Raw genomic sequence first — 70,378 nt, forward strand, 5'->3', positions numbered from 1 at the left:
TGTACGAAACACTACAATATTCACTAAACTGTACGAACCACTACAATATTCACTACAATATTCACTAAACTGTACGAAACACTACAATATTCACTAAACTGTACGAAACACTGCAATATTCACTACAATATTCACTAAACTGTACGAAACACTACAATATTCACTAAACTGTACGAAACACTGCAATATTCACTAAACTGTAGGCAATCCTCAAAGGAAAAGGGTGGAAAAGCTACAGCCTCATATACTTTTGATTTGTTTGGGGGCAGCCGTGGCCTACTGGTTAGCGCTTCGGACTTGGAACCGGAGGGTTGCCGATTCGAACCCCGACCAGTAGGCACGGCTGAAGTGCCCTTGAGCAAGGCCCCTAACTCCTCACTGCTCCCCGAGCGCCGCTGTTGTTGCAGGCAGCTCACTGCGCCGGGATTAGTGTGTGCTTCACCTCACTGTGTGTCCACTGTGTGCTTCACTAATTTACGGATTGGGATAAATGCAGAGACCAAATTTCCCTCACGGGATCAAAAGAGTATATATACTTATACTTATACTTATACTTGTCTCACGTGGACATATGAGACACATATACCCCCCTCCACTTTTCCCTTCTTTCCAGGGTTTAACGGAGTGACGGGGATTTATTTTTAAAAAGCCTTAGGGGGGAGGTCGCCGGTCCCCCCCACCTCCGAATGTGAAACATTTGAAGTATCCAAGGCCCTCGCCTCTGGTCTGTATTAAAGAAATAGCCCATTCATTTGGACCTGTCAGTCCGCATAATGGGTTTCAGACCAAGCATGCTTACACCCCTCCCCAAACTGGGTCACACTAACACACCGGCCCTTGATCTCATTATGTAATTTACCTCACCGCAAAGGTAGAGCTTTAAACCTTTGGAACAAAGACTGTCTATGCTACGTCCTCTTGTCTGCCACAATGGGCCTTTGCAGACTGTCTCTCATATGGTAGTCATCACACAGCCGGGGCCATTTTAATGTGAGCCATGTCCCGGGCTGCAGAGAGGCTGACCAATGGGACGCCTCGGCACAAGGTGCCAACTGCAATGGCACAGGAGGAGGATGTTGTGAGTGGCCCAACTGAGGGAGCTTGCCAAATGGCAAAAACAGGCTTTGCCACATAGCACAGGGCTATCCAAAATGCACTCACCCCACCACCATTTTATTGTCTATGCAACATTTTCAGGGGCAATCAGTCTGGAATCAGACCTACTTGGATGCAACTACTGTATAGTGTGCAAAGTGGATTTCAACTAGCAGCTTTGTCACCACAACCTTTCAGTAGCTACTACTTAGGCCAACTGTGTGGTTTACTTTATAGAATTTTGGTGGCATATTTCAGTCTGGCCATCAAACACCATTGCCAGGGTGCATAAGAGGTCGTTATACAGTTTGGTGGCAAAGCAAATAGCGTACAGTTACTGCTCATATATTCATGATGGGCCATTTTGTGGAAGATTTCCACTGTGAAGGATTGGAGCGTGGCCATGGTATTTGGAACCGAGTGTTCGCTCTCGAGCACTCTAAACACTTTCTGTGGGCAAATGTGACGTCCATGAGGATATTCACTTCATGCCTCTCTCGATGACTGCGTCTATAGCGATAACATGAACACCGGCTGCTTCGCCAGCAACTCTTGCGTTAGACTGCGGCCACATTGCAGCCTGGGTTTCCTGAGTAGCGTTAATGTTTATGGGGCAGCCTACAGGACTGTGGCTCCACTTCTGTTTGTGTGGCATTAAATGGGATTCTCGGTCACAATCATTCACCTACTCACTTACTGTTTTATCTGCAGGCTTCAAATTCCCCACCTGAACAGTTAATAAATCTAAAGCTAATAATCCTTTATTACCTGGACATGTGAACACAAACATAGTCCACACACACATACACATGCAAGCACACACACAGGAAGACATTAATGTGAATGTGAGGGTAAGTGCTCAAACACACACACACACACACACCTCTTAGGATAGTTCTAAAGAGAGCCATAATGCCACTAGACTACATACAGGAGGTGAGTGAACAGGGGGCCGTTGTGATGCTTGCCTGGGAACAGCAGAGAGAGAAGAGAAGTAGGCCACAGCCACGCTGATGCCCTGGCAGCTCTGCACACAATGGCCTCAACTGTTTCGGCAGCCTCACCAGGCTCACTGGGCTCAACTGCAGCCTCCTCTGCTCTGGAGGCTCACTGGGCTCAACTGCAGCCTCCTCTGCTCTGGAGGCTCACTGGGTGGTAGCTCTGCTGTGGTCCTATTCCTCCACAAACAGTGCAACCGCTTCAGCTGCTACAGGCTCAAGCTGTCACACCAGTGCAGAATGTTGCAGCATGTTTGCATTTCTGTCAGCTATTTGAAACTAGTGTAAAAACATTTGCTAGTCAGTTTGAGTTACAGTGCAGAACATATACAACTAAATGATGGCACATTTTGGAGAAATCATTTGTTTTTGGTGATAATGATGGAGAGAAAAAAACACTTGTTTAATTTAGAAGATGATTTTATCCAAAACGACAGTACCAATAACAGCACAGTGGCACGTTTTCATAGTTTTTTAAAAAAACCTGAAAATCCACTGATGAAATAAGAGCTTTGTTTATTTTATGTTTCAGGTAGAGAAACATAGCAAGCAATGTTTGTTTTTCTTTAAATGGTAGGTAGCTAAGGTAAGAGAGGATACTGAGGGGCAAATAACAGTCTTTGCTGTAGATTCACATGATGTGGAGGTATTATGTCAAACATTGTGACTGAGAGATTGAACTTTGGCGTTGAGAGACTTGTCCACAACAGAAAAACTAGTGTACTTAGGAGGCACAAATGCTCTCATACGCATCAGCATCGCATGAGCGCAGATGTTTCCATTATACTTAAGCTCTTATGACTTCAGAAATCTAACAATAGCAAAGTGAGTCTTATCCACTGACCCTTACCATGGGCCTAAGGTTAGAATGGTCCTTTGCACGGGTCACATGTCACCATCCAAGAGTTCCCGCAAAACAATCATCGAGCCAAACAAAGCTTCTTGGAGAGCAGCAACCAGAAGGCTGATGTGACAGATGGAGGTTTAGCACTTTTCTTGGCTTGAGCACAGCGAGAAACATGAAGAGGATACAAGTTCCATGTAATCTATTCCTCCCAACAGATAGAGACATCCCATAATGCAATCCTGCTTGTGCTTTATAGCTTACATTTGCTTAAATAGAGACATCCCATAATGCTATCCTGCTTGCGCTTTATAGCTTACATTTGTTTAAAGGAATTATCCGGAGTAAAATGCACTTTAGATCGATTTCCGGATGATTGGGGGTACATACGTTGAGTTGACATCAAAATCATGTCATTCTGATGTGTTTTGAGAAAGTTCGATTGTACCGTTTTCAGTCACACAACTCGTAGCCTGGAAGTGAGCAGGGCATTTCAATTTCGCCGCTACAAAACGCTATTTTTATACCTCTTCAACAGTTCCAAACAACATAACACTTACGTGGTAGTGAGTAGAGGGTCCCTAAAGCCAAACCGAAGTATCCCGAGGTCTTTATGTGGTCGAATAGAGAGTCCAGAATGAATTTCATCAAGCCAGTACCTTTCCGGAAATGTTGCCATCTTTGCTGTAGGAGTCTTATTGCTGGGTGTGTTGTAACACGCTCTGGAAATTCACAATTTCGTCGCCGTTTAAAAAAAAAAAAAACATAGTCCAGTATTTCTTTCGAAATTGAAATGAAGTTGTATGGACTGGACTATGTTTTTTTTTTTTTTAAAAGGCGACGAAATTGTGAATTTCCAGAGCGTGACTGAAAACGGTACAATCAAACTTTCTCAAAACACATCCGAATGACATGATTTTGATGTCAACTCAATGTATGTACCCCCAATCATCCGTAAATCGATCTAAAGTGCATTTTACTCCGGATAATTCCTTTAAATAGAGGCATCCTCATAATGCAATCCTGCTTGCGCATTATAGCTTACATTTGTTTAAAGGTAGGGAAGACAGAGTTTTGTGGCTGTTAGGAATTTGGCTTACAGTGTACAACTTGCTGTCTTTGCAGTTCCGCACAAAAATAATTATCCTACGTGACTACTTTTCATCTATTTCAGCTTGCGCTCATTGAATAAGGGCTTCATTCGTGCCGTGACTTTATGAGGTGCTCGAGCAGTTACCATATTAGAAACCCGCCCGTTTCTCAAAAAGGTCCGCAGTGTGTTGTTGCAGGTGCTCGAGTATGGTTAACACTCATTACTCTAACATTAGGGAACATGAAAGAAACATTAGGGAACATGAAAGTCTCTGCTGACACTTGACTCACATGCTTTCATGTCTCCCTCATAAACACAGCTTGTCATGGGAGCAGTTAAAAGCGAGAGAGTGGGCCTTTTGCAGTCCGCTCAGCTCGGCACCCCACCGCCCACCAACCCCCCCATTCTAATTCATTCCGTAAGTCAGGTTGCCCCCATGCTATTGTCTACCTGTAGATGTTTCGCTCTTGGGGCTCACCTCCAGTCACACAAACACAGCAGGGTCCATAAATATCCCATGTTCCACTAATATACCCGTCACGCGACCGAGCTTGGAGCCCAGACACAGGTGTAAAAGGGAGGTTTGAAAAAAAAGCAAGGAAAGGGGTGGGAGGGTGGCTCAGAAGTGTGTGCAGAAAGCTGCAGCCCCTCACAGAAGTGATCCTTCCCAAGCACAAGACTTGAGAGCCATGCAGTGTGATCAAAGTTGGCCGGCAGACAGCGAATGCTTCACATCAAAGCCTGGCGTGAGTGCAGGATGTTCGGTGCATTCAGGATAAATGTTGCGGAGGGGAAGCCAGTGTGTTGCAGAGGGGAAGCCGATGTGGGAGTGAGTCAAGTTTGGGGAGAACAAGGATGTGGTGGTGGGATGCTCTAGTTAGCTGCTCAAGTCTGAATCAGTGCCTGACCTTTGGGTGCGTATGAATCAGAGTTCCTAAAGAGCAGCCCCGGAGTCTGTGAATCATCACCGACCCCACAGTCTGTGAATCATCACCGACCGGGCCCTCTGGTGTCCTGATGCCTCCTCAGCCAAACGTTTTGTCCTGTGTGCGCTCAGTCGAGAGGCGATGACTTGACGCTAATGAGCCCCACGGGCTAATCAACAGCGTACTGCCACCGTGCTTCTCCGGGAATCAAAAGTAAACATCCTCACCATGGGCACCCCAATTAGGAAACGAGACAAATGAGATCACTTCCATTCTTAAGTGCAAATCAACAGCAGAGCTCTAATTGCGATGGCCAGCACGTCCGTAAACAAACCGCTCCATGGCCATTTGGGCCTCACAACATGTGCAGCGTTGCCAAGTCACGAGGGTTCCATTGGTAGACTTCAGCGAATTTTTAAAGACTAATTTCGGTAATTGATAGATGAGCTGTAAGTTTCTAATTGTCATGTGATTTTTTAAATACCTTTAATTGAAGGTATTTATGAGAAGCTGTGCACCGTCGGGGCAAGAGTATACTTCACATGACGCAATCAGACTTTTCATCTCACTTTATATTTAAACTGCTCCAGTTCGGCATGTTATGGTTGGATCATCATGAAGTGTTGCTGGCAGAAATTCTAGTCAATATTTTGGCTGCCAACCACAGCAATTTATTCACCCCCATTACAGGTTACCCAGTAATATTGAAGAAGAGATGAGAAGGCAAACCGTGCTTGGTGGGCCCGAGACCACATGGGTCGTGAGATGTTGTGAGATGTTGTGAGATGCCATGTTTTTGTGTGCATGCTCACACGAGAAAGCAAGAGAGAGGGAGACATAATGCATTCCAGACGTTCCCGTCCACACTAGTCTTGCTTGGGCTACCTACCGGCTTCAACCTTCTCCTTTTACATTACAACAATAAACGGGCTGTCACTCAGGAAGAAATCCCCCCGTCTCGTCTCGACCCTCTCCCCCAGCCCAAGCTAACAGCCCCCCTCTCCCTTGAGGTCAGCTGCCACCCAAAATCCCACTCCTCAGGGCCGGGAGTCTCCAGCGCAGACTTGACCCTGACAGAGACCAGGACGCTCCCTTACCTGAGAGGGTTTACCATGGGGTGCTGTTTACCATGGGGTGCCATGGGGTGCTGTTTACCATGGGGTGCTGTTTACCATGGGGTGCCATGGGGTGCTGTTTACCATGGGGTGCTGTTTACCATGGGGTGCCATGGGGTGCTGTTTACCATGGGGTGCTGTTTACTATGGTGTGCTGTTTACCATGGTGTGCCATGGGGTGCTGTTTACCATGGTGTGCTGTTTACCATGGGGTGCCATGGGGTGCTGTTTACCATGGTGTGCCATGGGGTGCTGTTTACCATGGTGTGCCATGGGGTGCTGTTTACCATGGGGTGCTGTTTACCATGGGGTGCCATGGGGTGCTGTTTACCATGGGGTGCTGTTTACCATGGGGTGCTGTTGGGGTGCCATGGGGGAGCTGAGAGTGTTTACCATGGGGTGCTGTTTACCATGGGGTGTCATTTTCCATGGGGTGCTGTTTACCATGGGGTGCCTTGGGGGAGCTGTTTGCCATGGGGTGCTGTTTGCCATGGGGTGCAATGAGGGAGCTGTTGTTAAACTTGGTTGCATAACTGTGATGAGACACCTCTGCTGGTGTAATGAGGACCAGATGGGGCCCCAATGAAGAGGGTGATGTGTGTGTCTGCCAATGTGAGGATGCATGGGTATGTGTGTGTGTGTGTGTGGGCATGGGGCCCTGGGCATGCTAATGGGGGACTGTATGCAGGAAAAGGATTTGCATGTGACACACAATCATGTAAAGTATTCTGGAGAAGAGCAGCGAAGCACATGTGGCCGTGCTTTTACACTCGATTATTCATTAAGGAAATGCTAGTCCATTTGTCAATTTGTGAAACTATTCAAATACAGACAATATCTTCAGTAATCATCCCCAGCGCTGGGCGAAGAGGGGAACATAGTCATGCGATGTGAGATTACCTTCCTTCAACCCACTCGGAGACATTCTGAAACTATAATTAGGAGTTTTAAGGGCTTAAGAACTTGGCCAGGAGAGTACTGACATTGGGCTGCCTCTCAGTCCTCTTCTCCTTAGAAAAGGTGGGTTTGGTTCAGGGAGGTAGACCGATGAAGGGGAAAAAAGAACGACAGATGAGAGGGAGGGGAGGAGGGGGTAAGGAGAGAGACCAGTTCCGTAAATAGAAACGGGTCAATTTTTCAGCTCTTCAAGGTGCCGCTGGAGCGTCCAGATTGACGTCCCTCCCTGTTGGGGCTGATGGCTCCTGCTTGACTTCATTAAGGAAGAATGTGTGTGTGTGCTTGAGTGTGTGTGTGTGTGTGTGTGTGTGAATGTGTGTGTACCACGGCTCGCTCCCTCCTCACGTCCATTCCATTTTCCCCTCTCTCTGAGTCCCCCCTCCGTTTCGGTTTGAATTCGGCTCTTTGCAGAGGCATCCGATCCCACGGAACTTCGACCATGTGAGAGCCTGAGCACATTCCAACCTCTCAGACAGAAAAGGGAGGTGTGCATATGTGTGTGTGCATGTGTGTGTGTTTCAGTGTGTGTGTGTGTGTGCATGTGTGTGTGTGCTTGAGTGTGTGTGTGTGTGAATGTGTGTGCTTGAGTGTGTGTGTGTGTGTGCATGTGTGTGCTTGAGTGTGTGTGTGTGTGTGTGTGCATGTGTGTGTGTGTGCTTGAGTGTGTGTGTGTGTTTCAGTGTGTGTGTGTGTGTGCGTGTGTGTGTGTGCTTGAGTGTGTGTGTGTGTGTGTGTGTGTGTGCTTGAGTGTGTGTGTGTGTGTGTGTGGGGAAGGAAAGCAAAGGGGGGGCTGCTTTTAAACAGGGTCTACCTTTTACTTCACACGGGGGGTAGTGGGCCATGAAACCCCTCAGTGGGATGGAAGCACAGATGGACAGGGCCACTCACACACACACACATACACTCACTCACACACACACACATACACTCACATACACTCACACACAAACACACACACACTCACACACACACACATACACTCACACACACACACACACACACACTCACACACACACACACATACACACACACTCACTCACACACACATACACACTCACACACACACACATACTCACACACACATACACTCACTCACACACATACACTCACACATACATACACTCACTCACACACACACACACACTCACTCACTCACACACACACTCACACACACACACACACTCACTCACACACACACACACTCTCACACACACATACACACTCACACACACACATACACACACACACACTCACTCACACACACACACACACATACACTCACCCACACACTCACTCACACACACATACACACTCACTCACACACACATACACACACACACACTCACTCACACACACACACACACACATACACTCACTCACACACACTCACTCACACACACAAACACTCACTCACACACACACACATACACTCACTCACACACACTCACTCACACACACGCACTCACTCACACACACATACACTCACACACGCACTCACATACTACCTGGAGCCTCCCCTCACATGTGCAACACAAAGCTTCCCCTTCCCTTATATTGACCTACTTTCCGAGGCGCTGCACTGTAATGTGTGATACAGTATATGAAGGGGCCTGGGGAGGGGGCTGCACTGTAATGTGTGATACAGTATATATGAAGGGGCCTGGGGAGGGGGCTGCACTGTAATGTGTGATACAGTATATGAAGGGGCCTGGGGAGGGGGCTGCACTGTAATGTGTGATACAGTATATATGAAGGGGCCTGGGGAGGGGGCTGCACTGTAATGTATGATACAGTATATATGAAGGGGCCGGGGGCTGCACTGTAATGTATGATACAGTATATATGAAGGGGGAGGGGGCTGCACTGTAATGTATGATACAGTATATATGAAGGGGCCGGGGGAGGGGGCTGCACTGTAATGTATGATATATGAAGGGGCCGGGGGAGGGGGCTGTCTGTGCCTCTCTGCTGCCCATGTCTCCGCTGAGCAGGAAAATAACTCACCGCACAGTCATGGAGGATGGGGTGTGTGTGTGTGTGTGTGTGGAAGACCTCCTCAAGAAGGCAGAAGGTTGGGACTACAGGAGAGTTTAGCATGTGTGTGTGTGTGTGTGTGTGAGCTAAACCTGCTGAATCAAGAGATTCTGCTACCTCTCCCATTTATGGGAGCGGATTACAGTCCCCCAGCCGCCGGTGAATTTGATGTTTTATCTCCTGCAGCCCGGCAGCCCCCGACATTCACGAGGCAGAAGCCACGCGGCCCTCCCCGCTACATAACACCTGGGGGAACCTGGGACACTGCGCCACCAAAGTAGAAAGGCCTTTCTCCCCCTGCATGGGAAACAGAGCCAGGGCAGGAAGGAATGGAGCCTCTGGGTGGGTTCAGAGGGGACTGATACTGGAGCTGACCGGAGGGAGTTGTCGCTGATTTCTGACACTTCCAACCCCGGCCCTTGACATTCTACACTGCGGTGGTGATCGGTCTGAGGGACATGTGGTTTAATGTGACAGTGTGACCGCACTACACAAACATCCTTCTGCCCAGCGGCTGAAGCACACAACAAGTGCATTCTCCCATTGGCAGATATATGGGAAAGTTGACACAAATCAAGTGGAAAAGAAAATATACTGGAGAATGACTCTCTTGAATGCTAAACATTCTAACCAAAGACATCACGAGCCAAACCTAACAGTGACCTTCAGGAGAGATTTATGTGTCAGGTTATTTACATGTGGAAACATGGACACATTTTCCATCATGAATGCTGCTAAAATGGGCCTTAACATCAAATTTGGTCATTGTTTTTACTGAGGGAAATGTTATAAACTTGAGGTTACACATTATAACATCATTCCATTGATGATTCACTTACATTATTGAACTTGCCCCATCACCAAAAACTCCAATATAATGTTCTGAAAACTCCAATATAATGTTAATATAATGTTCTGAACTAGTTGTGCATTCCAGCTGGATCTGTAGTTTTCTACTCACTATCTGCATTTCCAGTATAATCCTCCTGGAAAAAAACAGCCTGACCAGCTAAAGGTGGTTTGCTGGTTGACCAGCTTGTTTGACCACCCTATGATGGTTGACCAGCTAGACCAGCAAATATCTTGCGAAAACATACCTTCAGCTGGTTTACCCAATTCACCCCTGCTGAAAAAACCAGCTAGAAACCAGCTTAAGCTGGTAGCTGGTTTTAGCTGGTCTTTGCTGGTTTTCTTCCAGCTCTTGCTGGTCTTTGCTGGTGTAGCTGGTTGGGCCACCAGTTGGACATGCTGGCGTGACCATCTGAGGAAGCTGGTCATGCTGGTGTGACCAGCCTGTCTTGTTGGATACAGCTGGTGCAAGATGGTCATGCTGGTGACCAGCCTGTCAAGCTGGTCATGCTGGTTTGCTAGAATGACCAACATAAGCTGGCATGGCCAGTTAAACCAGCACTATAGACCAGCAACACCAGCTAAAATGACCAGCTTGAGGTGGTACGACAAGCAAAACCAGCTGAATTACCATCATAAGCTGGGAAAACCAGCTGAAGGTATGTTTTCGAAAGAGTTTTGCTGGTCTAGCAGGTCAACCATCATAGGGTGGTCAAACAAGCTGGTCAACCAGCAAACCACCTTTAGCTGGTCAGGCTGGTTTTTTCAGCAGGGTCGACAGGTTTTGCTTGTTGTACCACCTCAAGCTGGCCATTTTAGTTGGTGTTGCTGGTCTACATTGCTGGTTTAACTGGCCATGCCAGCTTATGTTGGTCATTCTAGCAAACCAGCATGATTAAGCTGGTGTAAGATTAACATACCTGCAGTAAAAACCCAGCATGTCCGATAAACATTCTCAGGTTTATTTCGGCTTCAAGAAGAAATGGGAATTACATATCATGTAAAAATCATCGTACCATGAATACACAAGATACTACAGAAATGTATTGCTGCCACACTAAATATGAATGTGTTTTTACTCTGCCTGAGGAAGGTCATCTGACCGAAAGCTTGCACATAGAGTAAAAAAAACTTGTTTGCAAAGACTTGAGTGTGCGGATTTTTCTTTACTTTTTATTGAGTTACTTGTTAATCCAGCACCTCAACAGATGAGCGGTGATTTTTTTGACCTTTTTGCCACACTAAATAAAAAGGATCAGTATTATGTAATTACGTGAAAAGTTTCTTGTTATAACAATATCTTTTTCACGTTTTAACAAGATATGTTTCACGTTATTACATGAAATTATCACATTATTTCATCATAATGATATTTTCACGTTATAACTTGAAAATATCAAGTTATTTCAAGATATGATTTTTTCACGTTTTTACAAGATATTTATCACGTTTTTACATGAAATTATCATGTTATTTCAAGATAACGAAACTAACGAAACGAGGCCAGAGCTCATGGCTGGCATAAATTATAACTAGTCGTGTCTATGAAATTGCACCCTGACTGCTATTACACAGTGCTGCCTGATGTTTGTTTTTGTGCATGTGTGTACAGTATGTGTGTGTAGGCTACGTGTGTGTGGTCAATTCCCAGCTGACTGAGGAGCAGCGAAGAGGGATGTGTGTGTATCGGCAGAGAGCTGCTGAAAAAGAGGCCGATAGAGAGGTTCTGTGCAGGATAGCCTGCTCACACAGCCTTATAGTTCTGCTTTATCTTCTTATCAACACAATAAATAAAACTTTCGCTAACTTGACGCAAGAGGGAGAAAGGGCTTTGATAAGGGCTATTACATACAATATTACAATATTTTTGGCACTCAATGAGTTAAGTGTATGATCACAGTTTAATGGGAGCAGTGATGTTTTTTGCTAGTGCATCAAAGTTTGGTGTCATCGTAGTTGTGCTTGTGGTAAGACAGAGCTCAAGTGTTCATCTGTGAGCTTCCCTCTGTGGCATGCTTTGCTGATCGATAAACAATAACACATAGAGAAATGAATACCAGTCTATAGGCCCATTTTGACGGGCAGATTAATCTGCATGTTGGGCCGCAGCTGGCCGCTTGCCCACCTCTGCTGCTCCTCTCAAGCTCTTCATCCATAAAGTTCAAATGGATTTCTGGTTCATGTGGACATCCTTTACCATAGTTCCTGCACTGAGGCAATGGACATCCTTTACCATAGTTCCTGCACTGAGACATAAAGTTCAAATGGATTTCTGGTTCATGTGGACATCCTTTACCATAGTTCCTGCACTGAGGCAATGGACATCCTTTACCATAGTTCCTGCACTGAGGCAATGGACATCCTTTACCATAGTTCCTGCACTGAGGCAATGGACATCCTTTACCATTGTTCCTGCACTGAGGCAATGGACATCCTTTACCATAGTTCCTGCACTGAGACATAAAGTTCAAATGGATTTCTGGTTCATGTGGACATCCTTTACCATAGTTCCTGCACTGAGGCAATGGACATCCTTTACCATAGTTCCTGCACTGAGGCATAAAGTTCAAATGGATTTCTGGTTCATGTGGACATCCTTTACCATAGTTCCTGCACTGAGGCAATGGACATCCTTTACCATAGTTCCTGCACTGAGGCAATGGACATCCTTTACCATAGTTCCTGCACTGAGACATAAAGTTCAAATGGATTTCTGGTTCATGTGGACATCCTTTACCATAGTTCCTGCACTGAGGCAATGGACATCCTTTACCATAGTTCCTGCACTGAGGCAATGGACATCCTTTACCATAGTTCCTGCACTGAGGCAATGGACATCCTTTACCATTGTTCCTGCACTGAGGCAATGGACATCCTTTACCATAGTTCCTGCACTGAGACATAAAGTTCAAATGGATTTCTGGTTCATGTGGACATCCTTTACCATAGTTCCTGCACTGAGGCAATGGACATCCTTTACCATAGTTCCTGCACTGAGACATAAAGTTCAAATGGATTTCTGGTTCATGTGGACATCCTTTACCATAGTTCCTGCACTGAGGCAATGGACATCCTTTACCATAGTTCCTGCACTGAGACATAAAGTTCAAATGGATTTCTGGTTCATGTGGACATCCTTTACCATAGTTCCTGCACTGAGGCAATGGACATCCTTTACCATAGTTCCTGCACTGAGGCAATGGACATCCTTTACCATAGTTCCTGCACTGAGGCACAAAGTTCAAATGGATTTCTGGTTCATGTGGACATCCTTTACCATAGTTCCTGCACTGAGGCAATTGAAGTAAAACATATTAGACACTTGTAAATGATGTATCATTTACTGTTTGGTGCTGTTGCAGTACACATAATGAACTTTATTACTTACATTACTGGACTGTATGGTCAATTTTGTTTTGACCTGTGAAATTGAAGGTAATATTTGGCAATTTAATTCACTGATGAAGATGTTCATAAACATGAACTAAAATAGCAGAATCTCACCTTCGTCCCCCAGAAGCCATAAGGCGAAATGCAGGCGTATTGTGAGGATATTGTAGGCTTTCTCAAGGCTCATTGCGTCGCAAACTCGTCTTTGAAAATCCTCTGGAGTGCCTCCATCTTTCCTGAAGATTTTGTAGGGCCTCCTGTTTACAAAAGTGATGTGTCTTGATGTGATGTGTCTTTTGCACACGTCACCACAGGACAATTTACTTGATGAGATGGTTTGCACTAATTTCTTCTCTTGTGGAACTAAAAAGAAAGGAAATCATGCACATTACATGCCTTCAAAATAATGTCACACTGTGTTGAATTTGTTATGAATGTTCTGTTTTGGGGGATGTTTCCATAGTAATGTTACCTCGATGTTAAAACAAAGCCACTATCTGTTTTGGGGTTGTTTTCATAGTAATGTTACCTCAACGTTAAAACAAAGCCACTATTTGTTTTAAAATACAAATGACATTTAAAGGCATAGTCCATGAGTTTCATCCACATCACTTCTTCAAATAGGAAACAAAGTGGCTTAGAGGAGCAGTTACAGCCCATCATTTTGGTGCTACAGGATGATGGAAGGGAGGGCTGTAATTTGATTGGCTGTTAAGCTAAAAAAAATTCACCTCTTTTTGCCATAACCGTGGAGTGCATCTTTAAATGTGTATATAATGGCAATGGCAAAAGACATCTCTTAACCAGGTCATCACGGGTTCAATTCGCAAGGCACACACATACAGATGAAATGTATACCTTACTTATAGGCCTACTGTAATTCACATCAGATAAAAGTGTCTGCTAAATAAGTAAATGCATACGTAAATATAAATATGTCTTGTGCTCTGGGGAAGCTAATATCCTCAGAAGAGCTTTTAACGGCAGAGTGCCTTTTTTCTCGGCCTTCCTTTTGCAGGACCTGCCATTCTTCATTTAAAGACACACTTCATCAGATACTTTTCTCCATTCACTAAAATGGTTTGAATCACTGTGCAGAGCACGTGCAGCATTAACACTATCCCAAGACTTATTATCAGGAGGCCTTCGTATGATATGTGGACGCATACTTTTCGTGTCTACTACCTGTGAAGTCAATGACTTCGTTGTTCCCACAGTAAATTCCGGCGTGGTACAGTTTTCCATTCATCTCTCTCAGGAACAGGTCTCCCTCTCGCAGCTCATGCCTGGGAGCCCCAGTTCGGCTTTCCTCCACACCGGTGAAGCCTTTGGGGCCCTTACCCATCAAAAGACATATGTCTTCCCATTGCAGCTGAGGAAATGCAGCAGGAGGAACATATTGTTAACAATAACCTCTGCAGTGGGGGATGAGTTATACTGTGCATAAATGATTCTACTTAGGCCAAACATACAAACAGATAAATCACAGATAAACATGTTTGTACATATCAGAACATTGCAAACAGATGCACTGTATATAAATAATCATCTGTCATATAGTGTAAAATAGGTGTAAAACATATTATATCATATTGCAACGTGATGGATGATGCATTGTACAGCAGGGTTTATCTCGTTCATACCCACTTAACTTGTTCACCCATGGGTACTCTGTAAGTTGCAGGTCACTCAGTTGTAGGAAAAAAGCTCCAAAATGTTTGTTTGGCTCAGCTTGGGTCTTCTGCACACCATGGGAAAGGGCTGAAGGAATAGGACAAATAAAGCATCCATACTGAAGGATATGCACATACCAACATATAAAAGTGTACACAATTATACTGTATGCATACGGCTTACTTTTTGCCACAATAGCATCACAATTTTATTGATACATTTCTCTAAAACACTAATTACAACTACAAAATGTAATTCCAGGGAATTACCAGTGTATGAAAATGCAAAACATATGATGTAAAATGTACAGAGTAAAAACAGATAATGCAGAGATAGTTACATTGGTGTTGCTAGGGTACATATAATGGTTGCTATGCCAATGGTTGCACTGTTTAATGCCTCACTTAAGGGAAGAGGAGAGATAGACTTCTCTGCATAGTCTGTCTGCCTCTTCATCCCCTCCATGTTTGGTACTGTCTGTCCACTAGCCACTTTTACCACTGTCTTTATTCCTCACTGTTTGCGTGCTTTATTAGCACATTAGCACATATGCATAACCCCCCCCCCTCCATGCCACAGCCGAACTGTGGCCACACTTATACATTTTCTTAAATAGTTAAATATATAGATATATAGACTTTACTTTACTTTATTTCTGCATTGTTGCACTGTTGGACTTACTCATTTGCACTATCACCATGACCACTATCACCATTGCACTACCACCATGACACTCATTCACACAGAGCACCTTAGAGCACCTTACCTTACTATGCACAGAGAATCACAGGCTCAGTCCCTGCCTCAGTCATTGCAAGCGCCTCTGATTGATTAATCACCACTATGTGGATACTGTTTTTAGAATTGATTTAGATTAAGTGTTAGTTAGTATATTTTTATATATTGTATTTAAGTGTTAGTTAGTATAATTTGTATTTTAGTATATTTAGCATATTCTTTATCCTCTACGGTCCTTATTGCTTAGTTGTGTTTTTATATTATATACTCTTTCTGCTGTTAAAGAATGTGTTTGTGCTGTCTGTATGCTGCTGAGACCTTGAATTTCCCCTGGGGATCAATAAAGTATCTATCTATCTATCTATCTATCTATCAAATAAAGTGGTTGCTATGCTGGTTGCTAGGGTAATCATGTTGGTTGCTATGGTGGTTGCTAGGTTGACACTGTTATTGGTTGCTAGGTTGTTGCTAAGGTAAATCATACGGTTGCTAGAGTGTTGCTAGGGTACTTCTGGTGGTTGCTATACAAAATAAAGCGGTTGCTATGTTGGTTGCTATGGTGGTTGCTAGGTTGACATTATAGTGGTGGTTGCTAGGTTGTTGTTAGGATAATTGAGATGGTTGCTAGGTTGTTGCTAGGGAACATATGGTGGTTGCTATGCAAAATAAAGCAGTTGCTATGATGGATGCTAGTGTAACCATGTTGGTTGCTTGGTTGACATTATAGTGGTGGTTGCAAGGTTGTTGCTAGGGTAGTTGTGGTGGTTGCTATAGTAACTCAAGTAGGGCTGGGCGATAAAATGATAGCGATATGTATCACAATAGACATGTAATCGATATCAATAAAAAATACGTTCGATAGAACATTCAATCATTAAAAGCAGCACACACCTCCCGCCTTACGTTGTCCATAAATAGGCTAAATATATCTTGCATTGTAGCTAGTATGTGCAACTCCACCAGCGATAAAAGTAGGCCTACCTCAACACAGACTCTCAATGAGTTCTTGCCCCGTGCACTTTCTCTCTCGTTCTCTCTCCCTCTCAACAGGCGCATCCCTCCTCAGCATGCACATGTAATCCAAACATTAACAATTGTGCAAGACGACTGGCTAAATTGCTATTAAATCTGGTTAGCATCATTAGCACGCTGCACGAATTTGTTCAAAACTGTTGCATTCAAATTGACTGCTAAGTTCTAATCATCTCAATCCCGATGCAAATGGAAAAGTATTTTCCAAGACTCAAACGGGCCTGTCCCAAGGAGAAAAAGTATTAATTTGAAACTTAAACATACGTGGGGAAACTGAACAGTCTAACCAGTAGACTTTGATAAACTAGCAAATTAAGCTACTTTGTTTACAATATTTCCAGCGAAGCGGTCATATAGGGATTGTCAAAGTTTTTTTTTTTTTTTTTTCCCGTCATCTACTTCCTGAAATTTTGGTCAACGATACCTGGGGCACCGAAACACCGGGGCACATGAAATTTGGTGGGTATGTAGCCCCACTAGACTTTTACGGAAAAATTTCGTTTGGTCCCCGGGGGCCACTCCCCCTCCGCGCTGGGCCCCCCGAAACCCAAAAAATTCAGTTTTTCCTAAATAACTACCTGAACCGTGGCACCGAGGATGAAGACATTTTTATGGTATGTTGGTCTCAAGGGCCCACATCAACCTAGCCCATAATCACTCATTTGTGATTTGCACCCCCCCGGTAAAAAATGAAAATGCAATATCATTCTGCTTTAATCGCCCTTCTCTTCAGTTGAGATGTTCAGAACTGCACCAAATTTTATGTGTATGATTAACCTGACATTCTCTGGGGGTATGCCAAGTTTCGTAGAATTTCATCCATGGGGGGGTCTAAAAAATTAAGTTATGTGTACATTTAGTGACTGTACACTCATTGGCCTGTAGATGGTGGTGCACACATATACACACGCACACACACACACAGGCACGTATACCATCAGTATCGGCAATTAGAACGGCCGATACATAATTACAAATTCTGTAGGATTAAAGGAAACCCAAATATTCATTATAATAATAATTTGGCTGCATTTCCAGTATTGGCGTCACATAGTCGTTTGTCCACTAGATGGCGCATCGTTGCAGTGAGACGTAATTTTGTTGGAAGTTAATCTAAAGTGGGTTGGAAAGACACTATGCTTCCTACAAGGACAAGACAGTAGGCTACAGTAGTTTACCGCAGAGAACGTCTAAGGGTAGGATGATTTCTGCATGACATGTAATTCCCATTTCCTCTTGAAGCCGAAATAAATCTGAGAATGTTTATTGGACATGCTTGTTTTTTACTGCAGGTAGGCTACGTTAATCCTATCAATAGCAGAATGTAGGTAAAATAATGTTACCATTAGCATGGTTGAGTGATGGATAAACCATAAATGCGTTTATAGGCTACCAAGCAAATTGATAACAGCAGTAATTGTATCTTTCGACTGTCATCTCATTTGCTTATGACCATAGCCTAGGCTACTATACAGGATGCTACTTGAAATGTATTACTATTGATATGCAAAACTATTAACTTTTCGCAAAGAGGTGGCAGCTTGATACTGTAAGGTGTAAGCCATTGGTTCCAAAGGAGATTTTATTTGGGTCGCCAGCATAGCCTAGTGACAATTTGTGTTGTGTAATAGCCCTAGCATAGGGCCTACCTTATATAGCTTATAGTTTGTTAACAGTCACGGTTTTGTCATAACTCCCTCTATGCATTTTTGCATTTACAATAGCTCTGAAACCGGGGGGCGAACACGTCGCAGGGGGGGGGGGGCGGGGCGCCAGTGCGTGGATATCTCAATCGCAAAATTAAACAATATTTCTATCGGGCGCCTACCATGGACTAGGCTGGGTGAAAATCAAAAGATTGCGTCAAAAGATTGAGCTTGGTCTGGCGAAAGCCAGACTAACCATGGACCTCATAGTTGCAAAATGCAAGGGAACATGAATCAGCATATTATTTGCACAAACAATAACGGACAGTAACTCTTCAACTTTGCCCGTTAAAATGTGTATGAACAGTCTCGCAACGCATTTCATGAAGGCCCTTTTCATGTCAGTTATTTGCACCACTGGGTAAAACGGCATTTTGTTTTAGACTACTGGTATTTAATTTGTGCATTGACAATAAAGCTGAATATCATATGAACTAGATGACTAAACTTATGCATATGTAGAAGAAGAAACATTCACAAAAATCCGTGACATGACCTCTCTTCTTGATAGCTGTTGAAAACTGCATGGAACTGACAGGGATTGTTTTGTTTAATAATAAATAAATAAATACATTATGCTGCTACTCAAAAGGATAAAGTTCCTGTGCACAGCCTTCCAGGTGCTGGTGAGGTGCAGTCGTCAATAGATAAAAAGGAAAATAAAGCATCACCGCACACTGGTGGGATTTCTTTGCTGGTTTATTTTTAGTTTTAGTGAACAACGCGTTTCGCCTATGCTTCGTCAGGTTCACTTTTATATTAAAGATATCCCACCAGTGTGCGGTGATACTTCATTTTCCTTTTTATACATTATGCTGCTACCTTCTGCTTTTCCCAAATACAATGTAGCCTACAGGTGTACCTTTCATCAGTCTAGTTGCAATGGATGGACTGTGATGAACTGCCCTACTTGTGATTGTTTAGAGATTTTAAAGGTTTTATAACAATGCTGCAAATTTTTTGGCCCAGAAACAAATCTATTCACCTTTGCAGCGCCAGTAGGCTACTTTGTGTGCGGAATGTGTGCACACACACATTCCAAACAAGTATACACAAAAGTTTCAAGAGTGGGGGATGGAGTAGAAGATGGAGACAAATTCATTAATATGATTTATTTTCGCGGAATGAATGTGTACAGGACTGAGCGGCGGTCATATTTTGTACCGCTATGCGGTACATCTAGTTAATATAAAAGTTATACTAAACCAGAAACTGACTTTCTAATAGGGTTTACATTCTTATACTTCCAACATGGCCGCTGCCCACTTTATGATGTCACGTGGTGACACCTAATTGGGAAATTTTCAATAGTTTTTAATTAATAGTTTAAAAAGTATAAAAGTTACAAAGATAGGCCCTAGCAGTGGCGCGACTGGCTGGGGCACCTGCACCGTACGCCAGTGACCCGGGTTCGTTTCCCGCCCTTTGGTCCTTTCCAGAGCCCACCCCGACTCTCTCTCCCACTCACTTCCTGTCAGTCTCCACTATCCTATCTGAGTAAAGGCATAAAAAGCCCAAAAAATATACTTAAAAAAAATAAATAAATAAAAAGTTACAAAGATAAAAAATACAAAGCATATAACATTTAAATTTAACATTTAGATATACATTTAAGATTTAGATTTAACATTTAGATTTAGATATAACATTTATATATAATAGTTAATGTATTTATATATAATAGTTAATGTATTTTTTTACATTTGAACATATTGTTGACAATTACATATAATGTGTTGTTTTACATGAATTTCTGTCTCAAATGTGAGGAAAATGCGCTAAATGTGAGGAAAGTGAGCTAAATGTTGAAAATGTATCAGCTAAAAAATTGTAACCGAATTTTTACATTGGGCACCCCATACACATTTCCTAAGTAAGACTTACGCAACGCAGTTTGAATGACGTTTCTACGTTAATGCCCCCAGAGTGTAGCAGAGAGCTATGCCAATTTAGTTGTAATAAATATGTTAGGTGGTCACTACTAATGTTTTGTGAAAACTCTATGTCATAACTAAAAGAAATTAGTTGATTGTACTATTTAAGTGAAATATACAGTGCCAGACATCCCAACCTGCAAAAAGTCATTTCAGGGAGGGATCACGAAGCCCCCCCCCCCCCAAAAAAAATAAAAATAAATAAATAAATAAAATAAAATAAAATACTAAATAAAAAAAGTTTAGCCTACTTAGATACTGAAATACGGATTAATATATTTGTTCAATAATGTCTAGTCAGTACACCAAATAAGGAAGGCCTATATAGATAGTAATTGTGAACATAAAATATGTAGATCTTGCAGTTTGGTCTTTTCATGTAGCCTTGGCAACTAGCCATCTAGTGTAGGCCTGAATAATATGCACATGAACTGACACTAGTTAAACTCACCTCAACATGTTTTTTGCAATCATTTAACCCGCCATGGGCAAGGCTAAAGTCACTTACAAACAGTGCAGCGTGCAAGACTAAGCCTATCATTATTTTTTACTCTTATAAACAAGGGTACACTTTGAAATGGGTCTTACATTTTCTTTTTTTTGGGGCACTGACTCTGCCGTGAATCTCCTGTTCCTATGTACACTGCATAGATATATACACTAGATGTCGCCTTGACTACTGCTGTTCATTGGAACGAATGCGTCAATCGAGACGCCATCTTGCTTCAGTGATCCACTCCTCTATAATGCATTAGCGTCAATCTGGGCAAAGATCTAGCGAAAATAAAATCACCATAAATCGTCAAAATCTCAAGCAATTATCTAGTTTTTTGGGTTGTTCCAACTGACAGGCATGTTTTTATGGTTGAGTCTAGAGAAAACTAAGCTTAAGACGATAATAAAGATACATTTTACCCGTCTAGCCCCATAGACTCCCATTCATTCTGCACTAGCTAGCGGCGGCCCCTAGAGGAACAATGAGTAAACTGCAACCAGGTTCGATACAATGAAAGTAAACAGGCTCTTCGTAGACAGGCTCTGGTTGAGGCCACATACCCCTCGTCTCGTTTACTCATGTAAGTTGTAATCTCACCAGAAGTTGCTGTAGATCTGTAGAACATTTACCTCTGCTACTACATAGGCTACGCCAGTCGTTACTTTTATAATCATGGGTCAGTGCCATGGGCAAACGAGATGTAGCTGAATTCATAAATGACAAAGCCATGAGAAAGGTGATTTTCTTACGTTTCAACAACAAAGAAGTCGATCTGCCATCATTGTGAGAAGTTCCCAAATTTGTCGCTAATCGCTAAAAAGGTTTTCTATCGCTGGGGATGGCCAAACGTCGCTAAATAGGTAACGCTGACAATACAGGAGAACTAGTTTAGCGCTTCAGATCCCTGTACCAAGATGGCGGCGGTGTTGGCGCATGCTGAGAAGCAGAAGGCGACATCTAGTGTATATATCTATGGGTACACTGAACTAATTTAGTTGAGGAGAAAAGAGATAAAAAGCTCGCCTACACTGAAAACTGATTGGTCGATTTAGCGAAACAGGCCAATCAGGATGCTCTCTGTCTTGGATGCGCTCAGACACACACGCGCCACCCCTCTCTCTCTCCCCTGTCGTGTGTGCGCTACACTCAGATGCACACGCGATTTTAGGTCTCCCTCTCGCGTGCGCGCTCTTGATCGCTTGCTCTAGATTCCGGGAGATTTTATCTAATTTGCGGGCGTCAGGGAGCCGCTATCAATATGCGGGAGACTCCCGGAACTTCCGGGAGACTTGAGATGTCTGCAGTGCACTGATCATGTTAAGCAGAGACAACGATAAATGTTATGTTTTTGCAAGGCAGAGGAGGGGTCTAATAAAAATTCTGCCCATCAACCGTTCCTTCTGCTTCTCCTCAGCCCACACGAGACATGAATGACTCCATGCGTATTGCTGCTGTGACAAATAGGCTACTACATTAAATGGTGGGTGAACTTTCTGATGAACTTGTTGAACAATTTAAATTCTGATGAAATAACCGAAAATTATGTTCAGTTTGACCAATAGTTAGCTATATGTTTGTTTACGTGATTAACTTACATTAACCTGAGAAAACTAAGGTAACATTAGCTTCGTTGTTAGCATGCTAGTAGTCTTTTGGACAGTTAGCTCATGGCAGCTACCTTCCAATGGGTGTGTATGGCAGATTATAACAATATCACATATGTTTTTGTGTAAATATACTTGTCTTGGTGCTACTTAGTTTAATTCAGACTTTATAATTGAAATTGGTGTTTCTGTCTGTAGACAGTTTTAGCTAACCATAGCAGCACATGTTGGTTAGCTTTTGGCTAATGTTAGCCGATGTCCATTCACTTATTACCAGTGTTGGTCAAGTTACTTGGAAAAAGTAATTAGTTACTGATTACTGATCCAAGAAAGTAATCTAGTTACTTTACTGATTACTTATTTTCAAAAGTAATTAGTTACTTTACTATTTACTTTACTTAGTTACTTTACAAAAACACACTAGCTATACACAACCTGAATACGCTTTTTTAAAACTTGGTTTTATTAGTTTCAATCTTAACTTTTTGGTGTGTAAACTCCTTCATTCGAATACATGTAAATAAATGGTGATGGTGCCCTAAGCAGAACTGTTAGTTTAAAATATTTCTTAAGAAATACTACTAATTTGATGCAGTTTAACTCATTTATAAATGGTGCGCTGTCACTTTAAGAGCATCTATACAACTCTCATAATGATCAGCTCCATTCAAATATAAGCCTATGGCTAGTCCACAAACTCCACATTTGGCACTATATTAGCAATAGTCATGATATTAAGTTGGTATAAACAGCTAGCTAGACATTTTCTGTTTGCAATTAAAAGTGATAGCCTATATGAGCCTGGTAGCACCTATCTGAGTGGAATGTGTTTCAATCGGCATAGGCTACTGTGCTTCATGTAAATGCTTAGTTTAAGGCAGTGGTTCTCAAACTTTTTCTTTCATTCCCTACTTTGATCAGGGGGGCCTTTTCGAGCCCCACCTGTCCTTCATTGCTCTAAGAAAGTGGTAGGTCAAGCTTAAAATTGTCAAATGTATTGAAATAATGACAAGTTCTAAATATATCCTCTTCAGCAGAGTTAAAATCAGCTGGTGCTGCAGATATAATAATAAATAAATACATAATGTGCCATTGTAAATTAAACACACATATTTCTGTTTTCCAGCAACATATTAGGAAGCATAAGCCAATATTTTACAGCATTGTACAATATATTCAATGAAATACCAACATGCTGCATTAAATGGATCCATAATCCAGTCATACTGAGCACTGCTGGTTGGGAAATATTTTTGAAATAAACTTTGCAGGGATGTGATGTAGGCCTACTGTTTAATACATGGGATCACAAGAGTGGCTCCCGAAGCAGACGTTTCAGCGATTTCACTCAGATTCTCAAAGGCATACTGTTGCGATCGAGGCGCCTGTCCCATACCTCAAGTTTTTTGGTGAATGCAGTAATCTTATCTGCTAGGTGAGGTAGGTGCTTGTCTTTGCCTTGTAACTGGATATTTAACTCATTGAGCTTTCCAAATATATCGCAAAGATAGGACAGCTTTAAGAAATGTTCATTAGTGAACGTGCTTGCAGATTCAAACATGCGCTCACGCTGCCTTGACACGAGCGCTTCCCTATGAATAACACAGTGCGTCCATTGCGCATCGGGTGCTACCTGGGCCTATAGGCTACAGATAAAAAAAATAAAAAAAAACCTCCTGTTTTTAGCGCCCCACCTGGCATGTCTCCGCGAACCAGTAGAGAAACGCTGGTTTAAGGGAAACAAATTATTGAAGACTTCAACACTCACCAGCCCCATTAAGGCAAAGACCACATTATATTTTTGCCCATTTTCCAAATCACAGTGAATGCAGCCAGAATATTATAATGCCCTGGCTTCTGTTATAACGGGCCAGTAGGCTACAGGGAACCCGCAACGTCCTCTATTTTCACCTGTTGCTGCAGCCGTCATGTCGGGATCTGGGGGTGTCTCAATGAGTTTCACATTTCTGTGCCGGCTTGCTAGGTGCTTGCTCAGATTTGAGGTGGAATTTTTCGCTGTAGACAACATGTTTCTTCCCATGAAGAGTGTACAGCGTTAATGTTTTTTTCGTAATGTCTGAACTGCAATGAATTAAATGCTCCATGTTCGCGCTCTCTCCCGCACTCCATGTCTTGCACACATGTGTTTGTTTACATCTATATCGCGCAGCTATAGCCTACATCATTGTCATGAGTTAGTCTCACAAAATCCATATGGCAAAATCCCAAATTCTTTTACTGCCTATGACAAAATCACGGTTTAGTAACGCAGTAATGCAGGCTGCTTGCAGGAAAGTAAAGTAATCTAATTACTATTTTTGCAATTGTAATCCCTTACTTTACTCGTTACTTGAAAAAAGTAATTGGATTACAGTAACGCGTTACTTCTAACGCGTTACTGCCCATCACTGCTTATTACCCATTTAAGTATAAGTATATATACTCTTTTTTGATCCCGTGAGGGAAATTTGGTCTCTGCATTTATCCCAATCCATGAATTAGTGAAACACACTCAGCACACAGTGAACACACAGCGAGGTGAAGCACACACTAACCAGAGCAGTGAGCAGCCTGCAACAGCGGCGCTCGGGGAGCAGTGAGGGGTTAGGTGCCTTGCTCAACGGGCACTTCAGTCGTGGATGTGGGCATGGGAGAGCAGTAATCAACCACTTCCCCCCACCCACATTTTTCCTACCGGTTGGGGATCGAACCGGCAACCCTTCGGTTACAAGCCCTAACTAGTAGGCCATGGCTGCCTCTTTATGTGTTAGGGAGCAACATATATATATATATATATATATGTGCAGGGAATTCCATATGAAACATAAATATGACATTATATCGTTGTAATTTGACCTGAGAAATAAATCATTGCTTAATTGCAATGTGACCTTGTACAGCTGTGTCAGAAGGCGGCGTATGGCTGCACTGCTGATTATGTCTTGTGGGCTCTGACGCAGTAAACATAATAAACTCTCGGCACACTTCCTGACATACTCCATCCCCTTTCTAATTACATCGCCCCAGTCCACTTCCTGTCCTCCATCTGAAGCTCTGTGTGTCCCCTGCTCCCTCTCCTGCTTCAGTCAGATCATGTTCCTGGCTGCTAATTGCAGACATTTTCAAATAGCAGGTCTATTTGTATAGAAACTTTAACAATGTCCATGGGATGTTTAGCTGATTTTTTGATTGTAGGTGGCCAATATCTTATTATTGTATATATTATATATCCAGTTATTTATTTATTTTGTCAACATGAATGTAATAGCTATAGTGGATGTAATAGTGCATTGCTCAATATGGAGTCCTTTAGAATGGCTGACCATCTATTCAAATCTATACAAAATGTGATCATGTACTTACTTACTTTCATATAACTTTCTAATGGCTATTAGCACTTCAAATCATGTATCCAAAAGATAGAAACAGCTTCAGTGTCTACATTATAAACCTCCGTTGTCTATATTGTGGAATGCTTCAGTGTCTACATTATAAACCTCCGTTGTCTATATTGTGGAATGCTTCAGTGTCTACATTATAAACCTCCGTTGTCTATATTGTGGAGTGCTTCAGTGTCTACATTATAAACCTCCGTTGTCTATATTGTGGAGTGCTTCAGTGTCTACATTATAAACCTCCGTTGTCTATATTGTGGAGTGCTTCAAGACACATCAGCACTTTCTCTCCACTAGATATGAGTCATGTGGAGGTCTTATCTGTTCATAATGATATGTGCAAAGGAGAGAAAGTGAACCAAATGTTCAGACACACACACACACAGCTCCTCCCTGCCTGCCTGCTCCGGTGATATATGTGCAGTGTGAGAGGGGGTTATGGATGCACGTGTGGGGGACTCCAGCCTGTAATCACACTGATGACAAAGCTGTGTAATTCTCACCTGACATTGTTAACGGCTCATTTCCACTGCTGGCATGGACACACCATGCCAACTAGACTGCATTGCCGGTGGGAACTGCGAAAGTGTGCTTGCCCTGGTCCGGTCACCAACGTGAGCAGACAGTGGCATACGCTATGCTGAACCTGGCTTGATCCAAGCATTCTAACAGTGTCTTTCAGTGTTGGAGCAGTGGCAATACCTCAAAAGCTCTATTCAACTATTGCCTTGCGGGGTGAATGCGGTTCGTTGGATTTTACCTGTGGCCTGCCTTCGAATTTAGCTTCTATGACTAAAATCAAATCAATAAAATAAAACAACAGCAGTGATTGGCTGAAAAAATAAATAATGTCACGCGTCTTGCACCTCTCAAACTGGGCTATCAGGTAACCTAGAGAAAAATTTGAAATTATGAAATATGACTAAGGCATTAAAATGCTGCTTGTTTGTCAGGATACTTTTTCACTGATTTATTTTAAAAATATGAGCTATGAGTGTGAATGTTATATATTCCATCCCCTAATTCTGTTTTACTGGTTTATTTCACAAATAATCTATATGGATTTGCTCTATAAAGACCTTATGTCTGTTTGGGATTGTTTTGAGAGCCTATTGATGTATCTCAGAATAAAGGAATGTCCACAACATTAGTGATGTTTTTTGTGTGTGTGTGAATGTATTTTACTTAACTCATTGAATGTAGCTGGATACTCATGAACGCATGTCTCTAATAGCCACAATAGGAGTAATTTTAGCAACACCATATTTTGTGTGGCCCATAACGACCCAGTGCATCATGAAAACGTGCCAAAATTCACATTCCTTGCTTGTTGTTGGTACATTAATCCCATTCAGATTGCCACTTATCTGTGATGTAAGAGTTCAGTATAGGTTTAAGGTCTGGGGCAGGGATATGACATTCTGTGACTTCTTCATTGAGGGCTTGCTTAGCAGCACTGTCCGCTTTCTCATTTCCCCTCAGACCAACATGGCCTGGGACCCAGCAAAAAACTACACTCAAGTTCTGGTTCTTTAGAAGTTCTAGTTGATCAAGCTCAGGTTTGGTTGTACTTTTTGCGTGACATTAAAGCCTACTGGAAAGATTTTTAATTGCAATTTAATTGAATGCAATTTACTTTTATGATTAAATAAAATTAATTTATCCCTCTCACCCATAGTTTTCTATTTATTTACAAATGTACATAGGCCTACTGTAATTGCATTTATACATAGTTATTCTACTGATCTTTATACTATTCATCCTGCACATAGACTTATTCTTACTACTCTTATAATGTTGTTTCTGCACTACAATGACACTGTTTCCACACTGCACATAGCTGTGTTATGTACATATCTGTTATATATTTGTCATATTGAATATCCATATTTATTCTGTTTTATTATATTCTGTTAATACACTGCATATATCTATATTATTATTTCTACTATTATAATGTTAATGCTACATCTACATACATTATTCTACTTATTGTATGAGATAACTGCTAATACACTGTACATATTTATATTTAATTCATATTACTCTAAACCACGTTCTGTAAATCAACTGTATACTACTGTCTACACTGCACTATATTTCTTGACCTGTCTCTGTATGTTTCATCACCTTTCTATACTTTGCCTCACATTGCAACACAGCTCAGATCTTTGGTTGCTATGAAGGCCAGTCGTTCTAAATAGATGGTTGCTATGGCCAAAGGCCAGTTCTATCTCTGCCGTTGTCAAGCAGGCATATCGTAGAATTCTGATTAACCTTATCTTATTTAAAACATCTCTATTTTACTTAGCCCACTTCCATACAGTGGGTCCCATTAAGAAGTGGCCACTTCATTCACGCTTACCGTGATTCACACAGCAGCATTATTAAACTAGAGAATGTAATTCCAGGGAATTACGAGTGCATGAAAATGAATCTAGGACAGACAGCATAGCTTAATAAAAGTTGATAGTTTAGAAGTAGACAGTTTAAAAGTTGAATGTAGATAGTTTAAAAGTTGTTAATAGACAGATAGTTTAATGGATGTTGATACACATAGTTTCATGAATGTTGAAAGTCTAAAAATGAAATGTAGATATTTTAAAAGTTGTTGATAGGCTGCTAACAATGCTAATGATGCTAACTAGCTAGTGAGGACTTTTATTTTGAAATAGTTAAAGGATACAGTTGATGGGAGTCATAGTTGACTAACAGTTACAACAGTTGAACAGTTGACAGTAGTTGAACAGTTAAAAAGTTGGATAGTTTAAAGGGACTTTTATTTTGAAACAGTTGTGGGCACAGGAAGCAGTTGAACAGGATCTGTAGTCTTAATACAGCCATATTATATGCTTAAAGACTGAGACAGCCTGAGACAGTGGCTGCAGGTGGCCTGAACACCTGGCATAGGATTCTAATTGCTCTATTGTCATAATCTAATGTTAAGTCAATGGGGAAATTGTAGTAGTTTTTAATTAATAGTTTAAAAAGTATAAAAGTTACAAAGTCACATAAGTAAGACCTACGCAACGCAGTTTGAATGAAGTTTCTACGTTAAACGGTTGAAGCCGCATTAAGCGCACAAAAAGTGTTGAAGAAGAAGCAGAATAATAAGAACTAGAAATGCAATTCCAAGGAATTACCAGTGCATGAAAATGCTAAAGTTGTGATGTAAAATATCATGTATAGTTAAAACAGATAATACAGAGATGGTTACTACGGTGATGCTAGGATAGACATGGTGGTTGCATAGCTTGATAAAAGTTGATAGTTTAAAAGTAGACTGTTTAAGGCGAGACACGGCAGGTGAAAACATCGTTTTTTCATGCACTGGTCAATTTCGAGATTTTGAGCTAGTCTGTTACCTTAGCATGTATTCTATCACACTACTACAACAAAAAAGTCCGATTTACACATTTAGGTGTTTATTTCATTATATTGTGTCTACTCGCGCCTGTATATTTATCCTAAATTCAGCAAAAGTTAGCATTCTAACCTTGCATGCACTCCTGCGACTGTGACCCAAAACATATCGTGTGTAGTACCGTTGGAAAGCTCTGTTTTTCCTGTATCACGCTATGTGATCCATATATGGACACTTCCTTTGTATCAGCAACCAATCGCGAAAGTTCAAAGACGAGTCTAGGCTGAGAACGGAATCTCATTGGCTGTCTTTCAAGGCTGTTTTCTCAAAACGAGTTTCCTCTCCCACTCTGAGCAAGGAAACTCCACTTCAGAAGCACTTACATACACCAAACTTTCTAGACTTATGCCTAACTATATTTCGAAGATATTTACGGAGGGGTTTGTTGATATATTATTCCTAGCCTGACTTACATGACATTTTATGCCTAAAAACATGGCAAAAATTTATTTTTTAGGGCTATTGACATTATATTCTGATTTACAGGATAACTAAAGTAGATATTCATAAATCCCTCTGTACATTTTTCAACATCTATTATCTGAACACAATGAAAACATAATTTTGAACCTGGATCCAATGCTCAGGTTTCTTGTTTTAAAATGTATGCAAATTAGCGCATATTTAATTAGATAATTATGTAAACATTAAATTACAGAAAACTTGTAATACATTTTTTTCTCATATTAATGTAAGTAATCAACTGGGAAAGTTTCATAGTGATATCTGCTTGTTAAAAATTTTACCCTATTCACCTGTAGTGTCTCGCCTTAAAAGCTGAATGTAGATTGTTTAAAAGTTGTTGATAGACAGTAGATAGTTTAAAAGTTGTTGATAGACAGCTAGTTTAATAGATAGTGTAATGATAGTTTAAAAGTAGCCCGTTTAAAAGTTGAAGGTAAATAAAAGTTGTTGACAGACTGGAAGTTGAATGAATGTTGATATTCAAATAGTTTAATGGCTGTGTATAGGTAGATATTTGACGATAACTGCAAGTTGGAATGGCTCTAATGTTTGCTAGCAGTTATGCTAAGATTTTTAACTATGCTAACCATGCTACTTAGCTAATGCTTTATAGCAGTGCTAGCAATGCTAACCTGTTAACCATGCTACTTAGCTAACGTTTTCTAGCAGTTTAATGAATGTTGATATTCAAATAGTTTAATGGCTGTGTATAGGTAGATATTTGACGATAACTGAAAGTTGGAACGGCTCTATAATGTTTGCTAGCAGTTATGCTAAGATTTTTAAATCTGCTAACCATGCTACTTAGCTAATGTTTTATAGCAGTGCTAGCAATGCTAACATGCTAACCATGTTACTTAGCTAACGTTTTCTAGCAGTTTAATGAATGTTGATATTCAAATAGTTTAATGGCTGTGTATAGGTAGATATTTGACGATAACTGAAAGTTGGAACGGCTCTATAATGTTTGCTAGCAGTTATGCTAAGATTTTTAAATCTGCTAACCATGCTACTTAGCTAATGTTTTATAGCAGTGCTAGCAATGCTAACATGCTAACCATGTTACTTAGCTAACGTTTTCTAGCAGTTTAATGAATGTTGATATTCAAATAGTTTAATGGCTGTGTATAGGTAGATATTTGACGATAACTGAAAGTTGGAATGGCTCTAATATTTGCTAGCAGTTATGCTAAGATTTTAAAATCTGCTAACCATGCTACTTAGCTAATGTTTTATAGCAGTGCTAGCAATGCTAACATGCTAACCATGCTACTTAGCTAACGTTTTCTAGCAGTTTAATGAATGTTGATATTCAAATAGTTTAATGGCTGTGCATAGGTAGATATTTGACAATAACTGAAAGTTTGAACGGCTCTAATGTTTGCTAGCAGTTATGTTAAGATTTTTAATTCTGTTAACCATGCTACTTAGCTAATGTTTTATAGCAGTGCTAGCATGCTAACCATGCTACTTAGCTAACTTAACTAACATTTTCTAGCAGTTTTGCTAAACATGCTAACTATGCTAACAATGTTAGCATGCTAATAACTATGTTAACCATGTTACTTAGTTAACTTAGCTAATAATTTTAGTAGTTATGCTAACTATGCTAATTAGCATGCTAACATGCTAAATATGCTAACCATGTTACTTAGTTAACCTAGCTAATCATTTTAATAGTTTTGCTAAAAATGCTAACTAGCATGTTAACTATGCTAACCATGTTACTTAGCTAACCTAGCTAATCATTTTTAGCAGTTTTGCTAAAAATGCTAACTAGCATGCTAACATGTTAGCATGCTTACTACGCTAACCATGTTACTTAGCTAACTTAGCTAATCATTTTTAGCAGTTTTGCTAAAAATGCTAATTAGCATGCTAACTATGCTAACCATGTTACTTAGCTAACTTAGCTAATCATTTTTAGCAGTTTTGCTAAAAATGCTAACTAGCATGTTAACATGCTAGCATGCTAACTACGTTAACCATGTGACTTAGCTAACCATTTTTAACAGTTTTGCTAAAAATGTTAATTAACATGCTAACATGTTATCATGCTAACTACGCTAACCATGTTACATGTTACGGCTGTCTGTTTAATTGCGCTTAGACTGGCCTTGGTGTCGTGAGTTTTTAGAGGGGGTGGTGTTTTTAAGTGTAGCTGGACTAAGTAGATTGTTAACGTTAGCTTTACTGAACTCAACTCGTTTTTTTCTGGAGCTGCGTCCGCACTTGCTGTAAGTTTTAATTGTATGGGAGTCTCGTGTTGTTAAGGGATTTGTTTATGTAGTTGTCATAGTTACAAGTTGGTAAACTAGTTATTAGCCGTAGTGGGTAGTGGTAGTTGATATTGTTTTCATTACGGCTGTCTGTTTAATTGCGCTTAGACTGGCCTTGGTGTCGTGAGTTTTTAGAGGGGGTGGTGTTTTTAAGTGTAGCTGGACTAAGTAGATTGTTAACGTTAGCTTTACTGAACTCAACTCGTTTTTTTCTGGAGCTGCGTCCGCACTTGCTGTAAGTTTTAATTGTATGGGAGTCTCGTGTTGTTAAGGGATTTGTTTATGTAGTTGTCATAGTTACAAGTTGGTAAACTAGTTATTAGCCGTAGTGGGTAGTGGTAGTTGATATTGTTTTCATTACGGCTGTCTGTTTAATTGCGCTTAGACTGGCCTTGGTGTCGTGAGTTTTTAGAGGGGGTGGTTTTCCGCGTGATCAATTAGGACTAGCATTTAAAGTGGTTATTGTGCTGGAGCGTCAGCGGAGGCGTCAGCGCTCGTGTGCAGCCGTCCTCGTGTGAAGACTTACTCGTGTCAAGACGAATCGAGTCTACCTGCGACGAGTCCACCGAGCAAGGACACAAGCAAGGCACCTCTCAGATAAGTTTCACTCTTGTCTCACCTTGTCTTGTTAGCTGACAATCCTTCTAATAATGTGCCTTCAACATATCCCTGTATCCGGTCAGGTTAATAAGCGTACTGGTGTTGAAAGGCAACAATCAGTTCAGCAGGCTTGTCCTACTTTTTCTGTAGGGTTGTGGAATTGCCAATCTGCAGTGAATAAAGCGGACTTCATTCCTGCTCTGGCCTCACAGTTATCGCTTCAATTGCTTGCGCTTACAGAGACGTGGATTAGGCCGGAGAATACTGCCACGCCTGCAGCGTTGTCGACCAGTTATGCTTTTTCGCATACCAGTCGTTCGTCTGGTAGAGGAGGCGGGACAGGCTTTCTCGTCTCTGATGATTGGAGGTTTACACAGTTGCTGCCTGCTCAGGTCCACAACTCGTTTGAATATCATGCCATCATGATAACTGAACCATACAAATTATACTTGGTGGTTATTTATCGCCCTCCAGGACAACTTGGGAACTTTGTGAACGAGTTGGACATTCTACTGTCTGCTATTCCAATGGATGCATGCCCATTATTAATCCTTGGCGATTTTAATATTCATTTGGATAACTCGTCTGCAATTGACTTCCTGTCCTTACTCTCCTCATTTAATATCACACGTGTCCACAGTCCTCCTACTCACAAGGCTGGTAAAGATCTTGATTTAATTCTGGTACGTAACTGTAATACAGACAAGGTTTTGGTTAATCCATTACATGTATCGGATCATCACTTTATCAGATTCTCTGTGTGTCTCTTGGATAACCCAGCTGCTCCTCCTCCGATAATTTCGTTCCGGCGTAATCTCAGAAGCCTCTCAAGTGACCATTTTGCAACATTAGTAACATCTGCTTTACCTACTCCTAGCTCATTCTTGACACTTGAGGTTAATGACGCTACAGAGACTCTCTGCTCTACACTGGCATCTTGTCTGAATGCAGCATGTCCTCTTTCCTCAAGACCTACTCGTTCTAAACCTCGCCATCCATGGCTGACGAACAGTATAGTCTCAGTACGAAAGGAACTTAGAGCTGCTGAGAGGAAATGGCGTAAATCCAGAGATGGAAATGATCTTAGTAACTACCAGTCTTTGCTGTCATCCTTTTCATCCACTGTTACACTTGCAAAAAAGGCATTCTATCAAAGCAAGATTGAGAGCGCCACTGACAGTAGACAACTTTTTTCTACTTTCAAATCTCTCCTCAATCCTCCACCACCACCATCAACTACTTCACTGTCAGCAAATGACTTTGCAACATTTTTCACTGAAAAAGTTGCTAAAATAAGTGCTCAGTTTGATGCTCCTATAAGGAGGGCTTTGCCTTGTGTTAGTATGACCCCATCATTTGACTCTTTCTCTCCTCTTGATGAGGAAGCAGTCTCTCAATTGCTTCAGCGATGTCGTCCAACAACATGCCCATTAGATCCTGTCCCGTCCACTCTTCTACAGTCTATCTCACCCGCTGTTCTACCAGCAGTCACACATGTATTTAATGCTTCACTCAGTTCTGGAATAGTTCCTTATTCTTTTAAACAGGCTAGGGTTACACCTCTGCTAAAGAAAAGTACACTTAATCCAACTGAGGTGAAGAACTACAGACCTGTCTCCCTTCTTCCTTTCTTGTCAAAGGTTTTGGAGAAAGTGGTCTTCAAGCAAGTTTGTGACTTTCTTCATCAGAATAATCTACTAGACCCTATGCAGTCTGGTTTCAAGAGTGGTCATTCTACTGAAACTGCTCTTCTGTCTGTGACTGAAGCATTGAGAGTAGCTAAGTCCTCTGCTCAGTCATCAGTATTAATTCTACTAGATTTATCTGCAGCCTTTGATACTGTTAACCATGACATTCTCCTATCTATACTATCTGAACTGGGAATTTCTGGAAAAGCTCTTGACTGGTTTGAATCTTACCTTAAAGGGCGTTCTTTCAACGTGTCTTGGCAGGGACAAGTATCTAAGTCTCATGCCCTCACCACAGGTGTGCCTCAGGGATCAGTATTAGGACCCTTGCTTTTCTCTATTTACACCACTTCCTTAGGTGATACTATTCGCTCCCATGGATTTGACCATCACTGTTATGCAGACGACACTCAACTTTACCTGTCTTTCCCACCTGATGACTCTAGTGTTTCCCACCGGATTTCTGCATGCCTTAAGGATATTTCAGCCTGGATGAAAGATCGGCACCTTCAGCTTAATCTCTCAAAAACAGAGTTTTTGGTGTTTCCAGCTAAAACAGCTATTCCCCAACAGATTAACATCCAGCTTGACTCAACTTCACTGACCCCAACTAGATCGGCACGAAACTTGGGCGTTGTAATTGATGACCGACTTAACTTCTCTGAGCATATAGCTTCTATTGCAAAATCATGCCGGTTTATGCTTTACAACATTAGGAAGATCAGACCTTATCTGACACAAGATTCCACACAACTTCTTGTTCAGACCATGGTCATCTCTAAGCTGGACTATTGTAATTCACTGTTAGCTGGCTTACCCGCTTGTGTAACAAGATCATTACAGCTGATTCAAAATGCTGGAGCACGCCTGGTCTTCAATCAGCCAAAGAGGACACATGTAACTCCTCTCCTAGTTACTCTCCATTGGCTCCCTATAGTAGCCAGAATTAAATTTAAATCTCTCACTTTGGCCTATAGGACACTAACTAGATCTGCTCCTAGTTATTTTAATTCAATAATCAAGCCTTACATCCCCAACCGCCCACTGCGGTCTTCTGGTGAGCGTATGTTGTGTCGACCAGTCATAAAAACTGGGTCTAATTCCAGACTCTTTTCTTCAGTGGTTCCATGTTGGTGGAATGAACTGCCCAGTGGTCTCCGTTCCTGTGGTAGTTTTGGGTCGTTTAAGAGGGGTCTAAAGACATTCCTATTCAACATATACTTAGTTGTTTAAGCGCTTATGTGTTATGGTTTATATAATGTTGTTTTATTTTAATTGGGCTGTTAATTAATTTGACATTATTGTTTATTATTGATATTCTCCTTAATGTAGTCTTAGCATGTTATTGTTTTATATTATTGATTGAATTGACATTATTGTTTTTATTATTGCCTTTCCCCTTTTTTACATTGCTTTTTTATTAGGCTATTGATTGAATTGATATTATTGTGTACTACAACTATTCTCCTTACTATATTTGACCTAGATTATAATCTGTTCCCTGTTCATTTTTAAATATTATTATGTTGTTTTGTATTTATATGTCGCTTTGGACAAAGGCGTCTGCTAAATCCATAACCATAACCATACTTAGCTAATCATTTTTAGCAGTTTTGCTAAAAATGCTAACTAGCATGTTAACATGCTAGCATGCTAACTATGCTAACCATGTGACTTAGCTAACTTAGCTAATCATTTTTAGTAATTTTGCTAAAAATGCTAACTTGCTAGCATGCTAACTATGCCTGAACTAGGCCTGAACACCTGCCATAGGATTCTAATTGCTTAATGGCCGTATTATGATGTCATAATCGGCAATGTTAAGTCTATGGGGAATTTTAAAACGTTTTTCTTTAATAGTTTAAAAAGTATAAAAGTTTCAAAGTTGAAAAGACATAGCAACCCGATCTGTTTGAAGACCTACGTTACAAAGTTTGAATGAAGTTTCTAAGTTAAACTGTTCAAGAGAAATTGCGTCTAGAAAAAGTGGTAAGCGGAATAATAATAATAAGAAGTTGCCTAGGAAGAACAGTACAGTGCATTTTCATGCACTGTAATAAGAAGAAGTTGCCTAGGAAGAACAGTACAGTGCATTTTCATGCACTGTAATAAATCGGATAACAATAGAGTGCATTTTCATGCACTCTAATTAATCTGTCACCATACGCCTATGCCTACGTTTGCAAAGAAAACATTTTAATTTGATTCACATGAAACGTTACATTTCATGTACATGTTGACAATGAGTAGGCTAGTTTTGGTTGTTGGTGGTGTTATTGCATCCCTTAGTTATGCCTACAATGCAAGTTCCCTTAAGCTGTCACAGACGTAGGTGCTACTTTTAGGGCTAAAGTGCTTCATGAATTACTGTTAGTAAAAAAAAATAGCAGTCCTAAAGTTACACGTGATGAAGTTACGAGTGCAAGAATCTCATATCAAATGACCATGGCATTACGCAGTGGCATAACAAACCAATGGTGGACCCAGGTGCGAGAGCAATATGCGGGCCCATATCGACATATTTTGGCCCAGGATGAATTAGCTCTGATACATGCAATACACATTAAGGGTGACTTCAATTGTTTATACAAAGGGCCTGAGGCACCGAAGTAGTTTAGTAGTTACATATTACAATTTCAAATAAAAACACACGACTACATAGGATGCATTACATGTGAAAACATTAAAAATAATTTTATTAACAGCCTGCAGGCCATGGTAATCTAATATTACTGCATTAACATAAACTCGCATGGAATTATGGGAACACTCAATGCGCTTCTTCAACCCTCTGCTGAAACTGCAAGCGTTGCTTGCTTAAAAACTCGCACTGCGCAGAAACAAAACTTAATGTAGCCTAACTTATTTAACCGTGCAGAAACCAAATAAAAACCATTCATATGCATACAATCCCCAATATGCGTGAATTAGGCCATTAGAAGAAGGCCATCTTACGAGCCTTTCGTTGAATCGTTAACGATGTTCCCAATATTTAATGCTCTTGCTCTCGTATTTTCAATGGACAGGATAGCTAACCCACTGAGCCTCTCCTGCCCCATGCTGCTCCTTAATAAGTTTGAGTTTGATTTAATTTGAATACCGTCAATGTGAAAACAACTCTATTATGTAAGCTATATATAGCTACTGTTCTCCTTGCTATTTCAGTTCGTAAGTCCATACTATCCCATGGCAGAGCAAGGATTTCATGAGTGGGCAAGGTTTCCCGAAGACATTGTGGCTGCCCAGAGGCATTGAGCATACTAGAAAGGCATTGTGATAGAAGGTGAATGGTGCAAAGGTGAATGATGAGAGTTACCAAATAGCTCTGGGTGGTATTCAAAATGATGGAAACTTTTGGAATATTTCTTTTTTTTTTTAGCTTATGCACCCTCACATTGGAGCCCCCAGTTCATATACAAAATTTGGTATCGATATGTGACAGTGTTCCTGAGATATGGACGACTTCCTGTTTAGGAGCTTTGCCGCCGATTTCGTTTGGCTGTGACGGGCAAACGCTTTCAAAAATCAAAAATCCTTCTGGTAACTTTTGTGAGGCTTGGTCCAAGGATAATGTACGTCAAGTTTCGTGGCGTTCGGACCAAATTTGTGACCTGTGAAAATTTAGTTTCGCTTTCTGTTCAATCCAATATGGCGGACGAACGACACACCCACCTGACGTCATCTTCGCGACCAACTTACACCGGTACTGACCGGACGTTTTAAAGTTGGAACGGTGTCTCTGTCTCAAAGGGCCTAGGCGCTAGAGCTGACAAAAAATTAGGGAGACGGGAAAAATAATAAAACTTAAGAAGAAATATAACCGCAAGCGGTGATTTACGGGGTCCGAGCAAAACGAACATGATGGCATAGCTTTTTAGTTTTACATATGCTTTGATTGTTTGGGCACAATTGTTCAAAAGAAACGTGATCGGATTTCGGTTATCGGATTTCAGTTACCGGATTTCAGCTATCGGATTGGATCAAATCTTGAAAATGGGTTGTTCAAAGGGAAACAAGGATCCTGAAATTGGATTAGATCACATAATCTATTCTTGGTTTTGATCTGGATAAAACCTTCACTTTGTGTCGTTCAAAACTTTTGAGTTGGATTGGAATAAATTTGATGCATAAAATAAGGATTACCCTGTGCTGTAACATTATAGTGTGCTAACCTCCACAACCCAACAGTATTCTAACAATACTTGATTCTACAGGACTATTTATTTGTTGTGGATAAGATGAAGGGTTTGATAATGGAAGGCAGTGTTTCCCACAGAATTGAATTGTATTTGTGGTGGTGGGTTCTGTGTCGGAGTCAATGAGATAAACAGCGTATAATTATACAGTTATACTTGCCTTGCACTACAAGTCCATATTGACAAGTAGCTGTAATGCTGTAATGTTATAGTGTGCTAACCTCCACAACCCAACAGCATTCTATTCTAGTATGCTAACCTCCACAACCCAACAGTATTTTAACACTAATGCTTCAGGTGGGATTTGAACACTCAACATAAGGATGACCAGTACAAGGCATTATCCCACTAAGCCACTGTCAATCCTACATCTTTGCCAGTCACATTCACATGGTGAAAATGTGTATTGGTAAACACACAAGAAAAACTCCAAGTATACATTTGACAATAAAATGAAGGGCTTTCCTGAAAGAGAACACCTGAAAACGTTTGGAAATTCTGGGACAATTAGACATTTGTAGAGAAGAACAGTAATGGATGAAATATAAATATGATAGACTTAATGATGAAGGAAAAATAGTAAACAAAGAAGTTCCCCTATATGTCATAGAGTGTGTCGGCATTCTGATTCTTGGCAACTAATGAGTGTGAATGTTAATTGCCTGATGTCATTCAGGTGCTGTTCAATGGTGTCAATCTTCAATAACCAATAGCATGTGCATCTTGAGCTTCAAGCTCTAGCAGGATTCGAACTCTCGAACACCAGCAGTGTGTAATGAGTGTGAATGTTAATTGCCTGATGTCATTCAGGTGCTGTTCAATGGTGTGACTCAGAAGGCTCAATGGTATGGAGTGATGACACGGAGATGGCAGGTTTCGGTGCAACACAAGTTAACTTTATTTGAGTTTCAATTCATCTGTTCTTTTGTTCTTTACTTGTATGTGTGCTGCATCAAAGAGGAAACAAACCGAAAATGGAGTAATCAGTGAAATGGGGTAAATCAGTACAGATCCCAACTCACAAACAAACCAATTGACATTTGAACAATAAACTGAAATCATATGGCTATATAAGGTACAACTAAACAATACTTGACATCCCAAGTCAACCAACATCACCTAATCATCTCTCACATGGGACTCCAACACACCAAACCAACAAACAAAGACCTTAACTTTACACATGATGGCAGAGCTACTCTACAAACTGATAAACATCACAAAAGTCATAGTGAGGGTGATTAAAGTGATGACTTACGTTAACTCAAAGACACACACTGGAGTGCTGGGTTGAGATGAACAAAAGAGCGAACTGAGGGCGAGCAAACAATTTATCCTGGTCTGAGCCCCTGCTCCGGAGCTACAGGGTTTCCCAGCGGGTAAACTTTGGAAAGATTTGCAAAGATTTGGAAAAGATTTTTGAAAGACTACAGTCTCAGACCCTCTCACATCTAAAGACAAGTAGTAGAGTTTTAAGTCAAAGACTATGATTTTGCAATGACTAGGGATCTTGCAGGGTCACTATTTACAAGACTGCAACATGATTCCTTTAAATTATTACCCATTGTGCAATAGATAAACAGGAACTGAAAATTATAGCCTACTAAACTCAAAGTCGTATTTTCATGTTTCTGCAGCATTGTTTCATGCGTGACATCCTTAACCGATATAGAGTTGTTCTGTCAAGTGGAAGAGCCGACTAAATATGTATAAGAAATGACAAATATTATAAGAATAACAAATAATTATAGGCTACAGCTTATAATTATACAGTAATACTTGCCTTGCACTACAAGTCCATATTGACAAGTAGCTGTAATGTTATAGTGTGTTATCCTCCACAACCCAACAGCATTCTATTGTAGTATGCTAACATCCACAACCCACTAATGCTTCAAGTGGGATTTGAACTCTCAACCTAAGGATCCTAAGGATCACCAGTACAAGGCATTATCCCACTGAGCCACTGTCAATCCTACATGTTGGCCAGTCACATTCACATGGTGAAAATGTGTATTGGTAAACACACAAGAAAAACTCCAAGCATGGAGGGGCGATTAGACATTTATAGAGAAGAACAGTAATGGATGAAATATAAATATGATAGACTTAATGATGAAGGAAAAATAGTAAACAAAGAAGTTCCCCTATATGTCATAGAGTGTGTCGGCATTCTGATTCTTGGCAACTAATGAGTGTGAATGTTAATTGTCTGATGTCATTCAGGTGCTGTTCAATAGTGTGAATCTTCAATAACCAATAGCATGTGCATCTTGAGCCTAAAGCTCTAGCAGGATTCGAACTCTCAACCTAACAAACACCAGCACTAGGCATTATCCCACTCTGCCACTGACAATCATACACATTCAGCAGTCACATTCAAATGGTGAAAATGTGTGTTGGTAAACACACAAGAAAAACTCCAAGTACACATTTGACAATAAAATGAAGGGCTTTCCTGAAAGAGTACACCTGAAAACTTTTGGATATTCTGGGGCAATTAGACATTTATAGAGAAGAACAGTAATGGATGAAATATAAATATGATAGACTTAATGATGAAGGAAAAATAGTAAACAAAGAAGTTCCCCTATATGTCATAGAGTGTGTCGGCATTCTGATTCTTGGCAACTAATGAGTGTGAATGTTAATTGTCTGATGTCATTCAGGTGCTGTTCAATAGTGTGAATCTTCAATAACCAATAGCATGTGCATCTTGAGCCTAAAGCTCTAGCAGGATTCGAACTCTCAACCTAACAAACACCAGCACTAGGCATTATCCCACTCAGCCACTGACAATCATACACATTGAGCAGTCACATTCAAATGGTGAAAATGTGTGTTGGCAAACACACAACATCAAGAAAATTCCTAGCATACATTTGACAATAGAATTAAGGGCTTTATAAAAAAGAGTACATATCTGAAAATGTGCACTGTTAATGGTATCCACCTAATGATGGTTGTATGGTTGTTATCCAAGAAAAAAAAAATTACTCATATAGGAATATAGGTGATATAGGAGAAATGGGCTGAGTGGTCGAACTTTATTGGCCTATATCTCTGAAATGGAACAACGTATCCAAATTCTTTTGATAACTTTTGTGAGGCTTTGTCTAAACATTGTCTGTGAGAATTTTGGTGAAGATTTGATAATTTTTGAAGCCTGTGAAACTTTTTATGATGTTTGGCTTTTCTCTGAAATTGTGGCAAAAGTAAACATTTTTAGAGCATAAGACCAGGGTGAAAAAGATGCATCTGAATGTAGAGATTAATATGATGAAAGAATTTTGAGTCTAGGTGAATCTGGTAAGGAGAAATAAGCGTTTTTGACAAGAGCGCCACCTTTGGGTGCAGTACCCCAAATTTGGGTTATGGGTAGTGGGGGGTACTGGTAACAATACTTGAAAATGTCAAGTTTCTAGGACTTACGGTTTATAGGAATATAGGTGATCTAGGAAAAAAGGCCTAAGTGGTCTAACTTTATTGGCCTATATCTCTGAAATGGAACAAAATATCAAAATTCTGAGCGATAACTTTTGTGAGGCTTGGTCTAAACATTGTCTGTGAGAATTTTGGTGAAGATTCGATTATTTTTGAAGAAACTTTTGTGAAACTTTTTATAATGTTTGGCTTTTCCATGAAATTGTGGAAAAAGTAAACATTTGTAGACCATAAGACCAGGGCCAAAAAGATGCATCTGAGTTTAGAGATTAATATTCTGAAAGAATTTTGAGTCTAGGTGAATCTGGTAAGGAGAAATAAGCATAATTAACTTTTTTTTTCAATAGCGCCACCTTTGGGTGCAGTACCCCAAATTTTGGGTTATGGGTAGAGGGGGGTACTGGTAACCATACCTGAAAATTTCAAGAGTTTTGGAGTTACGGTTTAGGCTGCAGTATGACTTTTACAGAATTTTGGCCAAAAAATGAACGGTACAGAAACAATAGGGTTCCTGCAGCTACGCTGCTCGGACCCCTAACAATAAGGGCCCGTCCCATTTCTCCCCCCTTAAAACTTCCACTTGGTTTTGATTGCCCTCAACATTAAAGCCCCCTTGACAAGGGAAGTGGAGGTGAAGATCTTTCCCTATAAATTGGGACACCACTAAATGCAAATTAGCGTAGCGAACGTGCTCACCTACGTCACACGCAGCGCCGACGTGTCTACCGGTAGTAGCCTGCTACTATTTTCATTCAGGAACATGCCCATTCCAGCGGTCGTTGTTGTGTGGGCTGTGCTGGTTTATCTACGTCTAGTTAATCAACAAAGATATTCGTGTTCATGTGAACGCCAGAACACCCACCTTAAATATTGACGAAACTACCCAGATCAGATATATAACGTTATTTAATGGGCAGACTCTCTCAAAGCACTCAGCAGATATCATGAACATCGTCAGATAGCTTTGTGAGATATTTTCTAACATTAGTGTTCAAAACTCAACAGTCCATCAGATGTGCATCCAGCTAACATATTCCAACATATTCCGAAATTTTAATATGCTTATTTGCGAAAATATATAAGAAATTTGGCCGGCTCTCTGAGCTCGCACGGTATCCAGGGTAATTTCATCTCCCACTTCGTTTTAAGCCTGCATCGGTCCTGGCTATGTTTTGAGGGTTGATTTTAAGGGCAAAATAGCACTTCCCCTTGCTCCCTATAGTAATGGGACACCCTAGCCCTACACGTGCACGCGCAAAAACGAGGGTTAGGGCAAAAATCTAGGGGTAGGGGAGGTATTGGGACGGGCCCTAAGTGTGCTGCTTTGCAAGCACACTTAATAATAAAGCTTAAGAAGAACAATAAGTGTGCTGCTTTGCAGCAAGCACACTTAATAAATATGCATTCCTGCTTTCGTTGACAGCTCCCACTCTGTGTATGAAGTATTTCTGTGTGTGTCTGACTGCCTCTACCCTAATGGTTTCTTGTGTTGGTTATGAGAAGACTGGTGGTAAATTAACTCTGTATTGATTAATTGATAACTAATAGCTCATACACTTCACCATGGGACTTTGCCAGTGACTCACCTCTTTGGCATATAAGAGGCGTTGTGAACACGTTTTATTCCTGTTCAGACTTTATCCTCCTCTTCCTCCCCCCACTCCTTTTGTGGAGGTATCTATCCCTTAATCACGGCGGCCTTCCCAGAAAACAGGGCAGACATGCCAGCACAGCGCAGCAGCGCTCCAGTGGAAATGAGGGTCCCTGTCTGGCGGCTCCTTCACCTGCGCCAAGCACTCAGGTGGTGACCCCGGGGGTGGGGGGGGTTGCAGAGTCAGGACATACAGTACGAGAGCTCATGCCAAGACCCACCCTGCAGACAATAAAAGAGAACCCTTTTTTGAGTGTCAAATCCGTTTAAATCTAAATGAATGAAATGTGTGCCACATCACAAGCAATGACGCAGAAAAAAATCAAATGCTGTCTGAACAGTTAGATCAGAAGAATGCACCAGTGTTAAAACATGCTAGGGTTTTTTTTTCCTGGCAAGTGAGCTTTGGAGCCACTTCCTTTAAACAGTCTGTGGTTTCTCTTCCCATCAAAAGAACTTTTCAAATAATTTATTATTTTATTGAAAGAATGGAGCTTTGTCTCTTATTCTGTTCCCAAACAGCATACACAACTGACAAAAGTCACCACCTCTCCACAATCCTAGTCACACACCCACCGTCACTTAGCTGCATTCACAGACCATAAAACATAGCCCACAACCACTAACACAACAATGGCAAAGAGAATTAACAATGTGATAGCAAGACATTGGTCTGTAATTTATTTGTTTTGAGGGAGATTTCATAGTTAAGAGGCTGTGATGTCTAGCATTTCCCTACCAAGGAGTGTACAGGCAAGAGTAAAACATTTGAGACTCATTTGAGTTGCCAACTGGAGAAATGAAGTTTAAACAGTTCAAAGTCACATACCTCCCATTTCTTCACACAGTGTATGCAGACGCCAAAAAAACAATTGAATTAATCTCTGGCAGGGGGAGCTGCAGAAAGAGGCTAAACATAGTTATGTGGACAGGAGATGGGGAGAAGGAGACTGAAATCGAAGACCTGGAGAAAGAGAGGGAGGAGGGAGAAGGAAAGAGAAAGAGAGAAGGAGAGAGAAAGAGTTGGAGGGAGAACAAACAAGAGCATGGGCACTGATCAACCTGACTACATTCAGAAAATGCATCTCCATAGAAACCAGCGGCACCACATACACGTGCCTTAAAGGAAAGGTTTTGTGGCTCACAGTGATTTCTCTCTCTCAGTCACAGGCACATGACGTTAAGGTATGTGGGAGACAATGACACACTGTGTGCATCTGCCCACTCTCATACTGTAGCATCAGCAAGTTGTACATCCCTGTCTGCAATGATAGATTGTGCCACGGTGGGGAAGAGGTGTTTTCCACCTTTGGCACTCTTTTAGAGTTATATGGAGGAAAAGGGTTCTGACTAGGGGTGGGCGATATGGACAAAAAATAATATCTCGATATTTTTTGTGATTTTGACGATAACGATAATTAGTCGATATCCTTTAAAAAATTGTTTTTGTTAAAGTCTGAGTTACTTTACAGCTCATTATTTATGAATAGCATCATTACAATAATAACCAATAACCTAATATGTGACCTATTAACCAAATCAACCAATGCATTGTCACTCTACACATTTCCAATTCTGCCCCCACTTGTGTGTGTGGCAATGACATGGTCTAGCCAGCTACATTAGAGAAGATGAATAGGCCTAACAGTTTTCCAAAAGAAAGTCTGAAGCTGACGTTTCTTTCAAACCTTTACATAGGATTCACTGTAAAACTAAGAGCAGACCAACAGAGTAGCCTACATCTCAGTTATTTCCTTCTATGTTTTGTTTTAGAGCAATCACGTAGGCTAGCATTCCAAGTTACAGAATAGAAACTAATGCGTTAGCTTATGGCTAATGTATATGAGAAATCCCATAGAGATGCTAACGGTTAGCATAATCGGTAAACGTAGATATTTAGAACTAACTTCAGTCCATTTACAAAAGAGTTACATGAGAATAGTTATTTGTTTACAACTGACTATTAAAATACTCAAAGGCTAATGTTTTCTCTCCATATAATACCGTGTAGGAAAAAACGTGACTGTCTCATCATACAATGCTACTTGAACAGAAGTAGCCGCATAAAATCCCAAGTAGGCTACTCTCGCTGCACAAAATAAACATTAGGCTGCGTGGGACAACGTTGTGACCCACTAGTGATCACGTGACACTTGCTCTGCTGCACTTCTCCCGCATAGTAGAGGTGGATTCAGTCGTTCGTTCTCATGACACAGTTCGCGTCGTTCAGTTCGCCAAGATGATTCGTTCTGAATCGTTCGTTCAGTCGCATTTCCGGTAGCCTACAACGTAGTTCAGCGGTGAATCATGGAAGGCAGGTTCTCAGCTCCTCTTTTTATGCTCTCCCACTAGTCTCACTAGCCCATTTGTTTTTTTCTCATGGAAACAGTTGCTATGCTTTCATGCCCCTCATTGGCTAATTCGATGAGAAAGTTTTAGAAACAATACAGACAACAGCATACGATTGGTTTGGCTCTCGCCTTAGGAAGCTGGGCCATAGGCATTCACAGCAGCACTAGGTCAGTGTGATTCAGCGACGAACGAAAGAACGAACAAGAACTGGAAAGGCGAACCAGTTCAGGTCGTTCATTTTAAAGACCCGTTCGAAGGAACTAGTTCGTTCGCGAACGACCCACCTCTACCGCATAGCCTACTTCCTGGGACTGTATGAGTCTTCAGTGCGTGATTTCGAGTGTTTTTTCCCCAAAGTAATTTAAATACTCGATAATGTCAATTTGCACATCGTTAAAACAACAATCACGATATTATCGCAGACGATATATATCGCCCACCCCTAGTTCTGACTGGTTCCACTGAAGAACTCTTAAATGTTACTCAAAGCCTCCCTAAAGATCTTTTCAGGCTTGCCACGAAGATAATCTTCATCAAGCCATCCATCAGAGTGATCTGAGTAGGGCCTCTTTTTAGGATCACATCAACAGCGAGGTTTGAACTGGTCTCACCGAGATGTTTAATGAGTCGTTTTTCATGATTGAGGGTTGTGTTACTCTTACTCAGCTTTGTTCTTTCTCTTGATATGTCAAATCACATACCACAATATGGATTCAAAGGCAGTCGATTACAGGTATTTCCAGTGAGTTGTCAGTAAGGCGCTACAGAACATTGTGGTCATTTGGTCTTGAATGAGGCCCAGAGAATGTCCATTCCTGACTTAAATAACAATGAAATGTCCATCAACTTTACAGTCATGGCCATTTACTAAAAAAAATATTCACTGCTTCCTTAGCCAATACCTCTTTTGCAACCAAAATAACTTGTAAGGTATAAATAGGTTGTGAACTAATAGTGCATTCTTATGCAGTGACCAGCTGATGGATCAGCGTTTACCCAACGTTGTCCAAATGTTGCTGCTCTCCCTTGGCTGTTTGGACAGAGGCCAGTAGGAGGCAGGTTTCCCAGAATAGACCCCAGAATAGACCCTGTTCCTTTGTGGCGAAAAGGATAATTGCTCATCTGTGCTCGCCCAATATACCCCCGCCCCCCCTCCCCATCCAAATCGCAATATAAACTCCACCCCCCCATATAAACTTTTGCTGCATTCCTGGGCCAAGAGTTATGTTGACTTCTCGTGCTCAGGCTGGTGATACAAGCTGCTTTCACAAGTGTGTGTGTGTGTGGGGGGGTGTGGGGTAAGCTGGATGTGACTGATAGCCTGCCATTGAGGATGGGGCGGGTGGTGGTGGTGGGGGGGGGTCATCTCACCCATGTTTGAACACAGTGGTGTGAGTCAGTGCTTAGTTATGAGGGAGTATTTTGGCCCAAATGAATGAGAGCTTTTTTATGTGGGTCAGTGGGCTCTGTTCAGACTCTCCCTCTCTTTCTCCCTCACTCCCTCTCTATCTCCCTCCCTCTTTCTCTATCTCTCTCTCTCTCAGCTCAGCACAGAGCTCCAGGAAATGACCAATTCTCACAGCTCAATGGGAGGGCGTGTGGGTAAGTAAGCCAAACAAGCATGGTGCCTCCAAGGAAAATCCATTTGTGTTCAATGACGTTGAGGGCGGGCCACTTGAAGGACACTAATTACATGCGAAACCAAGTATATACATTCAATTTTATATATTTTTTTATATATTTTTTTTTTTGTTGAATTAGCTTAATTGGCTTAATGTATCATGTCAAGTGCACACACATTTCACTTCCTGTTCGCACAGCGAGTGGAGATGCTCCAAATATAAACTGCATCCCTGCTGAAAAAAACAGCCTGACCAGCTAAAGGTGGTTTGCTGGTTGACCAGCTTGTTTGACCTCACTATGATGGTTGACCAGCTAGACCAGCAAATCTCTTGCGAAAACATACTTCAGCTGGTTTACCCACCTAACGATGGTGATTCAGCTGGTTTTGCTTGTCGTACCAACTCCAGCTGGTCATTTTAGCTGGTGTTGCTGGTCTACACTGCTGGTTTAACTGGCCGTGCCAGCTTATGTTGGTCAAACCAGCATGACCATCTTACACCAGCTGTATCCCACAAGACAGGCTGGTCACACCAGCATGACCAGCTTCCTCAGATGGTCACGCCAGCATATCCAGCTGGTGGCCTAACCAGCTACACCAGCAAAGACCAGCAAGAGCTGGAAGAAAACCAGCAAAGACCAGCTAAAACCAGCTACCAGCATAAGCTAATTTCTAGCTGTTTTTTTCAGCAGGGTATACTCTTTTGATCCGGTGAGGAAAATTTGGTCTCTGCATTTATCCCAATCCGTGAATTAGTGAAACACACAATGAATACACAGTGAGGTGAAGCAATAGACTGTATATATAGAACTGGACAGTGTGCCGTCTGTTAAGAGTGATGCGAGCGTTAGTCTTCTTGATCATTGAATTAATAACCAATAATTATTCTGATATTAATATTCTTCTAACTTCTACATCTTTGTGAAGGCTACTGTTAAATACTAAGCAATGGCCTCTGACTTTTAAATACCAAAGCAGTTAAATGCAGTGGTATAGTCTATGTGATACACAGGACTACACAGTAAACCCATTTAAAAAGCATCATCATCTCAGTGTACCCATTTAAAATAGGCAAGGATACATATTAAATAACATTTGGGGTTGCTCACAGTATACCCACCACTACAGCTAACTAGACTACACCAATTGCATTGCAATTTACAATTTCTGTGAGTTCAGGGGCATACAGAAAGTTGAAGTTTGGGTGACATCAATAAAGAAAATAGAAACAAAGTGATGTGTACAGCCTCAGGTATGAACTAGAAATGCAATTCCAAGGAATTACCAGTGCATGAAAATGCTAAAGTTGTGATGTAAAATATCATGTATAGTTAAAACAGATAATACAGAGATGGTTACTACGGTGATGCTAGGATAGACATGGTGGTTGCATAGCTTAATAAAAGTTGATAGTTTAAAAGTAGACTGTTTAAAAGCTGAATGTAGATAGTTTAAAAGTTGTTGATAGACAGCTAGTTTAATAGATAGTTTAATGATAGTTTAAAAGTAGACCGTTTAAAAGTTGAAGGTAAATAGTTTAAAAGTTGTTGACAGACTGGAAGTTGAATGAATGTTGATATTCAAATAGTTTAATGGCTGTGTATAGGTAGATATTTGACGATAACTGAAAGTTGGAATGGCTCTAATGTTTGCTAGCAGTTATGCTAAGATTTTTAACTATGCTAACCATGCTAACCATGCTACTTAACTAACATTTTCTAGCAGTTTTGCTAAACATGATAAATATGTTAGCAATGTTAGCATGCTACCATGTTACTTACCTAACTTAGCTAATCATTTTTAACAGTTTTGCTAAAAATGCTAAATAACATGTTAGCATGCTAACTATGCTAACCATATATGACTTAGCTAACCCAGCTAATCATTTTTAGCAGTTTTGTTAAAAATGCTAACAATGTTAGCAATGCTAACATGCTAACTTTGTTAACCATGCTAACTAGCTACAGTGGGTAGGAGTCACAGTTGATGAAAAGTGTTGACATAGTTGATGACAAGTTAAAAGTTGTTGATAGACAGCTAGTGAATGTATATAGTTTAAAAGTTGAATGTAGATAGTTTAAAAGTTGTTGATAGACAGCTAGTTTAATAGATAGATAGTTTAATGATAGTTTAAAAGTAGACCGTTTAAAAGTTGAATGTAAAAAGTTCAGTAGTTTAATGGGTAACATTGTTTAACATTGTTTAGCTAATTATGCTAACTAGCATGTTAACATGCTAACTATGTTACTTAGCTAACCTAGCTAATCATTTTTAGCAGTTTTGCTAAAAATGCTAACTAACATGCTAACTATGCTAACCATGTTACTTAGCTAATCATTTTTTGTAGTTTTGTTAAAAATGTTAACTAGCATGCTAACATGCTAACTATGTTAACCATGTTACTTAGCTAAATTAGCTAATCATTTTTAGCAGTTTTGCTAACTAGCATGTTAACTATGCTAACCATGTTACTTAGCTAACCTAGCTAATCATTTTTAGCAGTTTTGTTAAAAATGCTAACTTTGTTAACCATGCTAACTAGCTACAGTGGTAGGAGTCATAGTTGATGAAAAGTGTTGACATAGTTGATGACAAGTTAAAAGTTGTTGATAGACAGCTAGTGAATGTATATAGTTTAAAAGTTGAATGTAGATAGTTTAAAAGTTGTTGATAGACAGCTAGTTTAATAGATAGATAGTTTAATGATAGTTTAAAAGTAGACCGTTTAAAAGTTGAATGTAAAAAGTTCAGTAGTTTAATGGGTTACATTGTTTAACAGTGGATTATTGTAGTGAGGACTTTTATTTTGAAACAGTTTTGGGCAGAGGAAACAGTTGAATAGGATGTGTAGTCTTAATTGACCCAGATTGTATGCTTAAAGCCTGAGGCTGCTGGTGGCCTGAACACCTGCCATAGGATTCTAATTGCTTAACGGACGTATTATGATGTCATAATCGGCAATGTTAAGTCTATGGGGATTTTTAAAAAGTTTTTCTTTAATAGTTTAAAAAGTATAAAAGTTTCAAAGTTGAAAAGTCATACCAACCCGATCTGTTTGAAGACCTACGTTACAAAGTTTGAATATAGTTTCTAAGTTAAACTGTCCAAGAGAAATTGCGTATGGAAAAAGTGGTAAGCAGAATAATAATAAGAAGAAGAAGTAGAAGAAGTTGCCAAGAAAGAACAGTACAGAAGAAGAAGTTGCCTAGGAAGAACAGTACAGTGCACTGTAATAATGTCACATTAACAGAAGGTTCAGAGCAGCAGCAGACCTTTCTTGGTGCCACGTAAGTTATTGAAAGCCATGTGTTTTCAGAACGTAGTGGTGCTGTGCCATGTCCCATGTATAAGGGGCTTCAGGTTGATTGAGTGACAGTGGGTGATGATGTCAGGGAGATGGATGTCAGGGGACTTGGAGAAAGGGGGAGGACATGCCACCTCAGACCACCCCAGCCAAACCACTTCACGTAGGCATTCCCTTGCTTGCAGACTAATGTAGACCATGGAGACCACCTTGCCGCCACCTCCAGTACATTCAGCCATCACCCATATCTTACCTGCAAAAAGGAAAGTTACAATAAAGTTAGTCAGACAATTTTACAACATTACAAAGCATCTAATCAGGCACTCAACACCACTAGTAATACCAATTAATTAAATATATGTGTGCAATAAACTTCACAGCCCACCTAATGTTAACTACACATTTAAATATGCGGTGTGAATGTTATTAACTTGCGTCAGCTTGAAAAATAACGTTATCACTATGACTGATCATGGACGTTAGATGACTACGGAGCCCTCCGGGTGACATGGGGAAAAAAAACATGGGTTAAAAAAAAGAAAAAAAAGTAATGGGGAAAAAAACATGAAGAAGAAAAAAAAACGATGCACTTTTGCGGGATCTCATCTCAAGTCTCGCAAAACTTTTTTTCTACTTTTGGAACTTGCTGGGCTTCCTACTTGACCCCAATAGGCCCACAAACCACTACCGCCAGATGGCAATCATATCATGATACTATGATTGCTCTATCACTGTTGCGTGTTGTGGGTTTTCTGGACACATTACATAGGCCTATGAAAACGGGAGGGAGAGGGAGACACCTGCGTGCAGACACGCACACACAGCAGGCTACAATAAATTGCCTAACAGACAGCAGCCTAATTTCGAGGTATCACTAATACCTATTAAATAGCCTTAATGTAAAGGACACAGAACTGTAAGCTCAAATTCAAAAACGTTTGAAGTCTACCCAAACATATGCAAAGGGAATATATATAAATTGTGTTGCATATAGCCAGCCTAATTAATGTCAATTTAAAGATTATGATTAGCAGTTTCTATGCATTTTTCCATTGATAGTTACAGGAAGCCACGTTGTTGTTTAAACTATTGTTGCTTCTAGCCCACGTTACCTCCAGTTTCACTTGCTGCAGGGACGCACACATTGCATGAGCGATCATAAGCGTTCTATCTCCGATGTAGAACTCAAATGTGTCTTGACGCCGCCGTTTGTAAGATCAGATCAAATAAGACGTTTTAAATGGAACGCGATGTAATTAAGCTGTTCCTTTCCAAGCGTCTTGGAGACGTACTGTATGTGTGCTGACTGGGCTATGTCTATATAGTTGATGACACCAAATGAATAAGTATGCTGCAAATGAACAGATGTGTGAAGCACCGGGCATAACTTAATTTCGCGGCTACGTGGAGCAGTAGTAGGTTAATTGTTGAGGAGGCCCATAGTTTGAGAAAAGCTGTAGATCATAGGCAGAGAAAGCATAATGCTCTGAGAACAGTAGCCAAAGGTTTTCCTGCAGAAACAGGTGCCTTGGTGCACGCACCCCGCTTTCACTTTGACTCCCTGCATTGTGACAAAAACTGTCAGTCCGACATCTGAATTTTGGTTTACTAAATTAGCATAATGCGGTAACAATTATCATTTCAATTCTATCTGAAATCTGCTCACTGCAGACGTTACAATGCAGACCCAAGCAGCAGCATAGCCTTGAAAGACGTACACTTTGAATTTGATCAGAGAGGCTCTGGTTCTTCACCTAACTTGATGTGATTGGCTGGATGACCGTTCAATCAAATCAACAGACCTATTTGTGTCTCTGTGTGTGCGTTATAGATACGGTTCCAACTCTTTACGGGAGCGTTTATTTCCATATTTTACTTTCAATTTAATCTGACAAAAAGTGTGGGGGATAGAATCGTGTTCCAGCAAAACTGTGTACGTTATAACACCCACATCCCCCACGCTTGCTACGTGCCTGGACTGTGTGTGCGTGTCTGCACGCAGGTGTCTCCCTCTCCCTCCCGTGTCATAGGCCTATGTAATGTGTCCAGAAAACCCACAAAACGCAACAGTGATAGAGCAATCATAGTATCATGATATGATTGCCATCTGGCGGTAGTGGTTTGTGGGCCTATTGGGGTCAAGTAGGAAGCCCAGCAAGTTCCAAAAGTAGAAAAAAAGTTTTGCGAGATCCCGCAAAAGTGCATCGTTTTTTTTTTTCTTCTTCGTGTTTTTTTTCCCCATTACTTTTTTTTTTTTTTTTTTTTTTAACCCATGTTTTTTCCCCCCATGTCACCCGGAGGGCTCCGTAGATGACAAACTCAAATGTTCACCGATATCGCTGGGAAGTGACTGGTTCTTGGCGTAGTGTTAAATGCAGGCGTTTCATTTATCGATCATTCACTTATGCGGTCTACAACTACCGACCTACCAATCTATTTTTTACAGTCTATGCTACCGACCTACCATCACAGAAGTAGCTCTAACGGAGGTGTCTTTATCGTTAACGTTAGAAAAAATGCAACGCTGGCACATTAACATGACAGGTTGATAAGGTCCATGCTTCACATTACGTTAATGTTAACTTACGTTGCTTTATCACATCATAACTGTACTGACTGTCTAGTGTTAGAAATCCCCATGTACAGTCAATGGTTACTCCATGTTGAGATGGCATACATTAAGATTGAGATATTTGAAAACAGCAAAAACTAATAAAACCGAGTAAATCATGCATCGACCGTTACGGGAGCGGTGTGCTAATCATCACTTCAACAACTAACTTAGCCTACCGTTGACGGTAACGTTAATGTAGCTGCTAACGTTAGCATGTAATTCGCTGTCCGTATTTCTGTTGTTAGCTCATTAGTATTCACCATACTAAATTGTCACAGTCTATAATAAACATAATAAGCCCTCTTAGACGTATTTAAGAACAACAATAGACAAAAAACGTTTCAGTTGATACGCAACACTTACCAGACAAGAACAAACCGAAGACTGTTGTTTGTACTGTTTAGCTAACTCACAGCCGCAAAATTCATCCAGCCAGCTAGCCTTCGGCGCCAAGTCGACCTCATTATCGACCTGCGTTGTGGAAAGGAGAAGTGGGCGGGTTTCACTCGACAAGGGGCGTGTTTAACTCGCCCAGTGGGCGTGCCTGACTGCGACTCCTCTTAACTGCGCATGCTTCAACTTCTGCTGCGCAGCCGCACTTCAAATTGGTTGCAAATTTTCCAAGATGGCGTCGCCTCGGCGGCTTCAATTCCATAGAACACTGCTGAATGCAACCACACTGTCCAGTTCTATATATACAGTCTATGGGTGAAGCACTCACTAATCCCGGCGCAGTTAGCTGCCTCCAACAACAGCGGCGCTCGGGGAGCAGTGATGGGTTAGGTGCCTTGCTCAAGGGCACTTCAGCCGTGCCTACTGGTCAGGGTTCGAACCAGCAACCCTCCGGTTACAAGTCCGAAGCGCTAACCAGTAGGCCACGACTGCCCCCAGTAGGACCATCTTGCACCAGCTGTATCCCACAGCAAAGACCAGCAAGTGCTGGAAGAAAACCAGCAAAGACCAGCTAAAACTACAAGCATAAGCTGGTTTCTAGCTGTTTTTTTCAGCAGGGATAGCAGACAGAATAAGGCCTCTCGCACCACTGTTTAGGACACATATGAAAACAGATATTATGAGACACGTTTAAAACAAAATTCTTACAGGCAGCACATGTGAAGCCTTTTTGCTTTGCTCTTGTAAGACAAAATGAAAACAAGACATGCATACTTACAAGTTGAACAATATTCAACATTGTGGTTGGATCTCAAGCACTAGAGAGCTCCACATTTTTCAAGTAGGATTGTAAGCACTTACTTATCACAGTCCGGGCTCTATTTTAATGGTCTGAAACGGAAGTGTCTTTGCGCAAAACGCAAGTGACTTTGTGGGCGGATCTTGGGCGCTGATGCTATTTTACCAGCGGGATAATTGACTGTTGCGCCCAATGCAAATCTAAAATGGGGTGGTCTGAAGTAGCTACATTAATCATGGGTGTGGTTTGGGCGTAACGTGCAATAAACCAATCAGAGCGTCATCTCACATTCCCTTTAACAACAGGCACGCTTGTTCCATAGCTGATTGCTATTATGGTGGCGTATTCTCCAGGCACAGCCAGGAGCGTTCACAGCGCTATAATCACTGTTCAGTTGGGAACAGTTAGCTATTGATTTTTCCTCTTGACAAAATGTAATTCAGAATTGTCACAAAGACATACTTTCCGATGTTTTGGGATCACTCTCACTGAATCACGAGGTTATGAATGCATGGTGATATTTTTGCAATGTACAATGTAATCTAACATACTCTCCCGTGCTGCCGCTGGGGCATTTGGGTTAAATGGCATCGGCATGCAATTCAACATCACGTCTCCTTAAGTCCTCTAATATTTCCTAATTTATGTCATCAACACATCCGTGATTCGTGAAAATGTGTACGCTAGATTTATGCCTATTTTTTCACATCTTAATGGACACCACACTGATTTCCCTCGAGTGGTAATATTTTTCTTTGAAATTATGTGTGAGCACCTGTAAAATTGACGTTTTTCAGTATGCTTAATAACCTTGTACTACCCTTTTTGTTACTGTATGAATTTACTCCATGTACCAGAATGCTTTGTAATTTATTTGCCTCTGTGATTTACGACATTCTATACATGTGAATCAATCAAATGTCTTTGTTTGTTTTGCTTTTATTTGAATTGTTTAAGCAGCCAATGATTATTTGTTAATGCCCGCGAAATCGCGGGAGAAGGCTCGTGAGTTCCAGTCTGCCCGGAGTAAAGAGAGGTCACTGTTTCTCCTGCTCCGCCTGTCAGTGCTGGTTCGTGGAGACTTAGAGGTGCTTTCATGTACCCCGGCCCACGAACGGTGAACTGTGCGAGTGGGTCACGTTCATTGTGATCAGTTTGGAGTGGACTGGCTTCGTGTCTCTCTTCGGGTTGTTGTTCAACTTGAGCTTACTGTTTTGCTAGTGCTACAGGTCGTTAGCTACTAGCTACTCTAGCTCTTGTTAGCAGCTACAGTTTTCCTTCAGAGACGAACTCGTTTATACCTCCGGTGCTGGACCCACCGGAGCTACCCGACCCTCTGAAGGACGACTGTTACCTCCTGTGCTGGGCCCACCGGAGCTACCCGACCCTCTGAAGGACGACTGTTACCTCCTGTGCTGGGCCCACTGGAGCTACCCGACCCTCTGAAGGATGACTGTTACCTCCTGTGCTGGGCCCACCGGAGCTACACCTCCCCGAAGACGACTGCTTCTCCGCCGGTGCTGAGCCCACTGGTGTCGCTGCTACGTTGGCTAGCTCAAGGCAGCTGCTTGCCTCCCGTCTGCGCCTGGACAACGGTCGTCGGTTTGGCTGAGTGGAGTGAAACTGTTCGTTCGTGAGTACACTTACACTGACACACACACACTCGGATCGCCGAGCGACCGGCGAGTCGGACGGGCATTGTAGCGGTTGCTACCCTGCTTTCAGCTCATAGAGCTGACTTCAGTGCACCAACGAGCTCCAACAGAAAGCGCTTGAGGGTGATATCTGCTCATTGTATATTGTCTCAAACATGATTGTTTTCTCTGTGTTAATGTTACTGTTTACACGGTGAATTATTGTCTGTGTATATTGTATTGTTGGTTGTCTTTCATACTGGTAACTGTTAGCTAACTTAACTTTAATGTTAAAGGACAATTCCGGCGCAAAATGAACCTAGGGGTTAATAACACATTTGTACGAGTTCGACCGTTCGCTGGGATTTATTTTCATGCTAGTCGAATGTGACCAGTTTTATTGCAAACCGCTAATTAGTGTTTAACGCTAGCCTTCGGGGCACACGTACAGTAGAAAGAAATCGCTATTTCTATACCACTAACAAGGCTCAAAATAGCACCACACTTACACAGTAGCATAATGAGGGTCTCTACATGTAAACCGAAACATTGAGAACTTTGTAAGTGTACAGGCAGTTTATTAAAAAGAAACACATTACCGTTCACGTCTGGTTCACATACAGGCAGGCGCCTTGGGAAAACGAAACTCTGGGATGTGAAGTGAATCTCATGTGAAATGTTGTTGCTGAAAGAAAGGACTGTGCAAAAGAGAAGCACTGAACGCAACAGGAGACATAAGAGATGGCAGGCTATTTGAACAAATTTGAAGACATCGAGGATGAACCCTTATTGGACGTCGGAATATAGCCTACCAACGAAGAGCTGCGGAGCTCCGTGAAAGGGCTATGAGAGAGAGAGAGCTACCTGTAGTCAATGCTGCACACAGCCTCGCACTTCTAGAAACTGTAGGCTACCTGCGGACATTGTGAAGCTATAGCCACCGAAGAGGAGTGCCTGTGTTGCATGGAGTGGGACCTGTTGCGTTGCGACCCCCAAGAGACGCAGTGTTTTGTAGAGTCTGAAGATTTCCCCTCATTGATAAACAGGGCTGTAGTTGAAACTTTTTTCCATGTCCCGAAAAGAAATTGGAGGCGGCGATCCATACCAGAGAGACCAGATGGACATCCACTAAGTAAGTACACTATACAAGTTATGTTACATCGGAGCTATTATTTCTGATAGGCCTATATTGAGCAAATTACATGATTTTAGTTCACATCGCCTGCCTGTATATGTGAACAACCAGACGTAAACGGTAATGTGTTTCTTTTTTAAACAAAACTGTATGTACACTTACAAAGTTCTCAATGCTTCGGTTTACATGTAGAGACCCTCATTATGCTACTGTGTAAGTGTGGTGCTATTTTGAGCCTTGTTAGTGGTATAGAAATAGCGATTTCTTTCTACTGTACGTGTGCCCCGAAGGCTAGCGTTAAACGCTAATTAGCGGTTTGCAATAAAACTGGTCACATTCGACTAGCATGAAAATAAATCCCAGCGAACGGTCGAACTCGTACAAATGTGTTATTAACCCCCAGGTTCATTTTGCGCCGGAATTGTCCTTTAAGCTGTAGCAGCTAAGTTAGGTTCCCTTCAGAATTAATTGTTCGCTCGCAAGTCTGCTGGTCAGGGTTCTGTGCTAGCTGCTATCAGGCGCGTAGCAAGCGTGGGGGATGTGGGTGTTATAACGTACACACTTTTGCTGGATTCTATCCCCCACACTTTTTGTCAGATTAAAATGAAAGTAAAATATGGAAATAAACGCTCCCGTAAAGAGTTGGAACCGTATCTACCATAACGCACACACAAAGAGACACACATAGTCTGTTGATTTGATTGAATGGTCATCCAGCCAATCACATCAAGTTAGCCAGTGAAGAACCAGAGCCGCTCTGATCAAATTCAAAGTGTGCATCGTTCAAGGTGCTGCTACTTGGGTCGGCATTATAACGTCTGCAGTGAGCAGATTTCAGGTAGAATTGAAATGATAATTGTTAGGCTACTGCATTATGCTAATTTAGTAAACCAAAATTCACTGTCTGACTGACAGTTGTCACAATGTATAAATGCAGAGAGTCAAAGTGAAAGCGGGGGTGCGCGCACCAAGGCACTTGTTGTTTGTGCAGAAAGACCTTTGACTACTGTTCTCAGAGCATTATGCTTTCTCTGTCTATGATCTGCAGCTTTTCTCAAACTATGGGCCTCCTCAACAATTAACCTACTGGTCCACGAAGCCTGCGAAATTAAGTTATGCCCGGTGCTTCACACGTCTGATCTGATTTCACTGTCAATGTGTGTCGTAGTGCTACATCTACTGGAGATCTTAATGTCTTAAATACGATCGCGTCCGTTTAGAACATCTTATTTTGATACAAACGGAGGCGTCAAGACACATTTGCGTTCTACATCTGAGAACTAAGATTTCCAGCATGTAGGCTATAACTCAAATAGAACGCTTATGAGCGCTCATGCAATGTGTGTGTCCCTGCAGCAAGTGAAACTGGAGGTAACGTGGGCTAGAAGCAACAATAGTTTAAACAACAACGTGGCTTCCTGTAACTAGCCTATTAATGGAAAAAGCATAGAAACTGCTAATCATAATCTTTAAATTGACATTAATTAAGCTGGCTATATGCAACACAATTTATTTATATTCCCTTTGCATATGTTTGGGTAGACTTCAAACGTTTTTGAATTTGAGCTTACAGTTCTGTCACTATTCTGTCCTTTACATGTATTTAGGTATTAGTGATACCTCGAAATTAGGCTGCTGTCTGTTAGGGCAATTTATTGTAGCCTGCTAACCCATATGCACAAAACATAATTTCTGAAATTATTTCTTGATTTATAACATGAGATACAGTATGTCTCCATGTAGGGTAGTGTCAAATAGTGAAGTGATAGGTAGATCATGTAGGCCTACATGTCACATGAGTCACACATATGAGGGGCGCTGCTTGTTCTGTCCCTCCCAAACTGCATTAAAATGGTGTGTTTAGCAATCAGAATTTCAATTTTTTTCGGGGTAGAAACTGCCGGACACCAATATAGTCCGCACCCTTCTCAGAAAATACTACAACGTCCCTGTAGGGAGTTATTTATAATTTGGCAAGATTGTTTCATTTTCCTAATTCCTATCCCACAACCCCCACACTTTTAAAAAGCTTGATACGCCCCTGGCTGCTATCACTTTTATTTCTTATTGAAGCTATTTACTAAATAAATGTTTTATTATATTTCATTATTTCCAGGGTGTATTGGCAATTCCTTTAACTGCATTCACCACTTGTCTGATTATTATTTTCACATTGATTATTTAAATTCTGTAGGAATACACTATACACGAGCTATACGGTAAGTGTAGTATTTTTACCGCGCTATTTAATTGAATTTATTGTCTGTAATTGTTAGCCTACTGGTATTCAGGAATCTCAGCCAGCTCACCATTCCACCGCTGAGACCTTCAGGATCCTGTTTGCGCCATTTAATTAATTGTTTTATGTATTGTAACTAGTGCCTGTGCACACACCCGTTAAGAAGGGGTTACATTATAATGTATGGTTTACAGAAATGGGAACTACGATGTATAGATGAGAGGAGCGAAGTGTGCGTTGTGCAGCACAGATGGCCAAGCAAGGGCTCCGAGAAACAGTTTCCAAGTTGACCTAACTTTCAACTCTGCACAGTATCCCATTAATTGCATGACAGTAGGCTATTTACAATATTTTCTGTTAAGTAGAGTTTGTGGGTGTGGGCAGCCGTGGCCCACTGGTTAGCACTCTGAACTTGTAACCGGAGGGTTGCCGGTTCGAGCCCCGACCAGTGGGCCGCAGCTGAAGTGCCCTTGAGCAAGGCACCTAACCCCTCACTGCTCCCCGAACGCCGCCGTTGAAGCAGGCAGCTCACTGCGCCGGGATTAGTGTGTGCTTCACCTCACTGTGTGTTCACTGTGTGCTGTTTGTGTTTCACTAATTCACCGATTGGGTTAAATGCAGAGACCAAATTTCCCTCACAGGATCAAAAAAGTATATATACTTAAACACGTTATCATCAACTTAATCAACAACTAAAGGTAACTTTATAGCCTTTATAGGGCTGTATAAAGTTTTCCAAATTAATAGGTCATAATTAGGCGTTGTTGTTGTAAAGATATTGCATGTAGATGTACTATATAGGCTACTACATTTTTAGGCCACCAATGCACGAACAAAACCAGGAAATGGACAAATATTATCAAGGCTTTGAATGTTTCCATCTGTGCACGGGGGTGTCTGTGGATTGGTGTTCAACGCATTCATTCATGCAGGCCTGTGGTCATGCATGCGCCCTTAAAATAACATCTGCATTTGCGCCACAGACTTTAGACCAGGAAGTTCCTGGTTTGTGGCGGAATTGTATTCTGAAACTGCAAAATATCAACAGTGAATGTTTGCGCCGGAACACACCCCGTCTTTTCGCTGAACTGCCCCCCTGGGCGCAATCGAATTCACCAATTTAGAGGCATGTACCTGTGGAGGGAAAATTCCAATATGCGCTGACTGCAAAATAGGAAAGACAAAGTCAATTGCGCTGGGACGCAAGATAGAGCCCTCAATGTTTTAGGTGATTATCTGCCATTCATCTATTATATATTGAAGCCATTTAAACATTGGACGGATGCAACATTCTAGTTGCTCAGCTTGGTTTATTGAGCATCATCAACATGCTGCATGCAGCTGATAGTTGTGCATCACATTTAATTTACTCTCATCATCACCATTTAGCTGTGTGCATGTAAGTTATGTTTAACTAGGTTTTAGCGGTGTGCATGTAAGCTATGTTTAACAAGGTTTTAGCGGTGTGCATGTAAGCTATGTTTAACAAGGTTTTAGCGGTGTGCATGTAAGTTATGTTTAACAAGGTTTTAGACTTTGACCAGAAAAAACAAGCTCTACACACCTTTCCCTTTATGGCTCTCTGTTAAGCTGCCTCTGGTTCTTGTGGTCATGATATCAGATTTTCACAACACGGTTATCGTGGCTGAAAGAATTCACAAGAACAATGTTATTGTGATATCAATAGAACATTTTAAATAATGCTCTCAGTCAGCATAATCTGTAAATTGGTTTATAATGTGTTTTTTTGCAAATAAATTAAGCTCATAATGAGAGTGTGGTGAAGTGAGAGCCATAATTGTACAAAAGTGTAACAAGACGAAGAAAAGATTAAGGATATTACCATATTTGTTTTTTTTAAGACAATATCAATGATTGCTTTTTAATTTTAGTCATTTCCAAAATGACAGCCAAAGCAGAGTTTGTGGTTTTATTTAATGTTCCAGAGGATTTGAAATCTCAGTGGTTGCCCTGAGAGCAGCACCTGGCCCCACCTGAGAGCAGCACCTGGCCTCACCTGAGAGCAGCACCTGGCCTCACCTGAGAGCAGCACCTGGCCTCACCTGAGAGCAGCAGCAGCAGCGGCGGCGGCCATCACTGTAGTAGCAGCAGCAGCACCCTTCCTTTGGCATCACTGTAGTAGCAGCAGCACCCTTCCTTTGGCATCACTGTAGTAGCAGCAGCAGCACCCTTCCTTTGGCATCACTGTAGTAGCAGCAGCAGCACCCTTCCTTTGGCATCACTGTAGTAGCAGCAGCACCCTTCCTTTGGCATCACTGTAGTAGCAGCAGCACCCTTCCTTTGGCATCACTGTAGTAGCAGCAGCAGCACCCTTCCTTTGGCATCACTGTAGCAGCAGCAGCACCCTTCCTTTGGCATCACTGTAGTAGCAGCAGCACCCTTCCTTTGGCATCACTGTAGTAGCAGCAGCAGCACCCTTCCTTTGGCATCACTGTAGTAGCAGCAGCAGCACCCTTCCTTTGGCATCACTGTAGTAGCAGCAGCAGCACCCTTCCTTTGGCATCACTGTAGTAGCAGCAGCACCCTTCCTTTGGCATCACTGTAGTAGCAGCAGCAGCACCCTTCCTTTGGCATCACTGTAGTAGCAGCAGCAGCACCCTTCCTTTGGCATCACTGTAGTAGCAGCAGCAGCAGCACCCTTCCTTTGGCATCACTGTAGTAGCAGCAGCACCCTTCCTTTGGCATCACTGTAGTAGCAGCAGCAGCACCCTTCCTTTGGCATCACTGTAGTAGCAGCAGCAGCACCCTTCCTTTGGCATCACTGTCAGAGTGCTGAATGGATCTGGCCACTTTGAAACGGCAGGAAGAGAGGATTAGCCCGGAAGGTAGGAATTAGAAGTGTGAGTGAGTGGGGCTCAGACAGTCCGGTCACTCCTTCATCCACTCTCCCACGTCCTGCCGCTGAACCGGCCAGCTGGCTGACTGGCTGGCCGACTCCCTGTCTTGTCTGTCTGTCCAGGCAGTTATCTCTCTCTGTCTCTCGCTCCGTGGCTGAGAGAGGCAGACAGGATGGAATGCCTTTTGTAGTACCGGCCACTCGAGGCTGCGGCCACTCACACCTCCAGAGGTCTCTGGCAGCCCCCCCACCCCACCCCACAGGGCAGCAAGGGGGGAGGAATCTCTCTCCTCTCGGATGTTATCACACCCCCACCACCCCACCCCACAACCCAACAGGGCAGCAAGAGCACCACTGCCCTAGTGAGGGACAGGAGTTCCTCCCATGCTCCACTGGGGCAGTTGTAACGTGGCTGAGCTGAGTGAACTCAGTAGAGAGGAATGTGTGCTAATCTGCCCTGTGGCAGGGTAGTTTCACATGAGTGGCAGGGTAGTTTCACATGAGTGGCAGGGTAGTTTCACATGAGTGGCAAGGGTAGCATTACTGCATGATGGATGTGTGTTTGGAGAGCAGGGAGGCACTCATCTCCTGACTTTGATGCTCGCCTCGACTTTAAATGCTTTGACTTTAACTATTCAAAAGCTACTGAGAGAGGGGCTCTCAGTAAAGGGCACAGGTGTTCTCTCGCCGCCGTCGAGAGAATCAAAGAGGGACATCCCCCGCGCACTGCATATTTTCAACCTGCCACAGCGGAGAGCAGGTCACCGTGGCTAAATGGATGCATACCATCTTCAGTCAGTCCTCGCTGAATGCTAATCTCTCTGCACCCCCTATTTATCCCCAAACATCTGCTTTCCAACTTTGCCTGGTGAAATTTTGTTTTGCCAGAGTTTGTGTGTGTGTGTGTGTGTGACTACACCAGACAGGACCTTTTCACCACGAAAAGAACCACATCCAGAGGCACGTCTTGAGTTGAGGGATCATACTACTCTTCTTCCTCAGTGGCCATACTCTTTCTGTTCTTGATCGCTGGACGTCACACTTAATCTTTAGCTTCCGCCTTAACCCCACTTTCACCCCCTTTCTTCTCCACCTCCCCAGAGCTCCCCCTCCCTCAGCATCTGTCCTGTCTCACTGCCATTCCCTGCCTGTGGCATTAACTGAGTTTAAGCCCTCTAATATCCTTCAGATGCTCAGAACGACAACCATACATCCACCCGACCCCCACCAATACAAAAACATCCACCCGACCCCCACCAATACAAACACAACCACCCGACCCCCACCAATACAAACACATCCACCCGACCCCCACCAATACAAATTCTGTTCTCTGTCTGGTGTCCCTACCCCCCCCCCCCCCCCAGATGCTTCTATATTTCCTATTTTTGCTCTTTTTTCCCTCCCTCTCTCTCTCTCTCTCTCTCTCAACACCACCCTCAACACCACTCACTCAACACCACCCACTCAACACCACTCACTCAACACCACCCTCTCAACACCACCCACTCAGCACCACCCTCTCAACACCACCCTCTCAACACCACCCACTCAGCACCACCCTCTCAACACCACACTCTCAACACCACCATCCCCCGCCACCCTCTCAACACCACTCACTCAACACCACCATCTCAACACCACCCACTCAACACCACTCAACACCACCCACTGACTTATCTTTTGACTTTGCCGCTCTTCTGACACCCCTAACCCCACTCCTCCCATTATACTTTTTCTTTTTTTGTTAACCCCCCGTCTAACACACACACACACACACACAGCCTCAGATAGGTTTGGAATATTGCGTGCGAGGGATAGAAGTATAGTCTTTCATCAAGCCCGCACAAGTGAAAGGAGGGGGTTTGGAGCAGGAATGGGGTGGAGGTGGAGGAGGGGTCGGAATGGGGTGGCTGCTGGGATGGAGAGAAGAAAGGAGGGATGGAGAGAGGGAGGGAGGGAAGGTGAGATCCCCTTTCAAAGGTTTTCTCGTTTCACTGCTGTTTAAAAGGCTGAGGGTGAAAAAAGAGGAGTGGAAATGGTCCAGGTGACATAAGTGCCCCTCCAGGTGACCATCACTCATAAGTGCCCCTCCAGGTGACCATCACTCATAAGTGCCCCTCCAGGTGACCATCACTCATAAGTGCCCCTCCAGGTGACCATCACTCATAAGTGCCCCTCCAGGTGACCATCACTCATAAGTGCCCCTCCAGGTCCAGGTGACCATCACTCATAAGTGCCCCTCCAGGTGACCATCACTCATAAGTGCCCCTCCAGGTGACCATCACTCATAAGTGCCCCTCCAGGTGACCATCACTCATAAGTGCCCCTCCAGGTCCAGGTGACCATCACTCATAAGTGCCCCTCCAGGTGACCATCACTCATAAGTGCTCCTCCAGGTGACCATCACTCATAAGTGCCCCTCCAGGTCCAGGTGACCATCACTCTCTTTTAGGTGCCTCACTGACCTGTCAACAGAGAACAGAGAGAGCGAGACAGACAGAACAGAGAGAGCGAGACAGACAGAAAGGCAAAAGTGTTTTACCCCCACCATGGAGGCTCATGGAGATATTATCTGTGTTAGACACAAGCTCTTCCATTATAGTTGTCAGTCCTGAGTGAAGTTCAACCGGAGACCCTCTGAAGTCCACCAATGCTTACTTTGGTTTGAAACTCGACCCCGCTGTAAAAACACCTCTGCGGCCATCCCGCCAGGCAGCCCAGTGTCCACCTCTGTGATTGTGAAGTCAAACAAGAAACCATTTTCTGGAAGTGTCCTTCACCCTACCTCCCCTTAAAAGCCTAGTCCATAAAGTTCTGATTGGGTTGTGTGATATGCTCATGGTGTGGGGGGTGATGTCATGTTTGCCTTTGCTGTGCTGTGGCAGAGCAGCAGTGAAAGAAGCTTGGACTGTGTGGAGGGGGATGGGTGGAGGTGGATGGGTGGAGGGATCAAGTGTGGCTGAGGGTCGTCGCCCTGAACGTGATTACCTCAGCGGTTAACACTTCATTACCTGACACTTGACATGGCTTTGCATGAGCAACAGCCCCATGGGGCACACAGGGGACACCCGGCTCCACGTTAGGGCCTCCTGGGCTTTTAACGGTGACATTTATGGACCACCCTAAATCAGACAAACAGTGAGTTTGGAGGAGAAGGGAAGTGGGGGGTTGATGTTAATGTTTTAGCTAACCTGTGGCTACCAGTCACACTCAATCATCTCTCCACACCCCAGGGAAAGACACCCACCCCCTCTCCCCCCTTTAAAGGCTACCAGCTAGGTTAAAGGCTCATCTCTCCTGTCAGCCGGCGCTACCTCCCACCTCCCATCCATCTGCAGGCATCTGTCTGCGTCCATCAGCCAGAGGGGGGAGCCACTCCTCCCAGTGCTACCGCCCACAGGTGATGGAGAGTGGCGAAGCAGCAGGCTGTGGGGTTCTGGGTTGTTATGGGGATGGGGAACAGGAAATGATGGGGGGGGGGGGTGTAGGAAATGATACGCTGGGACTGGCATTGAGCTGGAGTCTGTTCCGCGCATCAATCTCCTGTCACCACAGACACAAAACATCAATCTCCTGTCACCACAGACACAACACATCAATCTCCTGTCACCACAGACACAAAACATCAATCTCCTGTCACCACAGACACAACACGCACAGGTGGGAGAGTGAAGCAGTGTTTGTACCTAAAAACATTTCACTTGGTGTTCAGCAGAACATGAGCAAGTTTCAAGAACACTTCGCTTGACTGATATTTAGCTCCGTCACAGCGACACTGTTCTCCAAAGAGACACGGACTCCCAACGACAGGAATCGAAACCCGGGTCGATCGATTATCAGTCGGTGATGTTACTGCTGAAAATATGTTTATGAATGCATTGATTACATTGAAGGAACTCTGGAGAATCATTCACACATAGTTCTGCAGCTTGAACTTGCCAGTAATACAGCATTGTGTGCAAACATCTCTTGCAGAGCTTTTCCACTCTCACTGTTTTCCCATGTGCTGAGAGATGGGGGGGGATCTCTCACCGTATCCCTCCCTGCTAAAGAGCTCTGTCGTGAATGCCACCCCACCCGGGTGACATTTAACTTTATTTCAGAAAAGGAAAGTCCGAGAGGAAAATGAAGTGGGAAAATAAAAGCATAGGAAAGAGAAGAAAGAGAGAGAAAATAATAAACGATATATTTAATCACAGAAACACTGACCCAGACAGACACAAGTGGAAACCAAAAGGAATGTGCCTCATCTGGGAGATGCATTGAGCCCATTCGGCTGCATTTGTGCTTAAAGGGAGGGAGGAGATGGGGACTGGATGAGAGAGAAAAAGAAGGAGGAGTGGAGGGAGTCCCAATGAAAAAGCTCAGCTCAGCTCCTGGTAGTGGGTTCCAGCAGACAGTGCAACAAGCACAGCTGTACTTACAGATGGGCATTGTGGTCCATTTCCCTGGTCAGTGTTGCAAGTCTCTCACAAGCAGACTGTGTGTTCAGGCTTCGTCTGCTGGGCCCTCGTGCCCCTCTGGTTGGAAGGGCTTGGGCACCTGGGTTTCGCATTGACGTCCTGTAGAACATCAGCATTGTTCTCTTATTATTCTCTTATTCTATGCAAATACAAGACTGTATGCTGTGCTCTCAGTATGGCTCCAAATATTTATCAACACATAATAAACTGTTTATCAAACTATTTAGAAATATGAATCAGTAGATCATGGGTGAGGTAAAGTAAGTAAATTTAATTTATAGAGCACATTTAAAACAGTTTCCACTGACCAAAGTGCTGCACAGAGGATATGGCTAAAAAAAAAAGAAAATAAAAGCAAATCAGAACAAGCAAAATATAAAAGGCAAGCACAGAGAGAAGCAAGACAAATACAGAAATACAATAGACAAATAGAAAGCCCTAAGAGGTCACTGTTTTTAAATGGCACATTGTGTAAGGGCTCCTCTTTGTTAAAACCCTCCAATGGCTGGATGAAGGATTGGCTCTGCTGAGGTGACCCCGGTCCAGCTCATAACAACGGCCAAGTTTCAGTCTCCTGCCGTGTCAATGCACATTCATTCATCACACGCACATTGTCATCCAGAGGCAGAGGAAGTGTCGAGAAGTTTTTAAACCAGACAAAAAAGTTTGACAACTTCTGTGCATGCTCTGAAAAGTAAATATTGAAAATGCCATTACGGCACCATTCCTCCTTTCTTCCTTCTCAGGGTGAATGTATTTGTTTAGCTGCTGAAAAGACGCAGGTCACAGGTAAATCTCATTTAGGGTCCGACTCTCCTGCCAAGAGGTTTCGGTCACAGTAAATGAGACCATGACAAATGGAAAACACCTAAAGAAATGCACACCGCTTGTCAGAGGTTGTTCCGGAGACGGAAGGGGGGTTTATGCATGTGCTGAGATCCGCCTGCTGGCATTTGGAGAAGAGTCGAGCAGTGAATAACAGCACACATGCTCACACGACCAGACAAACAGTCCAAAATATACAGCATGGGAAAGAATAGAAAAAGTAGGTTAACCACAACACCCAATAGCTCAACGTAACCTCAACAATTTGGCCTACTTCCTTTCAAACAGTTTTTCATTTCGGGACAGGTTTGAGGGTCAGCTCATGTGAGAAGCAATCTGCTCATTCTTGTCCGCATATCTCGTAAATGGCTTGGTTTGAAAAATTATTGTTTTTATCGTCCGGTGGTTTCCTTCCCCTTTATTTATAACATTTTGTCTTTATTTCAGTATTTGATTCTTCACATATGTTAGCTGGGCCTGGAGGAGAGTGAGAGAGAGAAAGAGGAGGAGAGAGAGAGAGAGAGAGGAGGAGAGAGAGAGAAAAAGAGGAGGAGAGAGTGACTGGTCTGCTTCCTCTCACTGTAAATCTAAATTGATTAATTATAAATATCTCCAGCTTGTATTATGAAGTCTCCGCAAACTTGGCACAGTAGGAGCATCTGTTGGAACTCACATGTAGTGCGGACCTACCTCAATGATGGAGTTTTATGATGTGTGTGTGTGTTTGGAGTCTCTGTTTAAAAGGCACCGCACACACATGAACACACCTCAACCATCAAAACACACATGAACACACCTCAACACATATGAACAGACCTCAACACACATGATCACACATGAACAGACCTCAACCATCAGAAGCAACAGCTTGGCTGGATGTTCATGCAGACTTTCAGTGTTTTGTTGGTGCCACCAAATAACTGCTCTTTAAAATAAGTCCTACAGCACTTCTCCTAAGAGCATTGGTACCTCTAAATGTGCATGTAGAAATGCTATAATTATACTCTAATAATACTCTAATAATGCTCTAAAAATACTCTAATAATGCTCGAATAATATTCCACGTAAATTCCAAGACAGAGAGAGGCCCTTGACCTCATATTTGCTCTGGCCATTTTTGTTTAATCCTTTTGCCAAAATGACAACAAAGCAACAAACTTGTTGATGCATGCATTTTTTGACACAGTAAAGCACATAAATGTTTAAGACCAGCTTCATTTTGTCTCACAAATGTCCACATAAGCAACCTATTCAAGTATTCTCTTCCCAAGTGTCCTCTCTCTCTCACACTCAATCTTTTTTGCTTTCATTGTCAAACTCTCTCTCTCACACACACACAGCAACACACACAGGCACTCACACACTGCAGATATATTACAGAAAAAGCAGATACATCTGCACTTTCTCTTTTCTTCCTGCCTCGGCCCCCTCCCCCTCTCTAACTCCAGTGCTCTGGCTGGCCCAGCGGCCCAGGACTCAGCCTCTGTAGTGGTTTGAGAGCCGGCCAGACATTCCTGAGAGGATCGCTGCCCAGACTTCAGCGGCAGCCAGTCAGCACTGAATTCCAGAATAGCAGCATGGTGGCTAAAAATAGCTCCGTGGACAGGAGGCTTGGATTGGGACAGAAAGTGAGGAGCCCGAAAAGCAGAGAAAGAAAGGAGACTAGGAGTGTATTTGTGTGTGTGTGTGTGCATGCATGTTTTCATGTGTTGGCAGGGAGGATCTAATTTTATCCCCATTCAAAATGATCGAGCAAAGGAGGGTGAGTGTCAGGCTGTGAACCTGAATCTGTGATCCACACAAGCGGCCTGGGATCTTTGAAAGCAATCTGAGTGGAGGCGTCTCTGAAACGCACACTCAACCTTCTCAAACAGACGGCTTCCACCCTCCTCTTCATTTGTTCGCTCACTCGCTCACTCCTGTTTGTTTTTCCTTGCGATGAAGAAGGCAGCATGGTTTTCCAGCCTCCGCCATTAAAACTGAAGGTCTGGAATATCCCGCTCGCTTCTGTAGCCAAGTGAGTCCCAAAGCCACAAAGCACCGACTGGGCGACTGGGCCCATTTTCTTCCTGCTTCCCCTTCCCCCAGTCTCTGATCCGCTGGCAGAAACGCAGACTCTCGTTCGCTCACTCTCAACGACTTTAAGCTGCCGTGTGAAAATGGCTACTGTTGACGGAGCGTTGCATTGAGCCCTGCAGCGTTTCTGAGCCGAGGTCTTTTATCTTTTGTGTCCCCCAGTATCTGCCTATTGCGTGGTGACGATGAAGGCTATCGAGATACGCCAGACGCCATTGAAGTGGTTTTAGAGGCTGTGGGACATAGCTGCTGATGTATTGAATGTCAACTTCCAGTTCTGTGGGTTTCGAACAAGGGGGCTTCAAGCCAGTTATAGAGTCAAACCTCAGCCCCTGACTCCATCTAGGCCTGACTTTACAGACTCTTTTGAAGAAAGGGGACTTTGTGGAAAGGAGAGGAGGGTATGAGGGGGTGAAAAGGTCCACCAGCTGCATTT

The 70,378-nt window shown here is 42.2% G+C and overlaps 1 long non-coding RNA gene across 1 annotated transcript; it reads right to left on the reverse strand.

Annotated features, from left to right (window-relative positions):
• Positions 1 to 14,945: 14,945 nt before the first annotated feature.
• Positions 14,946 to 44,737, reverse strand: LOC143141698 (uncharacterized). Its single transcript, XR_012990787.1, has 3 exons — positions 44,457 to 44,737; positions 43,563 to 43,849; positions 14,946 to 15,062 (listed from the first exon to the last, which is right to left on the reverse strand). It is a non-coding gene; the product is annotated as an uncharacterized LOC143141698 (long non-coding RNA).
• Positions 44,738 to 70,378: the final 25,641 nt, after the last annotated feature.

The sequence above is a fragment of the Alosa pseudoharengus genome, unplaced genomic scaffold (assembly GCF_046254945.1).
Source record: "Alosa pseudoharengus isolate Yale_2024_CS ecotype anadromous, Long Island Sound unplaced genomic scaffold, YU_APseudo_1.1 YU_APseudo_1.1_scf_10, whole genome shotgun sequence".
In the NCBI taxonomy this organism is placed as follows: Eukaryota; Metazoa; Chordata; class Actinopteri; order Clupeiformes; family Clupeidae; genus Alosa; species Alosa pseudoharengus.